This window comes from Bos mutus, chromosome 14 (genome assembly GCF_027580195.1).
Source record: "Bos mutus isolate GX-2022 chromosome 14, NWIPB_WYAK_1.1, whole genome shotgun sequence".
In the NCBI taxonomy this organism is placed as follows: domain Eukaryota; kingdom Metazoa; phylum Chordata; class Mammalia; order Artiodactyla; family Bovidae; genus Bos; species Bos mutus.
Genome location: NC_091630.1, coordinates 51,269,554 through 51,341,642, shown reverse-complemented (window position 1 = coordinate 51,341,642; position 72,089 = coordinate 51,269,554). Strand labels below are relative to the sequence as shown.

Below are 72,089 nucleotides of genomic sequence, written 5' to 3'. Positions count from 1 at the left end.
ATTGAGGTGGTATTTTCATAGAATAAAGTACACATGTAAGAGAACAGATCTGCAAAGCTCTCGTCACAGGAAAAAAAATTGTAACCAGGTGAGATGATAGAGGTTAAACTTTGATCATTTCGTAATATCTAGCAAATCACCGTGTTGTACAACTTAAATAATACAATGTTCTGTGTCCATTATATCGCAATAAAATTGAAACAATGAAATTAAAATTTCTAAGAAAAAATAATATAAAAACTTTTTTTTGGTACTCACCATCAAAAACAGAAATACTGTTGTTAAATGTTCATTGCATTGGTTGTCAAAGTCAAAAAAATATTAGTAAGATATAGGTTACTTTGGGAAAAAAATACATAAGCAACCAACTTTTAAATAATTCAGGAGGAAAAAAAAGTGTTCTTTGCACTGTGCTTTTTAAATTCTGAATTTGAGACTGCTAAAAATAAATTTTAATGAAATAGAAAACAGATACACACAAAACACGAGCCTTGACAGAACACTGGTTCTTTGGTTGGAGACCCCCATGGCACATCTTCATGAGTCTTCTGCTAATACAGGCACTAAAGAAAAATGTCTGGGGAGTCTAACCCCACCCAAAACAAACTGTCTAGAAATTCCAGGTGCTCTGAGCTGCCCCCCACCCAGGAGTGGAGGGTTCCCTCCTGGGGGATGCATGCTGCCCCGTCTGCTCATACCCTCTGGCCTCCACTTGGGAGTTCCAGCTGAGAAGATGGCATAGGAACCAAGCTGTGACCTGCGGGTTCTCCATTGCCTAGAAGATCCCTGCTTCCACCCAACCCCTGGAGCAAAAACGCCTTACAAGTTCTCCTCTTACCAATCACTCTATGGAAGAAATGGTACTTGTACTCCGGGTTCCCTCTCCACAAGGCACTGGTTAATACTGATGGAGAAACATTGTGAGAGGCAAGTGGTGTTTGAAAGTGCCCACCTGACTGATGGTGGTGTCCACAGCCTGGGGATATCCCTGCACAACCTCTGCAGCATGAAGAGCATGCCTACCTGCTCCTCTGGGCTCAGGGCAGAGGCAGTATCGTCCCCATTTTCAATGAACTAACTGTTTTGTTGGATAACCTTTCATTCTATGGCCCCAGAGAAGGATAGAAATTCCTTCAGTGGTCCTTTTGTTTTTAAATTTATTTTTATTTAGAGGATAGTGCTTCACAATAGAAAGTTAAAGGTGGTGCTAGTGGTAAAGAACCTGCCTGCCAGTGCAGGAGACTTAAGAGACTCGGGTTCAATCCCTGGAGAACCCCATGGACAGAGGAACCTGGTGGCCTACAGTCCAAGGGGTCGCAAAGAGTCAGACACGACTGAAGCAGCTTAACACATTGTGTTGGTTTCTGCCATACATCAACATGAATCAGCCATAGGTATACACATGTCCCCTCTCTCTTGAACCTCCCTACCAGCCCACCCCCATCCCTTTCCCCTAGGTTGTCACAGAGCACCAGGATGAGCTCCCTGTGTTATATAGCAACTTCCCATTAGCTATCTATGTTACACATTGTAATGTTTATATTTCAATGCTACTCTGTCAATTGCTCCCACCCTCTCCTTCCCCTGCTGAGTCCACAAGTCTGCCCGCCTCTCCTTCCCCTGCTGAGTCCACAAGTCTGCCCGCTCTGTTCCTTTGGTGATCCTGACCAGCACCACAGCTGACTCGCAGAGGGAGGAAATGCTGCCTGGGGCTCTCAGAACAAGGAGGAGCAAGTCAGGCCCTCAGCCAGTCCATTGCTCAGCAGGTGAGTTGGTTGTGAAAGAAGTGGTTGTCTCCCAGTGTCCAGGGCAACAGCACAAACAGTGTGGGTGCGTGCAGGTCAGGGTGCCGAGCTCCTGCGCGTAAAACCCCTACACCATACGTGCTGGGAGGGGGCGGGGCACAAAACAGAAAATAAACAACCGGATTAGCTTCTTGATGTGAGAATATTTCTCCAGCCTCAGGACATTTCTAAGGTCCTTGCATGCGTGCCTGCTTAGTCACTACAGTCGTGTCTGACTCTTTGAGACCCTATGGACTCCTCTGTTGAGACACCAGGCTCTGTTCATGGGATTCTCCAGGCAAGAATATTGGAGTGGATTGCCATTTCCTTCCTGACCCAGGGATCGAACCTGCATCTCTTATATCTCCTGCATTGGCAAAGGGGTTCTTTACCACTGAGCTACCTGGGAAGCCCAAAAACAATGGGCCTAACTCCCAAGTAATTGATGCAGTGCTAGGGGAATGGAAGTGCTCCAGAATGGAAGTCCCTCCCCTCTGCACGAAACCTGGATTTGTGGCAGAGACTTCAGAAGCACACCATCTTCCACAAAAATGAATACTGCGTCTTGAAATGTAACTCCTGCCTTCCCTGTAAAACAACAGAAAGCAAAAATTAGCCTCAGGAAACATCTAATTTAACAGTGCCAAAGTTGGGATTATGGGGCAAGCAAGAGGGAAAGGGGGCTTCCTAGGTGGCTCAGTGATAAAGAATTTGCCTGCCAATTCAGGAGCCAACCACAGGAGATGTGGGTTCAGTCCCTGGGTCAGGAAGATCCCCTGGAGAAGGAAATGGCACCCACTCCAGTATTCTTGCCTGGAGAATCCTATGGACACAGGAGCCTAGTGGGCTACAGCCCATAGGGTCGCAGAAGAGTCACACACAACTTAGTGACTAAACACCACCACCAACAGGAAAAAGAGGTTAGGATAAGAAATACAAGCCAGCAAAAATAAGCTAAGAATTAGATGTGAGAGTGCAGCGGGAGTCAGAGAGAAAAGAGAAAAGAGAAGGAGCCTAAAGAAGCTTAGCATCAGAAAGCAGGATGATTTAAGACAGGATAAACGAATCATTCAGCAAACTGTGCCAGACACTGAGAATGAGTAGTATTAGCTGGTTGGAGGAAGTTAAACCCCAAGTGCAATCATGAAGCCGGCAGGTCATCAATGATTCTCAAATAAATCAACAGAGATAAAAATCCATGTGACTAACAAAGAGGTCAACAGGCAGCCAATGCCCCAGGACTTATATAGAAAATTAGAAACACTGTAACTAAACTAACCATTTATCTCCCAAATCTACACACTTTTGAAAGTGAAAACAGACACAAAAGTAAATATAAATTATATAAACTTTCCAATATGTATTTTTAGTGGACAAATTGAATTTATTGTACTGGTAAACTTATAAAATAGTTCTATTCCAAAGATACCTTCAAAAGTAAAATTTTTAAAAAGTAGCCAGTATGTATGTATATGAAAGAAAAAGAGAGATAAAAAATGCATTCACATGGGTTATCCAAAGAGTAAAAATAAAAACATTCTTGGTACATGTTTGTGTACATTAACTGGTTACTTGGTCATATTTTTCTTACTGAAATATGTTGAAGAATATATTTTTATTATACTCTTAAAGGTTTTAATTATCTCATGAAGTTGCCTGCAATTTTCTGCAAAGTTGTATATATGATTAATAAATTTTAAAGTGTTTACATCTTAAAATGATTTCTGTATAGACCACATTATTTTTAGTTGGGAAAATACTCTTTCTACAGATGTTAAAATAGTTGGTAAACTGAGAACAAACTCTGCTAAATAGAAGGCATTCACAATTCTAATTTTTCTTCTACATTGAAATGTGTCAGTAACTCAGATCAGGTATATTTATAGGTACTATCTCCTTTCTTAGGTCAAAGTACATTTCTTTTTTTCTTTTTTTAAATTGAGATAAAATTGACATATAACATTATGTTAGTTTCAAGTGTACAACATAATGATTCAACATTTGTATATATTGTGGAAAGATCATGATAAATCTAAACAGTCATCAACACAGTTACACATTTTTCGTGTGATGATCTACGCTCAGCAACTTTTCAATATACAATTCATCATTACTAACTGAAGTCACCATACCATACCATACATATCGCCATGACTTATTTTATAATCAGAAATTTGGAACTTTTAACCCATTTTGCCCACCTCTGACCCCAAAGTACATTTCTTTAACAAAGGTTGGTATAAAATAAATCTGATCAAATTAAGTTGTATCTATTTATGATTCTTTTTAATATTTTGCCAAATCTAGATGCTGTAGATTGTAAGCCTTCTAGATACCATTCCACTCCACTTCAGAATCTAAATTTATTCAATTAAAAGTTGGAGTTTTGTCAACAGAGCCCCACAAATCAAGATTCTGCAAAGCACAAACACGAGTATAGGTTTTTTTAATTAAATCTTGTACAACATTGGAGCCCTTGATTTTTAACTGTTCGATTTTTCCTTTCCCTTTTTAGGGATAAATTTCTCTGTCTTCCTATTTGTAATTTGGATTTGAAGGCTACAGTTTGTTAAAAGCTTCCGAACACTAAAGTTTTTGGCCCTTCCTTCATTGACTACATCAATTAAACATTTAAAATTGATTTTAATCTTAAAGCAACCAGAGAACTTATTTACCAACAAAAAACAAAAAACAAAAACAGTTTGTTCTGCTACCAGTGAAGCCAGCACATTAATATCAATTGCTTCTCTTGTTGTATATATATAAGAAAAGTTGGGATTGAAAATAAGTGAAATTAATCTAGAAGAAAAGGTATTTGACCTAAACGAAAAGTCACGCTTCACTGAGTAATATGTAGATATATCTTCTGCAGCTGAGTAAAACTTTTAAGTAGCTGCTGATATGTCCTCAGCAGATGTGTGTCTTCTGCTTTTTCTGTGGTCAGTGATATCACCATGGTTCCCCCCACTGTGGACAATAAATGTTGACATATGCTTTGTTAATGTTGCTGTTCAGTTGTTAAGTCATGTCCAACTCTCTGCCACCCCATGGACTGCAGGCTTCCCTGTCCTTCACTATTTCCCAGAGTTTGCTCACACTCATGTCCATCCAGTTGGTGATGCCATCCAACCATCTCATCCTCTGTCTCCCCGTTTTCCTCCTTCCCTCAGTCTTTCCCAGCGTCAGGGTCATGTTACGGGTTCATTATTGACTACTACTGTGAGACACAGAAACCTGAGTATCTAATTTTTCATTAAATATGAACTTTTCACTTTTTTAGCTGAAAAACTTTTTTGTTTTCATTATATATTAACTTTTCTTTCTTTCTTTTTTTTTTAAAACTGTTGGCAGAAAGATTTATTGCAAAATAAAAAGGAATTCTACATGGGCTAGTTGCCCATTGCTGCTATAAACAAATTACCACAAACTCAGAGACTATAAACAATATGAATGTGCTGTCTGTCTTACAGTTCTGGAGGGCAGAAGTCCAAAATCAGTCTCACCCACTTAAAGTCAATATGTTGGTTAAGCTGGTTTCTGCCTGAGGCTCAGAGGGAAGAACCCATTTCCTTGCCTTTTTCAATTTCTTTCATTCTCTTCTGTTCTTTTGCTCATGACCCCTTCCTCATCACTCCAAATTCTTGATGAGGAAGAATCTACTACTGACTCAGCACTTGTATCCCCATATAAGGACCCCTGAGTATATCAGGCTCATTTCAAGATCCATATGGACTCACATCTGCAAAATACCTTTTTACATATGAGATGTGATATATTCACAGGCTCCAGGGTTGGGACATGAACATCTACAAGAGGAGAGGGGAATTATTCAGCTTACCACACTAAGCAATTTATACACTAGATGAGGACTTCCCTGGTGGTCCAATGGTTAAGAGTTTGCATGCCAATGCAGGGGACACAGGTTGGATCCCTGGTCTGGGAGGATACCACAAGTGTGGGGCAACTAAGCCCATGTGCCACAACAACTGAGTCCAAGCTCTAGAAACCACGAGTCACAATTATTGAAGCCCGCACACCTAGAGCCTGTGCTCTGCTACAAGAGAAGCCGCAGCAATGAAAAGCCCATGCACTGCAACTGGAAAGTAGCCCCTGCTCACTGCAACTAGAGAAAAACCTGTGCAGTGACCAAGACCCAGAACAGCTTAAATAAATAAACAAATATATAATTTTTAAAAAGCTAGATGAGATTTACACAATACAATAAATGACACAACCAATGTAGCAGCAACTTTGAGATACTCCTTATAAGCCCAGGGGCATAACTGCTTAGCCCCTATTTCCTGAATACATCTCAAGTATGCCTATATTGGGCTCCCCAGGTGGCTCAGTGGGTAAAGAACCCACCTGCCAATGCAGGAGACCTAAGAGATGCAGGTTTGATCCCTGGGTCAGAAAGATCCCTTGGAGAAGGGCAACCCACTCCAGTATTCTTGCCTGGGGAATCCCATGGACAGAGGAGCCTGGCAGGCTACAGTCCATGGGGTCGAAAAGACTGAAGTGACTTAGGTCATACACACACACATGACCATATTATCCTGTAATTTCTCATATTTCACATTGGCCTCATTGACTGCAGACTGGCACCTTGGGGACACAGCATCACACAGACCAAAGCGTGGGTCACAGCACAACTGGCTGGTACACCAAGTCGGCAACAGCGACCAGCACCAGGTCCAGCAGCGTCAACCCCCAGCACCCGGGATGAGAGGATGTGCGTTAACCCTGGCTGTCCCTGTCCAGAGCACTTCATTTCATCTGCAAACACTCTGCATGCTGTCTTTGAAAAGGAGTGTTGCTGCATCTAGAAAGCTACAAGAAAAGAGACAGGATGCTTAGCTGTGTTTCAGACTTAACCGCATGTTGAAGGGAGAACTCTGGCTGCTCTCCTGCATCTCACATACTACTTGCCAAGAAGTAAAACCTACCAAACCCACCCCTGCTTATCTCTGTACTAGTAGAAACAATGTGCTGTATGCTAAGTTGCTTCAGCTGTGTCTGCCTCTTTGCAGCACTGTGGACTGTAGCCCGCCAGGCTCCTCTGTCCATGGGATTCTCCAGGCAAGAATACTGGCCTGGGTTGCCATTTCCTCCTCCAAGGGATCTTCCCGACCCAGGGATCGAACCCGAGTCTTTTGCATCTCCTGCACTGGCAGGTGGGTTCTTTACCACTAGCGCCACCTGGGAACTCCAGTGGAAACAATCCCTCTTTTAGAAAGGAACATTTAGGACAAATGCTAAGCTGGACAGGATGCCAGAATGAGAGGCATAATCAGGAACTGTCTCAAGCAAGTCTAAGCCTGTGGTTTGATTCTACTAAGTGTGATTTCATTAAATTAGAAAAATCCCTTTAAATTGGGGGTTGGGGGGAGTCAAGATTTAGCTAAGGAAAGATTAATCAAAATAATTAAGCTTCATGTCAATGGAATTTAACCTATATTGAGTTACTCTAAATTATGTAGCACATTCTTTATAAGCAGAAATTGATGATAGCTTATTTTACAAAGGAGATATCTGTTTTAGAGGAGACTTCTATTGTAGAGGAAAATGTTGAGACTGATCTCTCAGTTAGTTTAACCAATCAAATGCCTGCCAGTGCAGGAGATGCAATCATGGGTTCAATCCCTGAGTTAGTAAGATCCCCTGGAGGAGGGCATGGCAACCCACTCCAGTATCCTTCCCTGGAAAATCCCATAGACAGAGGAGCTTGGCAGGCTACAGTCCATGGGGTTGCAGAGTTGGACACAACGGAAGCAATTTAGCACATACATACAATCAAATATAAGCAGGGCAGCTTATACTGGCAATTGTGTAAACTGCAATACTTACACCTGTCAATTCAGAATCTAGCAAGTGATGACAAATAGTAACTCTCCTCGGGTCAAAACTGACCCTCACTCTTTATATTCCACACTGGCTTCTGCACGGAACCCTCAGGATCACATTTCCTTTTCTTCAAATTCTGCTTCCTAGGCTTCTGACCATAGAGTGCTCCAGGGTTCCCTTATCTCCTTGACTTTCTCTCTCCTCGCACCTTGGCTGGTTTCTCTTCCTGCTCCCACACCCCAGCTGTAGATGTCCCCCCTAAACAGGTCTCAGTCCTTTGCTCCCCCTGCTTCACAAGCATCATCTTGAAACACTAGCTTCCATCCATCTCATGAGTAACATCTTTCTTGATTCTCACCAGATGCCAGGATCAGTGCTTATGCTTAAAGTTTCAGCTGAAGTCTGTCTCACTAATTCCTATCTGTGAATAGCAAATGCTATTTTTGATACACAAGTGGATAAATCAAATATTCTTGACTTCATGGAGCTTATATTTTAGTTGAGTGAGGTGGGGTGATGGGGTGGGGGGAACCAAGGAGAGACAGTGAACAATAAACTAATAAAGTAAATTGTATATAGTACATTGCTGCTGCTGCTAAGTCGCTTCAGTTGTGTCCGACTCTGTGCGACCCCATGGACTGCAGCCTACCAGGCTTCTCCGTCCATGGGATTCTCCAGGCAAGAACACTGGAGTGGGTTGCCATTTCCTTCTCCAATGCATGAAAGCGGAAAGTGAAAGTGAAGTCACTCAGTCGTGTCCAACTCTTAGCGACCCCATGGACTGCAGCCTACCAGGCTCCTCCATCCATGGGATTTTCCAGGCAAGAGTACTGGAGTAGGGTGCCATTGCCTTCTCCTGATATAGTACATTAGTGAGTTGTAAGTACTCAACTCACAAGACTTGTAGCTATCATATTGGACAGCATAGCTCTAATGTCTTCATTCCCTGGGTTTCATTTCATTTAATCTGGAAAAATGTCAGAAACAAATCAAGCTGCCATATTGGCATTCATTTTCTCAGATGGGAAGCAGCCCCCTGCATCCAGGTTTTCCCCACCACAATGCAGGTAGGGTCAAGTTAGGGGGAGGGATGTTGACGTGTTTGCTTTTCTGTTACACAAAAAGCAAACAAAAACACAAGTACACTGGCAAATTCAGGTGCATAGGCAGCTCCGCTATTTGCCCAAGGCTTACACCCTCCAGGGCTCAGGGTCACTCAGATGATTCCCTTTCTTGATATAAAAAATGCAGCAAAACAAACTGTCCCGCAGACTCTGAAGGGCAATTACAAAGGAGAGGTTCCAAAAACATTCAGAGATGATGTCACTGGAATGAACGGACGCTTGCCAAGGTCTTGAAGAGAACAAGCCTTATTAGATTATACAGCCTTCACATTACTGTCTAATCAGAGACAGAACAGACTGTTTTGATACAGTTTTAGCAGGGGCAGCTATTTTGGCAGAGCTGTCCCAGGACCACCTCATCAAACATCCCCTCCACTCTGGTATCCTCAAACCCACTGTGCACCCCTGACCTTGCGCCAACCCCACCACAACCATTTATGGGTTTTTTTTTTTTTTTTTTTGCCAATTCCATTGTTTTCTGTTCTTTATTAGTCTTATGTTTTATTTCTTTTAAATGAAAATTATATATAATATGCAATATTTGTATTAAAAAGATGGGAGATCATAAATACATGTGCTTATACTTGGAAAGAATAGACTCCCTTGGTGATTTGGATGGTAAAGAATCTGCTTGCAATGCAGGAGATCTGGGTTCAATCCCTGGGTCAGGAAGATCCCCTAGAGAAGGAAATGGCAATCCACTCCAGTATTCTTGCCTGGAGAAACCAATGGACAGAGGAGCCTGGCAGGCTATAGTCCACGGGGTTGCAAAGAGTCAGACATGACTGAGTGAATAACACTTGGAGAGAATATATCTGGAAGGTTTTTTATTTTTATTTATTTTTAAAAATACATTTATTTATTTGGCTGTGCCAGGTCTTAGTCGTGGCATGCAGGATCTTTTACTGTGGCATGTGTGATCTAGTTCCCTGACCAGGGATCACATCCAGGCCTCTTGCATTGAGAGTGCGGAGTCTTAGCCACTGGACCACCCCGAAAGTCCCCAGAAGGATATTTTTTAAACTGGCAAACATCACTGTCTCCAGGGTGAAGAGTAGAGGACTAAGGATCAGGAATGGGGAGACCTCCCTCCCCATAAGATACATTTTCAACACTGTATATATATGTTTTTATCATATGCATCTTTTATTTTCTAAAACATTTTTTAAATTTAATTTTACGTATTTATTTGGCTGGGCCAGGTCTTTGTTGTAGCATGCATGACCTTTCGTTGGGACATGATGGATATTTTTTTAATTATTAATAGTTGCAGCATATGGGATCTAGTTCTCCTATAGTGAGTGAAAGTTGCTTAGTCGTGTCCAGCTCTTTTCGACCCCATAGACCGTAGCCCACCAGGCTCCAGATCAAACCCAGGCGCCCTGTATTGGTAGCATGGAGTCTTAGCCACTGGACCACCAGGGAAGTCCATCTAGAACATTTTTTTTTACTTTAGCTTTGAACAGTTTCCGGTTTACAGAAAAAAAAAAAAAGGGCAGAAAGTACAGAATTCCCATAAATTCCCTCAGCTCCCACACCCCATCACTGATGTCACACACTTGTGTGGTGCACCCTTCTTACAATTGATGAGCCAACATTGATAAGTGGTGATGAAAGTTCACAGTTCACATTAGAGTTCACTTGATGTTGACTGTTCTGTGGATTTTGACAAGTATAATAATGTGTATTTGCCCTTATATCACACAGAACAATCTCACTGCCTTTTACATCCCCTCTCCCCTATCCATTGATCCTTTCTTCCCTCTAGGCTGGAGCAACCACTGATCATTCTACCATTTTCATAGTTTTGCCTTTTTTGTGTGTGTATCTTTTTTTTGGCGGGCGGGGGGAGGGGGCACCTGTCACGCAGCATAAGAGATCTTTGTTCCCTAGTTCAGTTCAGTCCCTCAGTCACGTCTGTCTCTTTGTGACCCCATGGACTGCAGCACGCCAGGCTTCCCTGTCCATCACCAACTCCCGGAGCCTACTCAAACTCATGTCCATTGAGTCAGTGATGCCATCCAACCATCTCATCCTCTGTCACCCTCTTCTTCTCCTGCCTTCAATTTTTCCCAGCATCAGAGTCTTTTCCAGAGTCAGTTCTTTGCATCAAGTGGCCAAAGTATTGGAGTTTCAGCTTCAACATCAGTCTTTCCAATGAATATTCAGGGTTGATTTCCTTTAGGATGGACTGGTTGGATCTCCTTGCAGTCCAAGGGACTCTCAAGAGTCTTCTCCAACACCACAGTTCAAAAGCATCAATTCTTCAGTGTTCAGCTTTCCTTATGGTCCAACTCTCACATCCATACATGACCACTGGAAAAACCATAGCTTTGACCAGTGGACCTTTGTTGGTAAAGTAATGTCTTTGCTTTTTAATATGCTGTCTAGGTTGGTCATAGCTTTTCTTCCAAGGAGCAACCATCTTTTAATTTTATGGCTGCAGTCACCATCTGCAGTGATTTTGGAGCCCAAGAAAATAAAATCTGTCACTGTTTCTATTGTTTCCCCATCTATTTGCCATGAAGTGATGGGACCAGATATCATGATCTTAGTTTTTTGAATGCTGAGTTTTAAGCCAGCTTCTTCACTCTCCTCTTTCACTTTCATAAAGAGGCTCTTTAGTTCTCCTTCGCTTTCTGCCATAAGGGCGGGGTCATCTGCATATCTGAGGTTATTGATATTTCCCCCCAAAATCTTGATTCCAGCTTGTGCTTCATCCAGCCCGGCATTTCTCATGATGTACTCTACATATAAGTTAAATAAGCAAGGTGACAATATACAGCCTTGACATACTCCTTTCCTGATTTGGAACCAGTCCATTGTTCTATGTCTGGTTCTAATTGTTGCGTCTTGATCTGCATACAGATTTCTCAGGAGGCAGGTCAAGTGGTCTGGTATTCCCATCTCTTGAAGAATTTTCCACAGTTTGTTGTGATCCACACAGTCAAATGTCTGTGTTCCCTAAACAGGGATCAAACCCATGCCCCCTGCACTGGAAGCTCACAGTCTTAACAACTCGACTACCAGGTAAGTCCCACCGTGTGTATCTTTAATAATTTTTCAAAAACCACTTTTAAGACACTGAAAATATTTTTTTAAAGTCTATTCAAACTGAGTCTCATAGGAGGGCCCACTCCAAACTGTCATCATAAGGAAAGTTAACAATATTGAACAAACCTATACAAACGTGTGTTGAGAAAGTTATTAAAAATATAAAAGAACATTTTCTGGAGAGCCTGTTCCTAAGGGAAAAGGGCTATATTGTGTCCCAAAAAACTTCCTTTCCCTCTGCCCCCTCTAATGTTTAAAGAATAATTAAGTTGACATAATCAAGACAGTTCACAAAGCAGAGGTATTTGCCAGTATATTATCAATTAAAAGTCATAAATATGGGTGTCGTACCTCAAAGAGCCAGTTAGAGGCCTGGAGACAAAGAACTCCCAGATTCTCAGAATAGAGACAACACTCCAGATGACAATGCTTTTCCTGAGGGCACATAGCCACTATGTCATCACTATTGACTTTCTGTTAGCTACCGCCTGCCCTGATGACCTGACACACCCCTGGTCCCCAGCTTAGCCCCAATCCCTATGTCAGAGAAATTCTGGAGATTAGCATGGAGGTGAGGTTCTGGGACTGAATAGACTGGCAAGGATGAAGCTCTTGGTCTTTGTTTATTCCTTATTATTGTTTTAAAAATTTATTTATTTGGCTGCGCTGAGTCTCAGCTACGGCATGCTGGATCTTTTGTTGCTGCATGTGGGAATCTAGTTCCCCGACTAGGAATCGAACCCAGGGTCTCTGCATTGGGAGGAAGGAGATCCACTGGACCACCAAGGAAGTCCCTCTTTCTCTTGGTTTATTTGGTAATAAAACAACTAAAAAATAAGAGATTTTTAAGGCTTTTTCTAGGCTTCATTTTAAAGCCTGTATCAAATATACTTCAAAATGCCAAGTGCCCTCCCCCACTTAATGGGATCCCGGTACACCTGTGGCTCCAAGGCGAGGAAATGGAAGTAGGCACAGGTGGAAGGGCCACTCAGTGCCACCTGTCTGGTGCGGCTCCCACAGTGCATGTCCTATCCTACACAAACCGGTTTCCTTGGATTAAATACATTCCACGCAAACACAGCCAATTCATTCATTTTGTATTCCCTGTAGAGACTATCAGAATATCTGGATTTTCTAAATCAATGCCAGATAGCAATATCAGAATTATCAGAATGAATCTTCTTGCTTGCTTCTAGTCACAGCCTGTGATTTAAAATGGTGGTGCTGTAATTCTACCATCTCCATGGTCATGGCAGTTCACCACCTCTAGGCTTAAAAGGTTTGTGTGTAGGGACTTCCCTGGTGGTCCAGTGGTTAAGACTCTGGACTTCCAATTCAGGGGGCATGGGATCAAAGCAGGGAGACTGGTTCTCCATAGCACCTTTCGTTAGTAAATTTTCTGAATTAAGAAAAGCAGCTGAGTCACCCTGAAGTCAATGCTTATAAAAATCACCTGATGAGTTTGTCTCTCTCAAAAGTTACATCTCCTTTCTTGATACTCACCCAAAATGTAATGCCCCTCAGCCAGAGATTATCCTAGGTTAGGAAGGGGCATTAAAACAAAAACAAACGGGGTTCTGATGTGAATCGTCTAAAAGCCTCACTGAGTGAGTTTCAGTCATTTTTATTTTTACTTTTATTTCTCTGTGGTCCACATTTTTTTGGAGAAGAAACAGAATTCCAAAGGGCAATCTTATTTAAATACTCAGATACATCACTGACTGCTTGTAATGGATACATAACCTGTTTCTAGAATTTCTGAAGCACTTCAGTACCTGAGCAGATTTCAATGATAAAGAAGTGTTGGGGAAAACTAAGTGACCTGAGACCCGAGGTCCCAGCAAACATTTGTGAGTGGCTACTAAAGCAACTAAACACGCCCTATAGGCTCCGGGCTTCCCAGGTGGCTCAGTGGTAAAGAGTCCGCCTGCCAAACCAGGAATCTCAAGTTCAAGGAGGGCATGGTAACCCATTCCAGTTTTCTTGCCTGGAGAATCCCAAAGACAGAGGAGCCTGGCCAGCTACAGTCCACGGGGTTGCAAAGAGTCAGACATGACTAAACAACAACTTTAGGCTCAGCACCTGTTTTCACAAATGCATGCGCTCAGCTATTCCCCCAGGAACCTCATTTTCTAAATGAGGAAGTGGCGGCTCAGAGAGCTTGTCCAAGTTCACATAAATACTAAGTATGTGTTGCATCAGTCATAGATTGATCAATTACTATGTTTAATTACTAGGTTTACAGAGTGAAATAAGCAAGCATGAAATCACCTGTCTTTACATTCAATGGCAAAAAAAAAACCTCTCGAAAATGTTTTGAAATGGTGGCTCTGTGATCATGACCCACAATAACCTCTCCTGAAAGGGGGAAATAACTTGGCTACTTGTGGTTAGAAAATGCTGCCCCACCCTCAAATTCATACCTACCAAGTCAGTGAGCTCCCTGCTTACCGTGCCCACCTCCTGAGTCATATTAATGTACCAGGGGCAGGAAGGAAGGGGAATTCTTTTCCACACTTAAGTCTTATTTCAGGAATGAGTGACTCAGATGCCATTGACAGACTTCCTACCTAACAAACAGCCTTATTAAGGAGTCAGTCTTTCAGCACATATTTATGGGACTTGGGCTTCCAGAACCCCAATTTTTAGCACATGGCTAAATTCTGGGTCCCAAGTCTGCAAACAAAATCACCAGAAAGCTCTAGGGACAGAGATTTGGCTTCTCTGATCCTAGGCATTTCTGTGAATAAAATAAGGATTTTAACACCTACCATGTAGAGAAGTTGTGAAGAAATCAGACAGGAGGTCATGAAGTTGACACCAGCAGTTCCGGGATTGATGGGAATTCCTGCTGGACGGCCAGGAGAAAGGAAAGGGGATTGTCATGAACTGTTGTTGTCTGGTCATGTTTGGCTCTTTTGCGACCCCATGGACTGTAACCTGCCAGGCTCCTCTGTCCTTGAGATTTTTCAGGTAAGAGTACTGGAGTACATAGCCATTTCCTCCTCCAGGGGATCTTTCTGACCCAAGGATCAAACCCGAGTCTTCTGCATTGGTAGGCAGATTGTGTACTGCTGAGCCACTTTGGAAGTACTTTATCATCAACAGCAACAGTTAAAGTGCTGTCCCGGTGACTGCATTTCTTCAAGGAGCTTGAACTGGGTGCCCACAAGGGGCTGGAGATGCCAAGAAGAAGGCAGGTGGCCAGAGTAGGGCTCCAAGGACAATGCAATGGGATAAATGAAGGAACCGAGGAGCAGCAAAGAGTCTGGGCCCCCGGAAGACTGACTTGTTCTTTCTGGAGTTTGAGGAGGACCCCAGGGGAAGGTGGGATTGGGTGATTGGATAGGAGCGAAGAGAAGGAGAGGTTGCCAGGTGGAGAGATGACATTTTAGGCAAAATGAACAGCATAAGCAAACACACGGAGCCTAAGAATGTGCTTGGGGATTGGTAAATTGTCCAGCTTGAGGGAGTGGAGAGTATGGTGGGAAAGGAGGAAAGATAAAGCTGGAGAAAGGGCACAGGGTGGGCAGCTAAGGGCTCAGCAGGTATCTTGATTCTGGTTGGCAGTGGGGAAGCAACAGACGAGGAAGGTGAGGGCTCTGGAGAGATCTCTGTTACAGAAAGCTCTCCCTAACAGCTCTGCATATGACATGATGAATAGCGCCAAGATGTTGAAAAGGGACTGAAAAGAAACAAGAAGGGAGGACTTCGCTGGCAGCTCAGTGGTAAAGAATCTGCCTGTCAATGCAGGAGACATGAGTTTGATCCCTGAGCCAGGAAGCCCCACATGCCAAGGAGCAACTAAACCCCTGCCCCATGACTACTGAAGCCCCCATTCCCCAGAGCCTATGCTCTGCAACAAGAGAAGCCACCACAGTGAGAAGCCCATGCATCACTAGAGAAAACGCCCATGCAGCAATAAAGACCACACACAGCCAAAAATATTTTTTTAAAAAAGGAGGAAAAAATAAGCAAAAAAGGCCATGAGCCTGGATACTATAATCAGCATTTGAATAATGACACAGATAGATTACAGTGAGAAGTTCCTAGAGGTTCCTAATACTAAAACCCAGTGTATGGTGACTGCCATGTGCTAGATGGTGTCTCCTTCCTAGCAGCACATTCCAAAGTGTGACTGGGATCCTATGGCTTCCAAAAGTGCATATAGTTCAGTCAGTTCACAAAGGTCCCTCTCCCTAAGCAATGACGTCAGCTCCTGAGAGACATCAGTTCCCATAGAATACCTTGATTTCTTTTCTTGGACTCAGCTTTCTCTGAAGGGCACAACTGTGCACTTGAAAATAGTTTTATAGTTTTGCTTTGCCCATTCATTCACCTACAAAACATTTGTGAAGACTTCCTCTGTGCTGCTGGTAGCAGCAGCAGTAGTTTAGTCGCTAAGTTGTGTCCGATTCTTGTGCCCTCACAGACTGAAGCCCGCTAGACTCCTCTGTTGATGGGATTCGACAGGCAAGAATACTGGAGTGTGTTGCCATCTCCTTTAGGAAGGTTATAAAATATGGAGATAACAGGAAGAGACGGCTTCTACCTCCATGGTGATGGCTCCTAACATATACATAGCTATAACAAAATGAAATCTGCTAAATGGGCCTTAAGAATAGCAACAAAAAATTTACAATAGCCAACACATGGAAGCAACTTAGATGTCCATCATGAGATGAATGGATGTCCAACTTAGATGTCCATTGACAGATGAATGGATGAAGATACACACATACATATATATATATATATTCCACTATATATCTATATAATGGAGTGTTACTTAGCCATGAAAAAGAATGAGGACTTCCCTGGTGGCCCAGTGGTTAAGACTCCACACTTCCAACACACAGAGTGTGGGTTTGATCCCTGGTCGAGGAGCCAAGATCCCACATGCCACGTGGCACGGCCAAAAAGTAAAAATAAATAAAATAACAATAATAAAATCATTTTAAAAAAGAAATCATTTAAAAAAGAATGAAATAATGCCATTTGCAGCAACATGGATGGAGCTAGAGATTATCATACTAAGTGAAGAAAGTCAGATACAGAAAGACAAATATATGATATCATTTATATGTGGAATCTTTAAAAAATGATACAAATGAACTTATTTACAAAACAGAAACAGACTCACAGACTTCAAAAACAAACTTGTGGTTACCAAAGGGGAAATGTGGGTGGGGAAGGATAAATTAGGAGTTTGGGATTAACAAATATATATTACTATATATAAAATAGATAATCAGCAAGTACCTACTGTATAGCATAGGGAACTCTACTCAATATTCTGTAATAACCTATCTGGGAAAAGAATCTGAAAAAGAATGGATATATATATATATATACACACACATATATATATATATAAATCACTTTGCTGTAAACCTGAAAGTAACAACTATACTGTAATACAAAATATAATTTTTTTTAAGAACAGCATCAAGAAGATATTATAAGGGCTCAAGGTGGGAAAAGTGATTTGAAAAACTTAGTTACTGCACATAATTTGAAAATCATGTATAAATCCTTGCTTCTCAAGGTGTAGTCCACAGAACCAGAATACAGGCGTCACCCGGGAGCTTGTTAGAATTGTAAGGATGATAAACTCTGCCCAGACCTTCTGCAATTTTCTTTTTTGACCCCGCCGCATGATTGCAGGATCTAATTCCCTGACCAGGGTTAGAACCCATGCCCGGTGAAATGGCAACATGAAGCTCTAACCACTGGAGCAGGCAATTTCAGGTTTTGCGTTTTAGTGAATCCTCTGAAGGGGTGTTTGCTCATCCAAGCGTGGAAGACACTGGCTTAGTGCCCACAAGGTCCTATAGCTTGTTTTAAATATGATGGTTGTCTTTTTTTTTTTTAAGCAAATGATAAGCAGAAAGTGATCAAAACTAAACTCCTGGGATTGTAAGATTAACCTAACCACAGCATAATCTTTCAAAATTAGTACTTCTTTTCTTTAAGCGTGTCTTTTATTTCCAGTTCTTCCTTTATTCTATATGAGAGGGATGCAGGTGCCTGGGTCTCAAAAAAGAAAGGAAAAGGTTTGGGGGGGAGCAGAAATCTGTCCCCTCTAGGAGGCAGACAGGGCTGGCAAGCTGCCAGCAGATTCTGTTCTGGAAAATAGAGCGTGTGTGCTTTGAGGTGGTCTGAGGCCATTTGCTCTTAGATCTTTGCCTCACCTGGCCTGGCAGCTGTCCTGCTGCACTGCTACATCAGCGCCAATACATGCACTTTCTTTTGCCTGTTTCATTTTATATGTGGTCCAAGAAACATCTGTTCAGCACCTAGTAAGGGCATGCTGCTGCTAAGCCACTTCAGTCATGTCCAACTCTGTGCGACCCCATAGACGGCAGCCCACCAGGCTCCCCCGTCCCTGGGATTCTCCAGGCAAGAACGCTGGAGTGGTTTGCCATTTCCTTCTCCAATGCATAAAGTGAAAAGTGAAAGTGAAGTCGCTCAGTCGTGTCTGACTCTTAGCGACCCCATGGACTGCAGCCCACCAGGCTCCTCCATCCATGGGATTTTCCAGGCAAGAGTACTGGAGTGGGGTGCCATTGCCTTCTCCAAGTAAGGGCATAGCATGAGCTAAATAGCAAGAGCTAAGGTCTACCCCGGTGTGGTCAAAGATGTAGAAATAATTGGAAGAATAGATAGAAAACAAGTTGTACCAAAAGACAGATACAAACTGAAGACTATGACTGCTCAGATAAGTGGGAGTGGTGGCGGGGTGAAGAATTTTCAGCTTAGGAAATCCAGGAAGGCTTCAAGGAGGAGGAAGTCAAACCAGTTGGGCCTTGAATGATGATAATTTCAAGAGGCAGATCTGGGGTTAGAGCTTTTTTTTTTTTTTTAAGATTCTGATGAATTTTTTTATGTGGACAAATTCATTTTTTAATGAATTCATTTTTAATTAATTTGTTACAATATTGCTTTTGCTTTTATGTTTTGGAGTGAGGCATGTGGGGTCCTAGCTCCCTGACCAGGAATCTAATCTGCACCCCCTGCATTGGAAGGTGAAGTCTTCACCACTGGACCACCAGGGAAACCCCTGGGACTGGAGCTTTTGAGAAAGAGTATCTAGTCCAGAAAAAGTAAGCCAGTGGGAAGATGAAGAGTTTCTCTGAGGATGAGTGTCAGAGAGAAAGCTGGAAAGAAGGCTTGGGGTTAGTCGTGCTGCTTGCTAAGCAGTGCTCAGTCACTCAGTTTTGTCTGACTCTGCAACCCCATGGCCCGCACCCTGCCAGGCTCCTCTGTCCATGGAATTTTCCAGGCAAGAATACTGGAGTGGGTTGCCATTTCCTGCTCCAGGGCATCTTCTGGACCCAGGATTGAACACATGTCTCCTACATCTCCTGCATTGGCGGGTGGATTCTTTACCACTGAGCCACCTGGGAAGCCCCTGGAGTTAGTCATAAATGGCCCCAAATGCCCAAATGTGGGCAGTAGGGAGTCAAACAAGAATTTTTGAGAAGAGCAATGACATGACCCTATTTGTGCTTTGGACATTTTATATACTAGGCATTCTTTTCTGGGGAGGGAGGAAGAATTTATGAGACACTCCTATTGCTTCCCAAATTCCCAGCTGAAGACAGTTATCATCCTCTTCTTTTCTGTCTTTCCATCTCCCCAGAGCAGCACTACCCTCACCTTCCTGCCAACCACACAGTTAACAGAAGCTCAGCATCTCAAAGTTACCTGGGGCTGGATGAGACTCCAGCCCCCTGGAGGCCTGACCTGTGGCTTGGGAAGCGGCACCAGTCCCAGTGCCCAGGAAGACTGGCATGGAGCATGGGTGTGCTCTGATGACAAGTTTTAAAACCACCTATTTATCAAAGTCTGAGGTTAGAATTATTATCATTGGACATGTTTACCATCAGAAAGGAGAGGCTGATCAGATAAGAAGCCCCACTTGACAGCAATCTGCTTTCACCGGTACTTGTTTCTGAGTACTTGTTGTTCTAAGAAGAAATGCTCAGGTTTGGGTTGTTTTTTTTTTTTTTGAACCTAGTTCCTCTAAGCCAGCTGTTTCTTCTTTCTCCTAACAGCATCACAAAACTTGGGGACTGGATAGAACTGAAGACTCCATCTTGCCAATCCCCTTACTTAGTGGGAAGGCTGAATGACTTGTCCAGCTGCTCTCGGCCAAGCCAGAGGAGAGAATTTTTAAATATACATCAAATGTAAGAGCTAAAGTGCTTAGTCGCTCATTCATGTCAGACTCTTTGCGACTCCATGGACTGCAGCATGCCAGGCTCCTATGTCCATGGGATTTTCCAGGCAAGAATACTGCAGTGGGTTGTCACTGCCTACTCCAGGGATCCCTCACATCCTCCCACCCTTGTTGGAAGCAAGGGCTTGTCTGTGAACCTTGTCCACAAGGCTGTTTTGTGTGCAGGAAGAGCCAGCTCCAGCCTCATTCTGGACCATAGGAGGGGCCTCCCAGGAGGCGCAGGGGTGGCAGCACCTCTGACAGCAGAGGCAGGCAGCCCACCCACGGGACCCAGCTTGGACATCTCCACCCATGAACCGAACCCCCAGTCCAGTGAGTGTTCTGAGAGCCTGTTTTCACTCAGAAAAACAGAAATGTAATGGAATTTTTAAACTGTCTAGAAGACAATTTTAAACTAAGAAAACGGAACTGACTCTGCTTGGCCGAGGCCAAAGTACACAGAAGTTGGTGTGAAGTCACTTCTGCGGTGGGAACTCAGTGAGACACCCTCGGTGGCTTCCCAGAGGAGGTGAGAAGGAGGGATTCTCCGTCCTCTGCGTCCTTGTAGAGAATCACTGTATGCGGGGGCTACAGTCCCTCCCCATGAAGTGCTCACAGTGGATAAGGATTATTTCTGAGAAATGCAGGGTTAGGTGGGAAGGTGGGCTCGCCCTGGGCAAAGTGTGGGAAGGGGCTTTGGGAGCCCCCATGCGCGTCCTCTCTTGGCCCCCTCCGCCCCGCCTCCCCTCCCCAGTAGGGTCCTGTCCGGCCCTCACCTGGTCTGCTTGTCCTCTCATCCTCCCCCCAGGCCTTTGCCAGCACATCTGGGCTGCAGACACAGCTCTCTGCTTAAGTGATAGGTGTGCGGGCGTGCTGGACACCACTGTGGTCTAGACACCGTGTCTAGAGGCACAACAGGGGCCTCTGCAGGGACGCTTAGACCTGGAGAGGGCAAGGCCAGGGAGCAGATGTTCAGAAGACAGAGAGAAGTCTTCACGCAGTGTCCCTCCCCACTTGTCTACTGACTCAAGACAGCAGCGTGCTAGATCTCAGCTTTCCTTTCAGACACAAACAACGCGGCCTTTGCCACTGGCCTGAGTAAGTCACATTTATTCTAGTTAGAAAGGGACACCCAGGTGGTGGAGGCCCCGGGGCCTGTGGCTACAGATAGAGGAAGAAGGCTCCGTTCCATCTTCCTCTACCCGCCCCTCATCTCATATACACACATAGCCCCCCTGCCCCATCTTCTCATGAACACTGGGCTAAGATGTAAATCGGGGGATCCGCCTTGGGGGTCCCGTGTCCCTCCCTCCTCACCACCATCTTTTTTCTCTGCCAGTGCACACCCCCTGGATCCCGCACAAACCCGCCCCTTGTTTGACATCCTGTGCATTGAGTCCTTCTAACAACGGCCAGCCCTGCTCACCGGAGCGCAGATATCGCTCCGTTCCCTGAAAGGCCAGATGGAACCGCCCCCCCCCCCGCCCCCACCCCATTTGTGGGTCCACATCTGACAGCGCACAAGGCTTTTATCTCAGAAGGAAAGAGCCGGGTTCTGAGCGGCAGTCCCGCCCCCAAGCACACACGGAGTCAAAAAGACATTTGTCCACAGGGCCCATCACAGGGAAAACTTCTGTTCTTTTTTTTTTTTTTTTTAAGAATTTTCTCTTCCCGCCAAAATGCTTGTTCCCGATGCAGCAGCAGCAGCAGCAGCAGGTCTGTGGAAAGCCTGCCATCTGACCTGCTCACAGGTCCCTCCCCATCTCGAGTCCCATCTGGTGTCTGGTGCGCACAAAGGCCCCCGGCCCCCCCGCCCAGGCCTTTCTGCAGCCGCCACCGGCCGTCAGGTCCCTGGGGCCCGCTCCGCGCGAGGGTCTGGTCCCCGGGCGCCCCTCGGCCTGAAGACCAACAGGTGATGTCAGCGGGTGTCCGAACTCTGGGACTCACCAGGCGCCGGCACTCATGATTCACACGTGCACGCGCCTCTGACTCAGCAGTTTCCAGCGGCCTGGACTGCAATTCACAAGGAAGGACCCGGGCCCAGACTGCTAAGGAGCCGCAGCACCACCTTTCTGCACAACAGCAGAGAACTGGAAACAACTCCAGATTACCTCGATCATGGAAATAGCCATACTATTAAAAAAAAAAAAAGAAAAAAACACACAACCGCGTAGCGACTGAAGACAATGCTGGAGACCTGTGTCTTTTGGCATCAAAGGCTATCCACAAAAACATTCTTAAATAGCAAGTTTCCAAGTAATATATATAATGTGATTCTACTTTGCTATATAAAATATATACATTTATACATACATTTATATACATGTACATAGAAAAAGTATGTATACCAAGATGTTAACTCATTATTTCTGGATATTGAGTTTATGGCTGATTTTATCTTCCTATTTTTGATCATATTTTCTGATTTTCACACATTTTTCTATAACTGTATAGCAAAAAAATTTTGTTTTTAATGAATGCTGGAGACAACTTTCTCATTTACTTATAGACACTATTTAAAGCCATGAACTAGAGGAGGAGAAAGTACAGAAGAGAAGGGAGTCCCGGGCTGAGGCCTGGGAACTCCAGTATTTAGAAATTGGATAAAGGAGGAGACAGGAAAGCAATCCGAGGAGAAGCCAGTAAGAAGGGAGAAAAACCAGAAGGATCCCAGAGGCCGAGAGAAAGAACTGGCTCAGGCTCTGTCACGTGTCCTTAAGAGGTCAGGAGAATAAGACTAGGACAGCAAATGGGGCGAGGTGAAGATTTGTCGGATAAGAGGGAGAGCGTGGAACTGGAGTTCTGCAAAGAAATGGGAGATATGGAGGGCCGTGTTTTCTCAGACATGGAAATATTTCAACATTGTTGTAGGATGATGATAATGATCAGGTTAACCAGGAAGTCAGTGATCCAGCAGCCAGAGATGATGGGCAGAGAAGGATCTGCAAGCGCAGCCAGCTAGGGTGGCTATTCAGCTCCTAGGACAGCCCGCCCCCCACATGGAGAAAGAAAGCAGAGCTTAGGTGAGCACCAATGCAGGCAGCATGGTAGGTGTGGCAAGGGGAGATGAGTTACTTCTAGGATGTATAGCAGCTGCTTGAGGTGGGTGACATCGATGGACACTTTACAGATCAGTTGGCACGGTTATGTGTTTGCCTGTACGTCCCCATCTCCTTCATTTGTATCATGGCCTAGGGAAATACTTCCCTTTGCCACTCTTTCTCCATCAGCAAGCCTTTATCACTACATCGTGAAGAGTAACAGCAAAAGAGACTGATTAAAAGACTCAAAATCACAAATAAGTTCCCACAAGATCTACAGGAAGTATAGATGTCATCATTTATTTATGTGTGTCTCCCTGGTGACATCATGCACTTTCTCCTTTAGAAAGTGAACAGTAAACCAATATGAAAGTATAAATTACATTTACTACTTTATACGAGCTAACTGATGTTTATCAACCACGCTGGTGTGTTGCCCTTCCTGGGTCCTGGGAGGGAGCAGACATGAATGTGATGTGGAGGAAGATGAGCTGTGGACCCAGAGCACAGGACTTCCAAGCCCAAAGATGGGGGCTTGGATAAGAGCAAAAGCTTTACATTATTACAATTACAATTCTCATATCCAGCTTTTTTTTTTTTTAACTTGATGTTCTGTTTATACTTCTCTGTTTCTACATGGTCTGAAAATAGAACAGGCTTTGGAATCAGAAGTTCAAAACATAGTTCTACCTCTCATCGCCTATCTTCAAAGGCAGATGTAGGTCTTAAGGGGCCCAAAGCTTAGGGGCTTCTCTTCAAGAACACAAACTTGAGAGCAGAATTGAATATTTCTTTGAAATGAAGAAGGAAATCACAACACATTTCCAGAGATTTCAATCTTGCCTTCTGAGATCTCTTTAGACAATTTATCAGAAACATTTATGCAGAGATGCTCACTGATTACAATCTGTTTCCACCCCACCCCACTGGGGTCCTGACCCCCTAACAATGTGACTACCACCCTCTTGGGGCCCTTGCAAGTGGGGGCCCTGATGTTCATTTACTTTATAGTAAGTCTGCCTTTGTCTGTGTGATCTGGGGCAGGTCAGACTTCTCTGATCCTCAGTTTGCTCATCTACAAAATGGAATCGTAATAGCTACCCATGAAGGTTGCTGTGAGGACCAAGTGAAATAGTTCAGAAATCAGGGCTGGAACCTATGGGGATTGCACACCCTGATTCTTATTCCTCTAATGCCAGTGACTGGGAGATGGAGGCGAGGTACGCGACACTGTATACTGTGCCGGCTCCTCAGAGAGACCAGTTTCCTTCCAGTTTACAGTCATTTTTTAACAATTGCTGCCTGCCTTTCTTATGCCACTCGTAATGGATTTTTAGACTAATAGATTTTGTGAGCTTTTATTAATTCCTCCAGCAATTTAGAGTTAAAGGAGGAACTAGGTAAAGCCATCATTTATGTGGCTCATCCCGCTTAATTATTTCTTCTAAAATCAACGGCCAAAAAAAAAAAAAAAATTTTGTTTTTGGACGCATTGATGCAATTAGAAAAATGTTAAAGGACTCAAGAGATTCAACGGCTCTGGCCTGTGAGCAGACGGACCATTCATAAGTTTGTAGTTTCTAATTCAGAGCAGTCTCAGATGAATTTCCTGCCCAAGCTGGTCTGCTTAGGGAACAAAAGCCTGGAGATGTGTCTGCTTCACGCCCCATTGGCAGTGCACACTGCCAGGGCTGGCCTCTCTGGTGGCCCATACTCATCAGAGGGACCCGCCGCCCTTAGCGATTTGGCTTTTACAAATCACTGCAGGGAAATCCAGTTTGGACAACACAGAAGCGCGTCCCTTCATACCACTGGGACTTCGCCACAGTCCTTTATATCTTTAACCCACAAAGGTTTCAGTGAACTATTTCCAATTCCTGTAGCTTCATCAAGAAAAGTACCCCCTTCTGGGGCCAACTTTTCCAAGATGCTAAAGTCTTAAGGTGACCACAAAAGTAGTCCATCAGCGACTGATTTCACACTTTACAACATAGATCCCTCCAAGGATCGGTTTCATGCGGCTGCATTTTACCTGATATCCTCTGGCTTTGATAAACAGGGGTTAATTAGGCATCTGTGAAATAAAACACAACCTGGGCACCCCACCAGGCAAGAGATGCTAAGTGTCTCATTTTAAACGACTCACCTCGGTTTTAGTTCTGCCTTTAATGAAAAGAAAGAAAGAAAGAAAAAAAAAAAGCTGCAGTTACAGCTTCTCCAGCCTGAAGAACTTCTCCAGTAACCTTGCCTTATATAACAAAGAAAGAAGGAATGGAGCCAGAGGACGACACGCTGGGCGGGAACGACAAACAGATGATCTTAACTACGAGGCTTAGCCCCATCTTCCAAGCAGATCAGACTAATGAGAGAGAGGATGGGAGAGATACCACCTCAGTGCTGGAGAGAGGAGGCAATAAACCAGTTCACTGATTTTAAAGAGTGGGTGGTGAGGCATAACTATCACTTCCCAGGATTTTTCTAAGACTACAGTTTTCTCTTTCATAATGAAAAAAAAAGAAGAGTATATTTTTAAAATATTTGGAGATAATTGAATACTTATAAGCAAATGTCCTTAAATACGGAAAGAAAACGTCTGGTAACGGCGCCTTCTGTTAGAGAGAAAATTGACCTCAAATTTTAAATTAAATTTTCCAAAAGCTTCAACCCAGGTTTCTCCCCCACATCTTGAATTTTGGCTTTCATATTCTTCAAACGTTAGGCTGACCTGATTTTTCTTTCCGGTTACATCAGTGTAACTTGATGAATAGTGATTCCTAATAAGGAGAGTGTGCCCAACCTTGTTAAAAAAAAAAAAAAAAAAAAGTTAAGAAAGAAACTAAAATACCATAACAGAAAAAAAGAGCATTTAAGATAAAGTCCAAACAAAATTTTTAAATATAAAATTCATCTTATAAGGGGCTATCTGGATAGCTTCTTTTCATTGACTACAATTTCTGAGCATTGTGTGATTTATATATTATATTCACTCCATTATTAAAAATTTGTCCATGGCTACATATTTGCTACAAATGCAACAGTTCACACTGTTATAGCACCCTAATGACCCCACCCCCAATACATCAATGTGCAAATTCCCAGAACCTGCAAACATGTTACCTTACATGGTGAAGCAGACTTGGCAGATGTCATCAAATTAAGGGTCTTGACTTGGGGACCTTAATCAGCCTGGATTATCCAGATGGACCCAATGTAATCACAAAGGTGACAGAGGGAGATTTTGTCCAGATAGAGGAATGTCTGAGGGATGTAGCAAGATGACAATTCCACCAATCACTCCTGGTTTTGAAGATCGAAGAAGGGGCTGTGCACCAAGAAATGCAGGCAGCCTCTTGGAGCTAGAAAATGCAAGGGAATAGATTTCCTCCTAGAGCCTCCAGATGCAATGTAGGCTTTCTGACACCTTGACTTTAGTCCATTGACACTGACTTCAAATTTCTGACTTCAAGACTGTAAGATAATAAATCTGCATTGTTTTAAGCGACTAAATGTGTGGTATTTGTTACAGCAGCAATAAGAAATTAATACTCAGAGTAAGTGTATTAATTCCCATTTTACAGAAAGAGATCTAAGATCTTTCAAACTTCTATGATCCAAAATAGTTAGCAGTGACTTGAATGAGCTGATATTGTTACCAAAGTAGGTCTGTTGGCCAATGCACAGCAAACCAAAGACTGAGATGCCAAGTTTCCCAGCCAAGAAAGAATTTATTACAAGGCAGCCAAATGAAGAGCTGGGAGAACAAGTCTCAGCTTCACCTCTCTGAAGTCGAGGGAGCTGGGATACTTATGAGATAAGCAGGGAGGTCTCAGGTGTGTGGAGAAGTGATTGGAGGCAGGGGAGAAGGCACGGGTATATTTGGGTTACATACTTCTGCACATCCAAAAATGAAGGCACTTAGCAGGATCTTAGGATGGAGTTTCCCAATCCTCTGATGTCATTCATCAGGCACCTACACAGGCCCAGTTTTAGGGTCAGTGGTCCCATCCAGCCTTAGCCAGTTGGCACTGGACAAGAGCTAACTCCATATTCCTGTAAAACAACTAGGCTGTGTGAACCTAGGAAGGCATAAAATTAAAGAGAGGAAAAAAATAAAGAAAATAGAATGAAAATGAGCTTAAGCAGGGAAGGCAGTTTACAAGCAGAGGAGTTTTAATAAGCCATTTTCCTAACTGTAGCTTTGCAGGACAAACTCAAATCCTGGTAGCCACCAGCTTCCATTCACTGTCTGGGGTGAGAGAGTGAATATTTCAATATTTCAATATTCCTTGAGCAGGAATGACCAGATTATGGGCAAGAGCCAGGTGGGTCATAAAAACCAACCAAGCTAGAAGTTAAAATTGTCTAAAAAAAATCCGTAATCTAATGAGACCCTTCACTTATTATTACATTGGGTATTTGTGGGGGGTTTTTTACATTATTTTTAACAAAAGAATTTACCTAATAACTTTTTTTGTCTTTCAAGTCATTTGGAAAAAAAAAACAACACTATTTCAATAAACTCTAGAGTTCTATGGGACTTAATGATAATAGTAAACACAGTATGTTGACAATTAAAATAACTGATAAGGCCCTAATAGTATATGTTGGGCTTGATTTTTCTAGATTCAATATATAGTGACCAACTGTACTTGTTGGAAAGGAAAGTTCTGCCAGAAGCAGCTAGAGTTGGTAACTGAGAACCAGGAAAGTCAAAGAGCTTTCCTGGGAGGTGGCATTCCTTCTTCCAACACTCCCCAACCAGGTGACCTCCTGAAACTTTGAAAGATGCTGAGGTCACGTTCAGGCATGCACCCTACACACCCTATAGTTGTGGCCTCTGAGCTTAGAATGCAGTGTCTCAGTGGATGCAACAGAAGCCTCTGAAGCCTGCCTGATGAGGGGGAGTGCAGACTGGAGGTGTGTTCAACATGGAGCCTGGATAGCAAATGCCAGCCAATAATTTTAGCCTCATTCTGTTCATATTCTTATATTTTATCTCCCTATTTCTCTCTGGAGAGATTCTGCTCAAACCTCATTTCCCTGGGGAAATCTTCTCTGCCTGACCACCCATCTAGTCAGATCCCTTCGTTAGAGACATTCATAAAACACGGCATTCTTTTCCCTCAGAATGTTCCTCATAGTTTGTGGTCATATACTCTTTAGGTGGTTACTTGCTTAGTGTGTCTCTCTCCCCACTAAACACTAAATCCCGAAAGACTGGAACCAGGTCCAATCTGTCTCTACTAGTTCATGGTTATGGTTTAACATCTGTTGAGTGAATGAATGAATGAGGAACCTACAGTGTGGATCCAGGCTCCCCTCCTCACCCACTAACAAACACTTGGCTAACCTATAATGAAGTCAGTGTAGGTGAGGCAAAATAAAACCAGAAGACAACACTAGAACAGGGTGTCCCCAGCCTCGGGGATCCAATGCCTGATGATCAGAGGTGGAGCTGATGCAACAATAATAAAGTGCACAAGAAATGTAATGCACTTGAATCATCCAAAAACCATCCTCCCCTCCCCAGTCTGTGGAAAAATTGTCTTCCACGAAACCGGTCCCAAAAAGGTTGGGGACTGCTGCTCTAGAACATTTAGAAAATATTTGTTGAGGGCTTGGTGGGAGCTGGAACTCTTCAGAGAGCTGCAAATACAGGAGAGGAATTAAAGCATACATAAAAAGATACGACAAAAAACAGAAATAATGACAACCACCAGGGAGGGGCAGTGAGGACTCAGAAGAGGCAAAGTGACTTCCAGCGGGTATCATCCTGCCTAGTTCACGAACCACCTTTCTTGATAGTGTTCCATACTCCCTTGCCCCTCGGTCCTTCAGCCGCACCCATTTGGCAGATGGACATGCTGTGGTCTTCCTCTGCTGCTGCGCCTGATCACCCTGCCTGGATGCCAGGCAGGGCAGACCCACATGGCTATGTCTTGGTGCAGAGCCCTGCCTATGGCCACGCACTCAGCCCAGGTGATGGGCAGGGCTGGGTGAACACAAAAGATCACGACCTTGACCCATCTAGCCGAAGGGCCTGAACTCACACCTGCCAACCTAAAACAAGTCCTTGAAGCTGCCTGGCAGTTCCCCTGGGTGCCCCTGATCAAATCCCTTCCCCAGTCTTCTCAAGGATTGTTTCAGAAATCCTTTATTCTCCTAAGATCTCTGATGGTGCTTCCCACTGCAACCATTCCTCCTTTTCTCTCTCAGAAGACCTCGACTCTTGTTCTGCAAAGAAACTGAAGTCAAAGAATGTTCTCTGCTGAGGTGAATGCTGGCCCAAGGCAGGCCCCCTTCCTGGGGAGCCCATTTCTGGTGACAGGCCCAAGAAGACCTGGGTTCCTCTCCGGAGGAGCCTCATAGGTCCCCATGGAGATGGCAAGGCCTGCATCTCCCTCTGCCCAACCCTGCCTTCTCCCCCGCCTCCTTCAGGCGTTGGGGACAAGAGCACCCCCTGATTCATGGCCTGCCTGCCAACCTCCACCGTGGTCCGCTTCCCAGGGAACTCGGGTTCTCCCCACTCTTCCCTCAGGAGCCTTCTCTGCACAGTCCTCTTCCTCCCCCATCTCACCTTCAGCCCCTCTGGCCTTGCAGTCTGCATGTGGACACTAGCTCCCTTGGTGGCGCTTTAACCCACAGGTCCTTGCTCTTTTCTACCTGATTGCCTCTTGCCTATCCGTCTGCCAAGCTTCCCAGGTGGCGCTAGTGGTAAAGAACCCACCTGCCAATGCAGGAGACATAAAAGACGCGGGTTCAATCCCTGGGTCCGGAAGAGTCCCTGGAGGCGGGCCTGGCAGCTCACTCCAGCTGAGTCGGACACGACTGAAGTGACTTAAGCAGTCACGCACACACTTTCCATCTGCCAGGTCTCACTTCAAACATAATTTTCTCCTGAGGAAAAAGATCAGTTTCCTTTGTCACAGCCTCCCATGAAAGGTGTTTCTCTCCTGAAGTTGTTCTGCTGTGGCCTAAAATAGGTAGTGTTTCTTCTGAATTACAAAACATTTTTTTCTGTAAATTCCTAGTGATTGAAAACTGCACTGCTCAGTGTGGTAGCCACTGACCACATGACTACTGAGCCCTTGAAACGTGGCTGGCTGGGGCTTAGTTGTGTGTAAAATGCACACTGGATTTCAAAGACTCAGAATGGAAAAAAAATGCAAAATACCTCACGAATAATGTATATTAATCATATGTTAAAATGATAATATTTTGGACATATTGGGTTCGATAAAATATCTTATTGAACTTTTCAACATGTAGTAGAAGCCCTCTTAGCTGACATCATTTGCACGCATTGTTAATTGAGTAAAAGTGTTAAATAACCTGGAGAAGGCCTGTGTGGGGAATTTGGAAGGAAGGATGTGGGTCAATTAGATGGGTGAATTATGTGAATGCTTGCTTATAGAACATCAATGCTAAATAAACAAGGTAACAACACATTGTGCTACCAAGGGATGCAACTGGCAGAGTTAACTAACTAGGGGACTACATTAGACAGAGCTGTAATTCGTTGAATGTGGAAATTTCAGTGGGATGGGAGTAAAAGCTTGAACTTTAAGGTGGAGGCTAGGTTCAACTGTGGACTTTTATGAGGGATTATAACAAGAGTATTCATTCAGTGCTCACTTTGGCAGCACATATACTAAAATTGGAACGATACAGAGAAGATTAGCATGGCCCCTGCACAAGGATGACATGCAAATTCGTGAAGTGTTCCATATTTTTTTTTTAAAAGAGTATTCATTCAGTGGAGTAGAGAAAGCTCTTACATGTAAACTTTTGGTATATTTGGTATATACAGACCAAAGAAGTAGTCCATACAGTTCACTTATTCCATGCAGAAATTTAACAAATATTTACCAGAAGAAATGGGCCCAACATATGCTAGAGAATAACAGTGAAACACCCATAACAGGGCTAGCGTTGTAGATGCTTACAAGTACAGTAATCACAGGAACAGGCAAGGAATAACTCATTACATTTGTATTTTCCTCTATTATCCAAACTAGATTTTTTTTAAACGTGTTATTGAAGTACAATGTATATAAACACAGAAAAGTGCTCATATAATAGTAGAGCTTGAATCCATCCATCAAATCAGCACCCAGAGAATTCCCTGGCAGTCCAGTGGTTAGGACTCCACATTTTCAGTGCCAAGACCTAGGTTCAATCCCTGGTTGGGGAACTAAGAGTCTACAAGCCATGAGGTGTGGTCCTTCCTCTTCCTCCGCCACACACAAAAAGACCCCAGCACCCAGAGCAAGAAATGGAGCATTGCAGCACTCCAGGGGCCCCCCTCCCAGGCTCCCTTCAACAACCCCCCAAGCCTACTATACACTAGTTTTGTTTTTATACTTTTATAGAAATAGAAAAGTATTTTGTGCCTGTGCTTAAAGAATCAACTCAAATCTCAGATGTCTGAATGAATCTCAGCTTAGCATTGTACTGAGTTTGGACAAGCCTCTTAATCCAAGCCTGCTTCCAAATTCACAGAAGTGGGTTATAAAATGTTTACCTAATAGTTGTTGGTAGGATTAAATGAGGTCATGTATGTTACTGGCATATGGTGGCAACTGTTACTTGTACACAAACTTTTAGCCTGTGAACTTCCTGGGGTGGAAGGCACCTGGGCACAATTCTCCAGTTTAAAGGGAAAACCCACACTATCTGGGCAATGACCCACCATTCCCTTATTCTCAAATGAAACTTGGCTACTTGATCTATCTCACTTTTGGCCAAACGGAGTAGAGATGCTATTTCTGTTACATACTATTCATCTGCCCTTCTCAAACATCAGCTTCCTCAAGGGAAGGGTCATGCCCTATTTACCATAGTTCCCTAGTGCCAGGTCCTGTAAGCATGCAGCTAAGTACTGGTTGCTAGTTGAACAAATAAGTGCTAACTGTATTGAGTCTCAGGAAATTATGTCAGAATGTTATCCAAACTTTGGCAAAAGTACAGTAGTAAAACCAGAGTAGTCAATCTCCCTCCTTCTTTCCCTGTGCTGGCCAGAAAAATCTACTCAAAGTTAGCACATTCTGTACTTGGAACTTGAATAAGCACACCAGATCTGAGGTCTTCAAAACTAAGGGCAGGAAAGTACACTGCTTTTAACATGGAGTTTGCTCAAACTCAATGTACTGATGCCAAGATATTAAAGTTTTCAAAAACACTCTCTTCCCAACGTGTCAGCCATGAATAATTTTTTTCCTGCTATACTTTATCTTGGTTTTCTACCAATATTTTTAACATCTTGACCTTGTTTAAAATAAAAAACAGCCAGGGAAGGGGAAGTAATGCTCCCCTTCCCTGCTCTTATGGAACTGCATTTGGTTGTTTTATCCTCCACTACCTAATTAAAAATAACTTTTCACTTCTCACAGAGTGGGAAGTACCTCTTCAAAACCTTCCATCTGTTTTATATTACAATTAAAAGTCTGATTGGCTGGCAAGCCTACTGCTCTATAACTAGATAAATCAGGCAGGAAATCACATGGTTATCAAAGGAGCTCAAAAGATTTTTAACAAAATAATAGCTGACTATAAAGCAAAACTAAAAAACCCAAGCTATTCACAACCCATTGTGTAAAACAAATATGGTTAATATTTCCTAAGAGTCAAGACTATTTTTTAACACTCTTTCAATTTAACACTTCCTGAGACTCCCTAAGCACCACAGTAGATGCAGGAGTTATAAAGAGCAATTCCTACTCTTGAAAACATAAAGTCTAATGGGAAAGTTTTACGGAGGCACCAGGATAATCAGGAAATGACACATACCTGTGCCCTGAAGGCTGCGTAGGATTCTAACAGGCAGGGAGACAAAGAGAAGCAGCAATGAGGGGAGGCACGAAGGCAGAAGCATGCATACATTGTTCCTGAAAGATCCAGGTCGCCAGATCCAGATTAGGAAGTAAAGGAGAATTCTTGTTATTTAGGCAACAAACAACTGTGGAAGGTCTGTGAACAGGAGAGGTGATCCAATCTCTGTGTGTTTTCATATGTTTCTTTACCCTCACGGGAGAAGGAAATGGCAACCCACTCCAGTATTCTTGCCTGGAGAATCGCAGGGACAGAGGAGCCTGGTGGGCTGCTATCTATGGGATCAGAGTCTGACACGACTGAAGTGACTTAGCAGCAGCAGCAGCAGCAGCAGCTTGTAAGCAGTTGTCTTTCCTCTCAGGACTTACATTTCACACTGTAAATTAAGTGTTTTGAGTTAATGTGTCAGTCTCACTCACTTGATACAGACATTCCAGTGAGGGGTAAACTCATTTTAGTCTCTTAATCTGATGGGTTAATCCATCAGATTTCTAAACCTAGAAGGCTAACGGTAAAATCTGGATGGTGACATTGCCTAAGGTGATATAATACTGCACAAACCTGTCTGGGTGACCGGTCGGCCATGCCTAGGTGACACCCTGATGTCACAGAACAATTTCTTGATACTTCTGGAGAATGGAGAGCAGAGTGGTAAGTGCAATAATCTAAGTCAGAGATGAAGTAATGGAATTAGAGCTGAGCCTTTCAGTGGGCTAAGATTTTAAAACAGATTTCAACGTGGAAGGTTAGAGAGAGGCACAAGGTTTCTCAGTGAGTGATCGAAGGGAAAGTAACACCACTAAGAGAACAAAGGAGGCGCAGGTTCAAGCTGGAGAAAAAGAGAACATCCTACATTTAAGGTGTTGACAGAAGAGTCACATGGAAATCTCTAAAGGCAGTTGAAAATATGGCTCTAAATGAGGCTCAAGAATTGGAAATGTATTTTCATTTCTTGAGTAAAGAGGTCAAGTTGTGTTAACAGATGAAATCACCTGAAAGGAGAAAAATGGTTTAAGCACAGAATATTGGGTTAAGTCCTTCAAGGGTCAGTCAATACAAAATCTGAGTGGAATAAGCAATGCCATGACAGCTTGTACACAGATGCTTTATTTTGGATGTTAACAGTCAACATTGTATGCAAGATTCTCTTACAATGGAAAGTTTTTTCCCATACATCAAAAAACTCAATTTAGTCAGGGTAATGGCTGTATTAATGCGAAAACCTTACAACAAAATGCAGTATTATATGTGTAGTCAGTTTCCATGCAAGTATGGCTGCTACATGTTATGTCTGGCATTTTTAACATACTGAAAGAAATTCAAATTGAACACAACAGTATAAAAGGTGATTTAAGATGCCTGACATGTTTAAGATTAAAAAATCTTCTTGCAAAAAGCAACAAAGCAGTTAACTGGAGGATTCAACCAATACCAACCGAAATACGTACTATGTCCAAAAATCCCAAGCTTATCTGCAATATATTACATGTGGGATAATTTAATGCTCAAAAAAAACTATGCTTTAAAAAAATATAGCTCTTCCAAGATATTATACTTTGGTAATTGGAGACTATGTACATCCAAACCAGCCAAGGGCTACATTAAAAAAAAAGAAAAGATAAAAGGGAACCATTATGTGCTATTAGTTCAAGGTAACTGAAATTGAAATGATCCAGTATGATTTTGCTACAATCATTGGTTTTACAAAGTGAAATTTCTGTGAGAAGTTCATTAATTAGGAAGCAATCAACATACTTAACAAACATGCTAGGAAGATTCAAATTGGTTCATCTATTTGTTATCAACAAGGCATAATCTTAGTACCACACATTTTCTTCACTTCTCACTACATATAATATGCAAAAATGAGCAAGTAGATTTAAATAGCTTAAAATCCTTTTAGGTCTACTGTTCAAAAGCTAGGCATTAAAATACTTCATATTTCCATTTCCATCAACAGAGAATCTTAAGCTGTTTTTGTTTTAAGGCAGAGCATTTTGGTATTTGCAAGAATTTGCCTGGTAATGGTTGATTCCATTAAGTTAACTTGAGAACTTGCCATCATCATACTTTTTATGTTTTCACACAGTGCAAGTGGTGGTCGCTCTTTCCTTCTCTCATAGCAGCAAGCCGACTCTGCTATTTTCTATAGCAGCATACTTCAGGAGTGGAGAGGGAGAGAGTGTGTCAATTACAAATAATTACAACTACAGTGTACAATTCTATTTACCTGTCAGTGTTTAAGTTGACAGCATACCATTATATGTTTCAAAAAATTACATAAAATCTCTACACAAAAGCAAATAAAGACATTCTTTCAAGAAGAAATAAAGTAAGTGCAAACACCTAAAACAGGCAACTGAAGCAACTGTTGTAACCTGTAGAGAAACACAAAACATTTATAAAAGGACAAATATTTTTATAAATAAAAGATAATGTTCTCTACTTCTTAAACATTGAGTAAATATAATAAACTTCTAAGTGCAGACTGTTTTTAGGGACCAAAGTACCATATTATTTTTTTAAACAAAATGCAAAAATTTCAAACAAATATACAAATCACCAGATTAATTTATATGACCCCCCATATAATTTAAAAAGAAAATATTAAATTATTATTTAGTACATTTTTAGAACTACTTTATAACCAACATGATTTAAAGGACATAGTGCAATATTTAGGTAGATGTGACATACAGTATAGATACTGAATTCTTTGCAGCTATAACTTACTACTGTTTCATATTAAAAGTCAAAATTGTTCTTTACTATGTTATCTGTAATAACAGGAAACAACATTGGCTTCTAGACACCCTGTATAGGTTTAAATATCTACATTTAAGCTTTAAAAATGAAAATAAATTATAAAAACAGATTTCTTTCCAATTTACAAAGTTTTCCTGCTCCTACATACTGTACAATACATTCAACAAAACTCTCAGCTCTTCTGAGATTTATGGAGAAAATACTGACTCTTTACCAATAAGGAAAAAACATTTTTGCAATGCCTTTTGTTTTGAGGACTACGCTCAAATAAATACATTTAACACTGTAGTTAATTTTACTATTTTTTTAAAAATACCAAAAATTAGTAGTGCAACTTTTATTCTTTTAAATGCCTTCCCACTGTGTTTCTCTGTAAATGGTAGCCTAAGTAAATCAGCAGATAGGCAAAAGTACTTCATAAGGCCATGTGTGCTTTCTGTATAGAGACTAATTTCAGAAATCACACATACTCATAAGACCTATCTATAACAAAACTGCAGCATCAGGAGAGTAGCAACATATATCTTCTGAAGAAAAGATGTGAGAATTTACTTTCAGAATATCCTTGAACATTCTAATATGATTTCCCCATCTTGTTCTTTAAAAACAATTTTTAAAAATCTCATGTCTTAAAAAAATAAATTATGAAATTGCCTACTCCTTACTTAAGTGCCTAGCTTTCTGGTTGCCCAATATGACAAAGGATACAAACCGTTTTAGGGCTGTTTTAAAACTTTAAAAACAATCAACAAAAAAATTTCATTGCAGCTTAACTTAGTATAGAATCTAGTAAGGGAGTGGGGGCATTTCATCAATCTTAGTAACAATCACAGTATGAGAGCTCTTGAAGTGCTGCCTGTAGCTGTATAAGTACTCAAATATCTTCTTGCTTGTTCAGTCATGATAAGTTGGTCTTCTGTTTTCCCGTAAACCACTGTTTCCCATTCACAAGTTGACTAGGAAGGAAATATTAATAGTGATGTGAAAACCGCTAAGAAAACTATCCATTCTACTTCACAATTAAGACTTTAAAAAAATCAATTAATTGATTGGATATTTGATAAGTAATTACTATAAAATGTTTTTGACAATGGCATTGTGATTCTTTTTAAATAACAATGTTTCAAAATCATATACTGTTTATGATCAATTGTTAGTCAATGTTTTCGCCATATACAGGCCTGTGAAGGAAGTTTAAAGTTCTATTTCCACAACTGCCCCTCAAATCAACTCTGGTTTATTTTTAAATTGGAGTATATAGTTGCTTTACAAAATCAGTCTGAGCACAGAAATGTCAATCTTTACTGCTTCAAAGTTTTGCAAAAGATATAAAGAGGATATAATGTCAAAAAATGAACCGAGAATGCTTTATGTCTTGCAAATTAGGAAAAATAACACAAAGTCAAGTTTACATTTGTTTTCCTCTATTATCAAGGTTACTACTGTATAGGTATGACCTCCTATGTAATAAATTTTCCTGATAAGTTCTGTGTTAAACACTGGTAAATCAGATCACTTAAATGAATTCAGAGATTGTGCTGCACGGCTCTGTGAAGAGCAGCGGCTCAATAAGGAGAGGAGGCGCCACACGTCTGACTGCCAGAGATGTTTTCAAGGAATGCTTGAATGTCAGGAACGCTAGTCCTGCGGTCATTGTAGCGTAAAGAAGATAACTTTTTCCTCAGTGACCTCTCAAATTCTCTAGGTTAAATTCTTAAGTACAGTAAAAAAATTTCCAGCTTTCATTTGCAGCGACATAATGGCTGCACAGTATCTGAAAAAAACCATTTTATTTTACACTATGAGCCAGAAAGTTCACTGGAAACCATTATATCAACAAAATCAAGTTGAAACTGCTTCCAACCACTTACCCTTTAAAAGTTGTAATTCAGGCTACAATTATTTATTACAGAAGAAGAGGTGCCAGAAATAGATTTAGGAATTTTTAGTTTAAGAATGAAATGGTGCTTAAGAAATCACCAGGAGAGTCCCCAGTTATAATTCCAGGTGTTTACTTTATATGTGCCCTGATGAGTGAGTCTCTCAGAAACCCAAATCTAGTTTGAGTGACAAAACAATGGTGAATGTCTAGTTACTGGTATAGTCAATTTTGAATTTAAAAGAAAAAGTATGATTTGTGATCAGTAGGTCCAACGTGATAACTGAATACACAACAACAAAAGTCACTGAAAGAAATTTATAAATTCATACCTGAAGATTCTTTTCCAATGTGACAACTTTGGAAGTGTTAGGGTTTGGTTTCTTTTTATTAAGTGTATATGTTTTGTTGGTTGAATTTATATCTTGTTTTTCAGGAGTCAAGTTGCACCTATTGTCATGTATTTCCAATAATGGTATCATTAATAAAGATGTTGTAAATATATTTTCTGACTAAGAGAAAAAAGAAAGAGGAAAATAAAATAACTAATTCAAAAATGGAGACAAACAGAAGGACTATGGAGTAAGTGGTAGTGGAAATCCTGTGCATGTCCCTCCAAGAAAGCTTTCGCTCCGATGAAATTTCTAGCAATGTAGCAAAAATAAATATTTAAGAGGTGAACCAAAGATAAATACTGAAATTTCAAGCTTTGAGGACTACCACTCTTTGACATCATATGTAAGAGAGCTAACTTCTCTCAAAACAAAACAAATATAAAAAGCAAGGATGTGAATGAAATATTCTCTACAGTTAACTGTTTCTCTCTGAATTAGGCTGAACACCACCAATGGAAACCCTCTATGATCTCTAATGAATTAACCACACAATGAGTAAAGCACAAGAACCACTAGAGCTTAAAGCAACCATCTTAATATAAGGAAAATCCTTTACAAACCTGCAAGTCTGAAAGGTCTTCATTTAACAGTTGAGTACCTGGTTCTTCTTTTTCCCAATTATCTAAGATTAGTGATTTTCTGACCTTCTTGACAGAAGCAGTACGCTAGAATGAATAATTTACAATAGGGACATTATGGCCAAGTCACTGGAACATGATAAAGACTTTTATCAACAACAATACTAAAAGATCACCTCTTGCTTGCAGCTTTTGTAAGCAGGTTCATCTTCCTCTTTGAGGAATATGTCTGTTCCAGTTTCTTCTTTTAAAACTTCTCGAATATCTTCTTCCAAGAAGGCAAGTGGCTGTGACTAAATTATTTTTAAAAGGAGTTTTAAAAAGCCTTTTATAGCACTTCCTTTTTTCTCCCCATATATAAAAACCCAACTTTTATACTTTTTCATTATTGGCATAATTTTCTCCTAGCCCCTAAAGATATAAGTTGAATAAATTAACTAATCCATTGAATGGCAAAAATAATATTGCACATTGCAAGCACTGAATGAAGTGTGCCACTTCCTTCATGGCAAAGCACTAAATCAAAGTCTTCCTTTGGGGGAACCCATATTACTTCCTATTTTCATATTCCCTATTTTTCACCTATAAGAATGCAATATAGGCATATAAAAATGCAATAATATTTTGAGACTATTTCATCATTCAGCCCACATTCAAGTTAGTTTTTTTTTTTTTTGTATTCTCCCTTCCCACACTCCAGTACACACATAGACAGCCACAGACACACATGCACACACATGCTTCCTGAACACTGTGACTCAGCTCTAAGCTTAAGTCTAGGTGTGGAGAGATGTTTGTCTTACCACTACATGAATTATGTAGGAATTATGTGAGTATTTGAGTATGTGAGTAAAAGCAGGAATTATGTGAGTATTTCTGTGTGTTGCTCTAAGAGCTCTTGTTTCAAGGATTATGTTTCACAGAGAACCCAGGTTATGTGTTCTTAAAAAGGAATCTGGAATCTGTTCTTTCGCCTATAAGAATGCAATATAGGCGATATTACTTTCCTATTTTTACATAAAAATAGGAAACAGAATAAATTTGGACGACAGTAGCTCTCCTTATCCTATTTTTATTGTAGTTATTATACAGTGTGTAATTACTAGTTTGCATGTTTGTCTTACCACTACATGTGTAAGCTGTTTAAGAGCTTTTTCTTCTGTATATATCTCTCCACACCTAGCCTTAAGCTCAGAGCTGAGTCACAGTGTTCAGGAAGCACGTGTGTGTGCATGTGTGTCTGTGGCTGTCTATGTGTGTACTGGAGTGTGGGAAGGGAGAATACAAAAAAACAAACAAACAAACTTGAATGTGGGCTGAATGATGAAATAGTCTCAAAATATTATTCATTTATCTTTCTATCAAGTAACTACAGAAAGTCACTCAGTCATGTCTAACTCTCTGAGACCCCATGGACTATACAGTCCATAGAATTCTCCAGGCAAGAATACTAGAGTGGGTAGCTGTTCCCTTCTCCAGGGGATGTTCCCAACCCAGGGATCAAACCCAAGTCTCCAGCATTGCAGGCAGATTCTTTACCATCTGAGCCACCAGGGAAGCCCTCAAATAACTAAGCACACTATATAACTCAGAAAAAAATGTAAATTATATTAAGACCTACCATAGGTCTTAAGATCTACCATAACCAAGACCTGTTTAAAAAAAAAAGTAATCAAAGCTCCACTAAACCAAAGAACAAACTGGCAGCATGTAATGACCAGCAGCTTACGTTCCCAGTCAACAAAGTTAGAGAGAATAGCATCCATACATAAACGAGATTTCACAGTACTTACAAAAACTTTAAAATGGAAACAGAATGTTTCAAGTGTTCTCATGTATAGCCTGAGACATGCAGGAATTATGTGAGTATTTCTGTGTGTTTCTCTAAGAGCTCTTGTTTTAAGGATTATGCTTCACAAAGAACACAGGTTATGTGTTCTTAAAAAGGAATCTGGAATCTGTTCTTTCGCCTATAAGAATGCAAGTGCCCTAAGATGTGGTGCATATATAATGGAATACTACTCAGCCATTAAAAAAGAAAGGAAGAAAACATCGTATACAGAACACTGATGGACTTAAGAGATTATCATACTAAATCAAGTCAGACAGAGAAAGGCAAATACCGTCTGATATCACTTCCATATGGAATCTAAAATATGACACAAGTGAACTTATGTATGAATCAGAAACAGACTCACAGACAAAGATAACAGACCTGTGGTTGCCATGGAGGAAGAGGGGTTGGAGATGCAAAGACTGGGAATCTGAGGTTGGCAGATGCAAACTATTATATATAGAACGGATAAAAAACACGGTATAGCACATGGAACTATAATATTATTCAATATCCTGTAATAAACCATAATGGAAAAGAATGTGTATATATATGTAACTAAATCACTTTGCTGTACATCAGAAACTAACTTGACATTGTAAATCGACTATACTTCAGTTAAAAAAAGAATACAAGTGTCCTAGAAAGCCAAAGTCTAAGAAGTACATCTGATTCAAGTAAGATACATAAGAAAGCTGAATGGTTAGCACACAGCAGGTGTTCAGTAAACAACTGGAGGAATGAAAAGTCAGCTTGCTGCAAATGAGCCTGCAGATATTTTAGAAATTTTACTTACAAAATCTATACTTTCCTTTTATCTTAAATTTTTTATGAAAATGACCTATTTTGGCAATAGATAAATTCTTCCCAAACATGAACAAACTGATAGGGATTTTAGATACCTGAAACCTAATTTCTTGTGCATTATTATTAAAATAACACTTTTTATTCAAAGTATCTGTTGGCGAAATGACTCTGAGGAACTGTTAGAATTTTTCAAATGTTTTCAAATTATTGCTTATTTTTAGAATTCTCAATTAGGCCACACACCCTTATAAAGGCAGGAACCACACCTGACATGTTTAACATTACATCCCCAAAAGACTAGCCCAGCAGCTGGCACCCATGAGGCACTCAGTCAGTATTTGTCAAATTCATGATTTTTTTTTAAAATGAGTAACAAAATGCTGAAACAAACTAGTTAAATCAACTAGGTAAGTCCATACAATGGAACAGTACAAAAACATTAAAAGTTATGAGATAAATGCAAGGTAATTTATTTACATGAATGCAATTTATAAATTTTAAAAGGTTACCAAAAAGTACATAATGTGATCCCACTATTATTATGTATATGCATAAAAACTAAGAAGTTTAGAGAATGCTAATTTTTTTTTTCTTATGGCAGTATATGGAGCTAAGTGGCAGAAGACTTGATCAATCCTACTACGTACCCTCTAAAAGAGTATTTCAAAATAAGGAAAAGACTAGAACATTTGAGTGCGATACATGCTTTTTCTTTTTTTTCTTTTTTCTTTTTTGATACATGCTTTTTCATAGAAAACTGATTAGATCAAGTAAACCAGAATTTATTAACTGATTTACATAACTAAAGTACCCTAGAAATGACCGTTTTAAAAATCATATTTTATTTCTAATGTACCTAATTTGTCAGAAATCTGCCTAGAATCAGAATGCTCATGGCTCACCTAAGGTACTTCAACATTGACAATATATATATGAAAGTACAGATAACACTTGCCACCTCTATTCACATACTACTACTGTTACCCATCATTATTAAAGTAATAATAGCAGCAACTAAGCACATACTACTTGAATCTTAATACCAGCCCCTTTATTTCTATTACCTACCTTCATAAATAACCTGCTGGGGTGTTTTGTAATATCCACTGAATAGAAGAGGAAACTGAGCCTTAAAGAGGTATCGTGATCAGTTTCATAAATATTACTAGGAATGTGCTTATGTAATTTTGTTGTTGTTTAAATCCTTGTGTCTGACTCCTTGTGACCCCATGGACTATGTAGCCCACCAGGCTCCTCTGTCCATGGGATTTCCCAAGCAAGAATACTGGTGTAGGTTGCCATTTCCTTCTCCGGTGCTTATGTATATCAAAATATTAAAATTATTTTATTATACTGTAGGTAACTGCTACTGAAACTACTAAAGGTAGGTTTTAGTATTAAGAAATGAGTTCTACTGACACTTGATTTGCTTTCTCTGGATGACATAAAGAAAGTGTGAATTCAAAACAAGCCAAGCAAGGGTTTATTTACAAGGAAAAAGATTAACACAAATTCAAACTTATAGGAGGTAAGTCGTTTTAATCCAGTTCATTGAACATCTTTTTTAAATGTTAAAAATCAAGGATAAAAATATCAAAATTTTTGTCTTATTAAAATTAGGAACATTTTTAAAAATAAAAGGAGTATACACACCACAATTTTAAGAGGTCCATATTTTTTCTCCTGAGCAGCAAGCGCATTCTTAAAAGGAGTAGGAGTCCTTGGTGTGGTACCCAATATAGATCTTCTAATAGTAGGTGTTCTAAACCTGTCCAATCATTCAGATATTTGTATTATAGTCAAAATTTGATTTCATGTAAGTTAAGGAAGACAAAGCCATCATAAAAGCACACACTGAATTTTTCTTGTATATATACATGCTTTAAATATTCCAAGACTTTTAAAATTTGCCTGCTTAAACTATTCTTATTCCAATCATCTTAAAACAGAAAAAAGATTGATGTAGAAATAAGTACTAAAAATGTTATTTGCTTAAGATCAAACTTCTATACTACCTTTAGCTGATTTCTAGTCTCCTAGGGATAAAATTCAAGGTTATGATTTTTTTAAATTCTAAATCTCATATGAAAAGGATTATGATAATATATATAAATGGACAAAAAGTTAATCTACTTTTGAAACTGCTTCCAATTTTCTTCAACACAATTATTTAGTATCTACTTACCCTACATTTTCCTTTTGATCTTTGGGGGTTGTTTCCTTATGAAGAGGAGTTGTAATGAGAACCTTCTGCCCACAAATAGGGGTTGATGTGAATGAAGGATTTTCTATATTAATTTGTTCATTTCCAGGACATGTGTTGAAAAACTAAAAAAGAGAGTGTAGAGACAATTTCTAAAATGTCAAAATCCTACACAAATATGAAACTGATTAAATTTTCAAGTTATTTCTCCACTCCTTTCAGGAAAAGATACCAATAATAATATATTTACATTCCACTCAATAAAAATAAAGTTCCAAGAGGGCAGGAAATTTTATTTTGTTCATTGCTGCCTCCCCAGCTCTTAGAACAGTTGTTTAACACCTAACAGGTATTCCAAAAATAGCCATTTAACAAAAATCCAAAAGTAACAAAACACAGTAAAAAATTTCCAAACAGTGTATCTTATCAAATGAGAATCTATAGAAGCCATAACTAGCTGCTTTGCTAAAGGTAAGTTTTGTACAATGGTATAACTGAAAAAAAGTTTTATGATTTTATTAATAAATGATCTTAAATGCTCCTTTCTATAAGAACATATAGAATTCAGAGTAAGTTTGTGCTGTGCTGTGCTTAGTCGCTCAGTTGTGTTCGACTCTTTGCGACCCCATGGACTATAGCCTGCCAGGCTCCTCTGTCCATGGGGATTCTCCAGGTAAGAATACTAGAGTGGGTTGCCATGCCCTCCTCCAGGGGATCTTCCCAACTCAGGGATCAAAACCAGGTGTCCCCAGGCAGATGAGCAGGCAGATGCTTTACTGTCTGAGCCACCAGGAAAGCCCAAGAATACTGGAGTGGGTAGCTTATCCCTTCTCCAGAGGATCTTCCCGACCCAGGAATTGGACTGGGATCTCCTGCATTGCAGGCAGACTCTTTACTAGCTGAGCTACCAGGGAAGCCCCAGAATAAGTTTAACTAATAAGAAATACAGCTGTGTGGCAAATGTGCCTATTTAGAACACAGTTCAGAAGCTTTGAGCAGCCAAAACTGGTATCATAGAGTCCATTTTCCAAATGACACAATTTACACATTGGATTTTAACTTACATACAATTGTGAAATACTAATTTTTTTTGGAACCAACAGATTAGAAGCAATCATAAGAAAAAGTAGAAACTGCTTTAAGGCTACTTATAACTGAAATGAGTTCTAGCTCTATCACTTCTGATGCCTGCAAGTCACAGTATAAAATCCAAGCTCTTTGCTATGGAATATACATTCTTTATGGGCTTCCCAGGTGGCTCCAGTCGTAAAGAACCCACCTGCCAATGCAGGGGATGCAGAAGACTTGGGTTCAATCCTTGGGTTGGGAAGATCCCCTGGGGGAGGAAATGGCAACCCACTTCAGTATTCTTGCCTGGAGAATCCCATCGACAGAGCAGCCTGGTATACTACAGTCCACGGGGCACAGAGTCAGACACAACTGAAGTGACTTAGCACACCTCAGCACATCACATGGTCTTTATAATCATGCCTCAGCTTCTCAGCCACTTTTCATCTTAGAATTTACTCAACAAAAATTGCAGGTATGCAAAACTCCAAAAACAAAACTGCTAGTATGCTCAACCCAGGTTCACTTTCCTCAGGACACTTTGTAACTTCTGAGGGTGCACTGGGGGTGGGTGGTAAATTTTCAGAGAAAACAGTGGCTGTGTAGTTACTGCCAGATATTCATCTTCCCAGCATCAAAATATACCTCCAATAATATCCCAACAGCCTCCAAGTTTACTTGGCCATTAAACTTCCTTCTTCTTCCATAAAACTTTTTCACCTCTGTCAATATACTTTAAGCAAATACCAGCTTCATCTCTTTCTTACTGATCTTGGACAAATTGCTTAACTTCTGAATTTCATTCTAACTACCTCCAGAGGTTTTTTTGAAAGAGCATTAACTAAGATACTATAAGAAAAGCATTTAGCATACAGCCTGGAATATGGTGTTCATTAAGACAGACAGTATTATAAAATCAAAGAAACAGTTTGCCCCCATATAAGTATCTGCTGCTTAAAGATATAACTACAGGAGAAAGCAGGTTAATTCCTGACATCCCTAGATGACCTTCTGACACATGAAATTCTTCTAAGAAGCAGTTGTCTAGGAATATATACCTGGTACTTCTTGAATAGTCAGTCAGGAAACTGGCTCTCTGTCTCAGTTCTGCCATTAGATAACTGTGGGCAAGGCATTTTTCCTTTCTGGGCCTACTTCCTGATGAGTTCTACAAACACGTGGAACTACGTATCTAAGACATCCCTTTCAGCTCTAAACACTGTAAGATAAAATGCAACTACTTCACTTCCCGGGATGCTTTTCTGATTTATCCCAGCTCAGCACTCTCCTATATACATCTGATTACAGTATACATTTTTATGTGTTACTAAAGCAATGAACTAAATGCTAGTATGGATATCCAAGATCTAATTCAATCGAGCTCATCAACAGTTGAAAACATGAACAAAAATGACACGACTACCTGTGAAGGAGAAAATGGTAGTGTTTTCACCGGTGTGTGCTTTAGTGCTGTGTGACCACCGTCGTTGAATGAGCTGTCGCCAAGCTCGCTGCCCGGGGACTGGCCCACTCGCATTCTTCTCTTCTTTCTGAGGATGGTTGGTGGAGTGCTAAACTTAGCCACACTTGGGGAGGTCAAAGGAACAGCCTCGCCGTCTGCCCCATTACAACCGTTTCTTTTCCCTTCGAGTACAAGACTGACGTTAAACTGACATTCCATGGCACCTTCGTTGTGCTGAATTCGCATTAGTTTAACTGGGGTGGACTTGACAGGCGAAGCAGCAGCATCAGAAAGATCGAAGCTAGTAACATCACTCCATGCTACAGGATCCTGCAACAGATTAAATTCTTAACTAAAATTATTAATATTATAACCTGGTTACGTCTAGTCTTGAACATAGGATGATGATTTCCAGAGTTAATTAACTACCCATTTTTATCCATAGAAATAGGCTTTCCTTGGTTCCTCTTTTTTTTTAAGCAAGACCATCTGAGAGGAACAGATTATGGTTTTACTACAACTCCAATTTGGAACATTTCAAAATAACACTTCATCTAATTCAGTAGCTGAAGCTTATTACCAAACTACTTCAAATGAAAGGAACAAATTACATTATTTTCATAAAACAGTATAGTTTGTCATAAAATTCCACATTCTATTCTATCAGAAAACTTTACTCTCTATTCTACATCTACATAATCATTTGGTAATATGTATGGCTTCCCTGGTGGCTCAGATGGTAAAGAATTTGTCTGAAATGCAGGAGACCTGGGTCAGATCCCCGGGTCAGAAAGATACCCTGGAGAACGAAACGGCAACCCACTCCAGTATTCTTGCATGGAGAATCCCATGGACAGAGGAGCCTAGAGGGTTACAGGCCATGGGGTCGCAAAGAGTCAGAGACGACTAAGTGACTGACACACACACACACACACAAACACATATGGAGTATCTTCAAAGTGGTCACACACTGTGATTCAAAAATTCAATTTAACCTAAGGACATAATCATGGTTTTGCACAAAGCTTTTTACACATATTCTTTAATTTGTAATACTGAAAGAACAACACCAGATAAATATCCAATAATAACAGTACGTTTGGTAAATAAAATTTGCTACATTTATATGATAGAATACCATCAAACCATTTATATTCAAGTTTAAAAACAAGTTAAGAGAACAGGGACATGATCACGGTATAATGTGGGAAAAAAATTCACAAGCATTAGTGCACATCTGAGTTTAAAAATACATGCATGCGTATGTTTTATATGTATAGAACAGAGCCTGAAAGGAAATACATCAAATTAACTCTAGATTTATGGAGGGTTTTCATTTTCTTCTTTAATTTTCTCTACTTTCCAACTATCTCAACTTGTATAATAAATACATACATATATTTTTTTGCCAAAAACCACTGCAAAATATCAGAACAGAATTAACCATTAACAAGGTAATGTGCAACATAAAATTGGTGAGTATCCATTAAACTGTTTCTGAATATGAAACCACATATCTAAAATTGAGCTTTTTGATAATTTCACAATTTCAAACTTACAGATTCAATAAGTTCCAGAGTTTCTGCAAATTCTGGGATGGTCTGTAGAGAGGACAGCACAGCGTTTGCCTCCACGGCCAGGAACTTTGTAGGTGAGTTCTGCTGAGCAGACACAGTCTGATTTTCATCCATACTATAAAACTCACTAGCGTGCTCCTCGAGGCTATTTAGAGTATTAGACATGCTGTCATCCATGAGGAAACTACCAGGCCAGCTAGAAAAGCTTCCAGGTTGCTGAAAATACAGAAGAAATCTGAACATTACTTTTCATTCCCAACCTAAGCAAAAATGTGGATTTTTAAGTATGAATTTTTCTAGGACAATATACTTTGCAACATTTCAGCTAAAAATATAGTAGCAAATATACCATCTTTCCTTAAAATTGACCCCAAATTTTTTAAAATTAAACCTCATGTTGACTATATTTCTTTTGTCTAACTCACATTTTTTTTTTAAACCTATAAAGTCATGGTGAGATAAAACTAGTATATATATACTACAAAATGAGGTCCAAACTCCTAGAATCTGACTTTTCTCTACCTTTCAAACTTCATCTCCCAACACAAGCCCTCTTCCCAGGGAATACGGAATACCCAACTGTAGCACCTGCAGTTTCTGCTGAGTTTCGGTCTTTTACGCTAGAAAAAGGGAGCATTCTCTTTATCTAGAAGGCTCAACCTACTGACCAGGAAAAATTCCTATTCCTCATTGAAGATACAGTTCAAATACTGGAAGTACTCCATCCTATTATACACTATTAACTGTTTATAATAATGTCCAAGTTCATCTCTTTTGCTAATATATATTCACCGCCTGTCTTTCAAGACTAAGCTCAAATAGGAATTCTTCCAGGGAACCCTTCTGACTACCTAAATCTCAATCTTCTATGAACTCCCATAAAACTGTGTGACTTATTTTATCACACTGTTTCCCCACTGCAAAGTAAATCCTTTGAATTCAGGGACTGTGCCATTTTTCTTGATCTCGCTAGAGATGTACACTGGCCAATTTACTTATCTTTTTAGCCTAGTTTTCTAGTGTCTCATAACGAAAAACAAGAAGTGAGATCTTGAAGACCCATGATTAAGAAACAAAACATAATCTGAGAACTGTTAAGAATGGCAGATTCTAAGAGCTTCCATCATTAGGAAAAAAAGGTTTTTTTCCTTTGTCTTTTTCTTTTCTTTTGGTTTCTATATTAGACAATGGATGTTCACTAAACTTAACAATATGTAAGTAAAATCAAGATGCTGTACACGTTAAGCTTATACAGAGCTATACTTAAAAAAAATAGGAAAAAACCAAGAAGCAACAGGATGTAAAGTGTACAGCATGGTCCAAAGAACCCTCTGAGGTGATGAAAATGTTCTGCATTGGAGGCTGCTCAACATGGGCGCCACCAGCCATAAGAGCAGCAACAATGTGGCTACTGCAACTGAGGAGCTGAATTTTTAAATTTTGAATTAAATGTGGCTAATAGCTACCATATCTTAGAGAACATATTGCTCAGTCCATTGGAAGCACTCCAATAAACAGTACCTATGACTATTAAAATTAAAAATCACTAGAATGTAGTAGATATTTACAATAGCAAAATGTTAAGTCTCGAGTTAAGGTGAAAAAATAACTTTCCAGCATTGTTTCAAAACAAGTTCCATCTATTTTAAAGAGTCCTATAAATAAAAGAAATTAAAGCAATCTTATTTCACTAGCATAGCCACCTTCTGAGTTTACAATCACTTTTTGGAGATAACTTCCACACCATATGCATTTCAACTTAGTTTTCAGGCAGGAAAAAGATTCAAAGAGGGAGCTTACTAGGCCCACTGGCAAAACGATAGATTTTTTGTAATCGCATACATCTGATTCTGAATACCTAGCAATTAATTTCCAGAGTTAATACAAGGATTACCAGGAATACATCTAGCACATCTACAACAGTGGAATATAATGAATACTCAGAAAAATGGCAATCATTATACCACATAATTGTCTAGAATAAATACTTTATATGAGTATAGAATCTGTTATACTGGGTGCAGTAATGTCCCTCTAAAATCACCAATCTCCTTATTCAACCAGATCTTTATGACAGTGGATTTTAGATAGCAAGTCTAAAAAAAATAATTAGTAACTTTCTCCCTTTTTAATGCAAAATAGCAATTCTTTTAGTTAATTATATTTTCCTATTAAATTACAAAATTACACTATTATCAAAAATTTTAAATATGCTTAAACCTGAATATATTATCTATAAATGTGGACCCTCTAATCATGGTTATTTATTTGCAGTTTCTTAATAAATCTGAAATTAACTTTAAGTATACTTCAGGTATCCCTATTTGCCCATGGTATTTGTAGTTTCAAAATAAAAATTACTTTTCCCATGGTATTTATCTCATCTACTACAATTAACAAATGTCATTTTTATTAATACCATCTGAAATAATTTAAAGACATCACCAGTTGCCTCATAATACTATTTCAAGCCCTGAGGTTATTCTATTTAGTAATTTTGTATTAGTTCCCAGTCACTCTAAATATAGTGTCCCCTGACTTGGCCTCAGATCAAGAAAAACACTTTCCTAAATGTAAAAAATACCAGGATATTAAACTTTCAAAATTGTCATTTAAATACAAACTTTTTTTCTTCCTAGCACAGCCTGTTTAACTTAGCTAGAATCATTATCATTTATCCTGATTTAATATTCATAGTTGTTCTCATCAACCAAATCTCAGACAATACTTTTCATACCTGATAACCAAAACCCACTTCCACTGAAAGATTTCTTTAGACAGCATAAAACCTAAATGTTCCCTTTTCCTATATTTAAAATATTATTACTTTTTCCAATTTACTGAATTTGTGTTCTAATACAGTAGACAAGAAAACATTTTCAAAGGGAGAATAAAAATAATTTTGAAGCACAGAAATCTCTCTACATATCTAATTAAATTCCTTAAGTTTCTTTTTTTTTTCTATTAAGGCCATTATCACATGGAATGTCTAATAGAAAACAAAGCCTAATTAATCCACACATTTTCACAAATACACATATTGAAGATTATATCTTGTTTGTTTGATATTATCAAGAAGCATCTTAATACAAAACACTGTAAAGTATGTTCCAAGAGATGCACGTCAAAAACAGGCAACTTCAAAGTTGCAAATTAGAAAAACTATTTTCAGTCCGTACTAAAATCTGGAATCACAATGAATATGCTTTCTACTTGCTGGCATATAAAAGTCAGTGCTGATTAAAACTATAAAAGCATATAAAGCACATAAAAGATTCTAACAATAAAATCTAAACACTTTAGATTATTTCTTACTGATGGAACTCGTTTTCTTCTAACTTCATTCTCAGCCGACATAAGAAGCAACTCAAGTTCCTTTATTTTTTTTTCCTTATCAGGATCTTCATCTACAAAGGGTTGCTAAAATGAGTTAAACAAAAGAGAAAAAACAGATTATTTACAAAATTGCTTTTTTATTATTATTAATGTTCTCAGTTTTATTTTCTTTTATGCAACATAAAGTCTATTCTAATAAAGCTTAATACTACAAAATCCCAAATACTCAGTATCACACTTCTTCTGGGACCTAAAGAGGTGCTGGTAAATATTTTCAATTTAACAGAAAGGACTTGGGAAATTTAAATGCATGAAAAAACTTACACTATATCATCTAATCAATTTAAAAACTTATGTGTGGAATTTGTTTTAATTTATTGAATCTGAACACATACATTCTATCCAGTTTAGTAAAAATATGTTCATTCATAACTTGAATGTTCTAAGTTAGAAGAATGAAAGAACCACCTCACTGGTGTTGTGAACTACTTTACATTGGTACAGTTTATATTTCTCAAATACACTTAAAGACTTTCTCCTTTAATGTTATAATACTCAAAATAAGTAGATCAGATAGTATTGCTTTTGCCGCAATTTTATAGATGAGCAACAGGCGCTATTAGAATTTGAAACTGTTTGAGTGTTTCCTTTGGGGTTTGTTTTTGTTTTTTAATAAATAAAAAGTTACCTGAATAAAGGCAGAAGAAGCCTGAACATGTTCTACACAATTGCCTTCAGGTGATACATACTGATAGCCTGGGATCTAAAAAAAAGTAATTTAAAATTAATATTATTTATATCATATAAACATATGATATTATATGTTTTAATATATAACATGATATACATTGATATATATAACATATGATATAACATATAACACTATAAATTTTTAAAAATCTGAGGCAAAGACAAAAGCTGAATAAAATATCAACATGGAACAGTAGCTCTGTTAACTTTGAGTATTTACACATATAGTAATTTCTTAAGAGCTCCATCTTATTCTTAAAATCTATTGACTAAAAGGCATAACTCTTAGCAAAGACCTATTTTCCCCTAAATGAAATATGAGAATTACTTGGACTAGATTTATCACCCAATCAGTCTACTTATTATCTACAATATCTACCTAGTGTTTTTTAAAATCTGCTATTAAAGGATTGCTCTATCTCCTGGAGAAGACAAAGTATTTGTGTTTTATCATTCAGGGCAAAGGACTGATTGGTCCATATGAAGCACTTATGCAGCTGGAGACTAAAGCAAGTCTTCAATATTCACATCTCCTACTCCTACCACCTCCCCCCCCATGCCAATCTCAGTATAGGAAGATATGAAAACAGAGGCTGCTTCTATTATTTGTCTCAGAAAAACAATCAGAATCACTCATGTATTTTTAATACTTTGACAATAGACAATGAATTATTCTGTCTCTTTTCTAAAGAATCTGTAATAAAGTTTTTGAAGTTGCATGCAAATTTAGTGTGCAGTGGTAGGGAGAAATTTGAGAAGAACCTCATAAGATTTTTTAAAACCTTAAAATCTAATAAATATAAATAGGAAATTGTCTATCTTCCATAATGGCCTATGTAAATCACTAATGCAGAAGCATTATGTATAACTTCTAACACAGAACTTAATTTTTACATTTGATTAATATCAGTTATTGCTCAACTTCCAATGAATTAGAAACATCTTTCTCAAACTTTTCATTTTAACCTGTGACAGTACTTCATACCAATCCATTTTTTTCTTTCAAGTCAAAATTAGAATTAGCTTTTCAGCAGTTTAAATAACTTGAACTATGAATACACAAATCTTTCAAGAATCATTCAAAGGTAAATAATTCTTAAAGTACAAGAAATACTCTCACATTCTAATATATTCTGATTGAGCGTATTAAACACTCAATTGGCCCCAAATAATTTAAAAAATTATCCTGTGAGTTAAAAAAAATAAATTTAAAGATAATCTTTAAGGCAGAAGCAGAATGTTCCAGTTTATGCTGCTGAAATTTAGGACTCTAAAGAAAAATGTAAAGAGACAACAGAAATCTTAAGGTACTAAGTATCAGCAGATAACTGTACTGTCTTTGCAAGTTTTCCTATTTGTAAATTAAGATGTCACTACCTTTTTAAAGAGGTTCTTTGAAAATTATGTCTAAAAAAAATAATGTCCATTTAGTGGAATAAAGTTAAATCTGGAATAAAATTAATAAAATTAAATACTAACCACAGATTGTTAACCACAAGCCAAAATTTATCTTGCAGTAGATACTTTTAAGCCCTGACTTAATCTTTACATTCTATGTGACAAAAATTAAGAACTGCTCAACATGAAAAATGGGACGACAGACAAGTAAACAGGGAAAAGGTAAAACAAAGCTCATGAAAACTCCTCATTTCTTGCAGGTAGGAAAATGCTTTGAAAGGAAAACAGAGCCTGCCCTATGATGAATGTGGGTAATCTGCAATGAACCGGTCTAAACAAAGGCTGAATTCACTCTATCAGCTAAGGGATGAGGGAACAGCAAAGCTGAATGCCCAAGAACCAATTATTTACCACACACTCGTAAATGATGGCTTGAAATATTTTTGACTGTTCTCTCCTTTAAACCATTATTCATATACACTCACCTTTTACAGGCAAGCTATACTACAATCACGCTAAAAATTTTTTAAAAGAAAACTATAATCAATATTAAAGCACAAATGATCATTAGCTTTGAATCATGAAGATTCAGCGAATGACAGGAAATGTACATACTAAGTTTCATAATTAGATACTGTAAAAATGATATATAAAAGGAAATATTTTAATGAATTTGTTCCCAAAATATTTACCAATCAAAACAAGCAGAGATAAACTTCCACTAATGGAGAAAGAAATGGCAACCCACTCCAGTATTCTTGCCTGCAGAATCCCATGGACAGAGGAGCCTGGCAGGCTACAGTCCATGGGGTTTCAGAGAGTCGGACATGACTTAGCGACTAAACAACAACAATGGTTTAACAGCTAGTAATGGTATATTTTTTCATTTTGGAAATTTAAATGTCTGTTTCTCTTAATACATTTTGTTTTTATCCTACTAAGAAACTAAACACCTTCCCAAAGAGCAACTAAAAAAGATATTTAAACAAAAAAGTATTAAAAATATGTGCCTGAACAGGTATGTAAAATTGATTCTGGGTTTGCAAATGGTCCATAGTTGCACAAGGTTTGTGTTGAAGTTTAGATGAAGATCGTTCTGATTTTATTCCATCTTGTAAGTAGCCTTCCTGCTCCACTTTTCTCCGCATAGTAGAATTCCAATGATTTTTGATAGAATTATCAGTCCTAAGAAATTAAAGTGTATATTTTAAAAAGAAAAAGAGGACTCCATAGATTTTTAACACCATATAAAGTATACAAAGTACTTAAATTTTTACAACTGGTAAAATTAGATACTTTTTTAAATTAAAAAAATATACTGTATGTCTGTATGTCAAATACATTTCTAAACACTGGAGATAAGGCAATAAGATAAAGTCCCAGCTCTCTTGGGGCTTACATCTTCACAGGAAGCATGGTAGCAGGGAAGGAGGGAAGAAAAGAAAAACAAAAAAAATAAATAAGAAGAAAATCATAGAACAGTCTTTTGGACTCTGTGGGAGAGGGAGAGGGTGGGATGATTTGGGAGAATGGCATTGAAACATGTATAATATCATATATGAAACGAGTCGCCAGTCCAGGTTTGATGCACGATACTGGATGCTTGGGGCTGGTGCACTGGGATGACCCAGAGGGATGGTACGGGGAGGGAGGAGGGTTCAGGATGGGGAACACGTGTATACCTGTGGCGGATTCATATTGATATATGGCAAAACCAATACAATATTGTAAAATTAAAAAATACAATAAAAAAAAGAAAAAAAAAGAAAAACAGTGCAATGCAGATCATTTAAAGTAATAAGAGAAAGTGAGTAACTACAGTAATTTTGATTTTGAGCAATTTTGAGGGGACAGTGAAGCTAAAATCTGAAGGACAAGAATGAACTAGTCATACAAGAACAGAAAAAAAAATTAAAAAGAGCATTCCAGATAAAGAGCATAACAAGGGCAAAAGCCTTGAAGCCAAGATCAAATACGGTCATAAAAAGACAGAATTCCAGTATTCATCTTCATTTCTTATCAACAAAACTCCTATGGAAGAAAAAGTTCATTGGCTCCCCTTTTACCTAAGTCCCCCTTGTAAAAATGGAAGCCTTCAACCTACAGCTACTTATAGTATACATTTTAAAAAATACACAAACATTTACTGAGAACCTACTTTATGCTAAGCATTAAGCTACCGTTCTATGGATAGTAAATATGTATCAAAGACTGAAAACATGAGAAGTTCCTCAACCAGCTTCAGTAACTTAGATAAAAAAACTTAACACTAATTTCTCTAAGACAAATATTGCTCTGCAATATATTGCTCTACATTATTTCACAAGTATATGAAGATTAATTAAGAATATATAGAATATAGTGCTCTATCTCCAAGTTCCATCAGGAAAGGAGCTCAACTTTAGCTGACCTGATTCCAAGTTGTAAAACTACCTTCTAACAAAAAGATACGAGAAGTCTGTTTTTCCTTTACATAAAGCCAATAATTGACAACAGATGGGCACTCCAATTGCTAGGTAAATATAGGATGAACTACATGAAATAAAATGGTGCTATCAAGTCTTCTGACTTAGGACTAAATATTATCTTGAGAACCTACATGAAATGGATCATATCTGCTTGGTTATGTGGGTGAAGGTGAGATTTATCTTTTTTTTTTCAGTCTTTTATCAGATTGCCTATGATGGGCATCACATTCTGAGTTAATGTTTATTCAACAATAAAAGTATTTTATTTCTGTAAAAAAAAGGATACATGTAAATGCATTTAATTAACTACTATGTACTACACAGAGACTACAACAATAAAAAACAAGTGCACACCTTCTGAGTAATGGATTTTCCCAAAATTGCTGGTCTACTGTACTACAAATGGCTAGGAAGCATCTGAACCAATGCAATGTATAGTGTATATGTAGCCCATCACTGCTCCTGATGGAAACTCCATATTTTAGCCACATGGATATATATATACTACTCAGGATCTAAAGCACTGTTTAAGAACTGAATTTTCTCTAATGCACTTTCAGAGCAATTTATTTCAGCCAGTGTATTTGTTATTCTCTGGTCTTATGCAAAGAATCCAATATGAAAGAAATCTCTTCAACTTAGATTCCATTACAGCTTAGTTTGTAAAAAGACTGCTTGATTGGCACTGATATGTAACCATAATTTGGGGGAGTGCATTAAATGTTTACATAATCTAAAGGTCTATCATTTTGTTGCACAAATTACTCCTATAAAATATTTTGTTAAAAAAGTAATTATATTCCTTCCCACAAAATACACTACAAATATCACAAAGGTTTGCTTGTATTCTGCAGTCTAAATTTTAATTATAAATAAAAGTCATGGGGTACCTATAAATATATTTAATAGTAACCATAATAAAGATCAAGTTTAAAGTACAGGAAAATATATATTCATTTGTATAAGTACCTTCCAGGAAGTAGTTTGGCAATTTCTGCCCAACGATTTCCCAACCGCTTATGTGCTTCATAGATAATCCTGTCCTCCTCTTCTGTCCAGGATGACTTCTTTACCTCAGGATTCAGATGATTATGCCATCTTTCTCTACACTGCTTGCCTATTCTTCCTTTTAAATGTTTTGCAATTAAAGACCATCTTTTTGGCCCATATTTCTGAACTAATTCAATAACCTAAGAAAAAGAAAAAGAAAGTTTAAAAAGTATGATTTTTTAAAAAATAAATAAGTCATGCGGATATACTGTACTATACAGTACAGTAGCTATAGTTAGTAATACTGTATTGCATATTGAAAGCTGCTAAGAGAGTAGATCTGAAAAGTTCTTACCACAAGAAAAAATATGAATAACTATGTACAGGGATAGATATTAATGAGATTTGCAGTGGTCTAGAAAACTCAGCAGTGGCCATAGGACAGGAAAAGGTCAGTTATCATTCCAATCCCAAAGAAAGACAATACCAAAGAATGTTCAAACTACTGCACAATTGCACTCATCTCACAACAAAGTAATGTTCAAAATTCTCCAAGCCAGGCTTTAATAGTACATGAACTGTGAACTTTCAGATGTTCAAGCTGGATTTAGAAAAGGCAGAGGAACCAGAGATCAAACTGCCAACATCCACTGGATCATCGAAAAAGCAAGCGAATTCCAGAAAAACATCTACTTTTGCTTTATTGACTACGCCAAAGCCTTTGACTGTGTGGATCACAACGAACTGTGGGAAATTCTTAAAGAGATGGGAATATCAGACCACCTGACCTGCCTCCTGAGAAATCTGTATGCAGGTCAAGAAACAACAGTTAGAACTGGAGATGGAACAACAGACTGGTTCCAAATGGGGAAAGGAGTAGGTCAAGGCTGTATACTGTCACCCTGCTTATTTAACTTATATTCAGAGTACATCATATGAAATGCTGGGCTGGTTGAAGCACAAGATGGAATCAAGATTGCTGGGAGAAATATCAGTAACCTCAGACAAGCAGATGATACCACCCTTATGGCAGAAAGTGAAGAGGAACTAAAGAGCCTCTTGATGAAAGTGAAAGAGGAGAGTGAAGAAACTGGCTTAAAACTCAACTTTCAGAAAACTAAGATCATAGTATCTAGACCCATCACTTCATGGCAAACAGATGGGGAAACAATGGAAACAGTGACAGACTTTATCTTTGGGGTCTCCAAAATCACTGCAGATTGTGACTGCAGTGATGAAATTAAAAGACGCTTGCTCCTTGGAAGAAAAGCTATAACCAACCTAGACAGCATATTAAAAATCAAAGACATTACTTTAGCAATAAAGGTCTGTCTAGTCAAAGCTATGGTTTTTCCAGTAGTCATGCACGGATGTGAGAGTTGGGCTATAAAGCTGAGCACCAAAGAATTGATGCTTTGAACTGTGTGGTGTTGGAGAAGACTCTTGAGAGTCCCTTGGACTGTAAGGAGATCCAACCAGTCCATCCTAAAGGAAATCAACCCTGAATATTCATTGGAAGGACTGAAGCTGAAACTCCAATACTTTGGCCACCTGATGCAAAGAACCAACTCACTGAAAAAGACCCTGATGCTGGGAAAGACTGAAGGCGGGAAGAGAAAGGAACAAAAGAGGATGAGATGGTTGGATGGCATCACTGCCACGATGGACATGAGTTTGAGTAGGCTCCGGAGTTGGTGATGGACAGGGAAGCCTGGTGTGCTGCAGTCCAAGGGGTCTCAAAGAGTTGGACACAACTGAGTGACTGAACTGACTGTCATGTCATATATATTATGTTGTACATCTGAAACTAATATATAAGTGAAAGTGAAGTCACTGAGTCATGTCCCACTCTTTGCGACCACATGGACTGTAGCCTGCTAGGCTCCTCCAACTGTGGGATTTTCCAGGCAAGAATACTGGAATGGGTTGCCATTTCCTTCTCCAGGAACTAATATATAATTATATCCCAATTTTTATTTTATCTATTGTTTTAGGCCACCCCCTATAGCATGTAGGATCTTAGCTACCCAACCAGGGATCAAATCAGTGTCCCATGCATTGGGAGTGTGGAGTCTCAACCACTGGATCGCCAGGGAAGTCCCACATACCTCAATTTTTAAAAAGCACTACCTTGATAGAATCTTAAAACATAACTCAAGAATGCTATTTTAAATGCATTAAATCCAAACCACAAGTATAATTAAAAAAAAAAATTTTGCTAAAAATATTCCTTCAGCATTTGCCAAGTTCAAAAATTGATCCCAAACTTATCTAAATACAAGGTATTAAAGAGACCTGTAAATTAAATTGTTTCATACAAAATTAATATGAAATAACAGTAAAATGTTGAGACTTAAAGATTTTCTACTCTTACATTTTTTTTAATGCTTAGCTGAAAGCCAAATAAATCATTTTGGAAGCAGGAAGGATTTATAGTTACTGTCTATTCATTACTTTCTTTCTCAAACTGAAAGGATATAAATCACACATTTTAAAACCTACCATTGGCTACCAAGTAAATCAGATCAGTTCTGAGCCTAGTGAATTTTTTTTTTTTGAGTGGCAGTAAAAATGCTCTAATTTTCCAACTACATTAATAACATGATGCCATAAAGAGCATGAACTAAAGGGTAATTCTCAGAAGAGGACAGTAACTCTCCCATTCTTCTCATACTTTCATAACACAAAGAATTACCTTGGTTTTGAATCCTCTAGCTCTCTGGGAACACGATGATAAGATATCTGTCTTATATGGGAGCCCATTTTAGGTTAAGAGGGAAAGTTAAAGAATAACTTCCTTATACCTCAAGTTTTCAGATAAAATAAGAATAAAATTAAATTGTTTTTAAAATGCTAACTGAATTTTCAGTAAGAAACTATGCCCTAAATGTCGCTAACCTAAGCTCTAAAAAGGTGACTAAGCTGACAGTATTTTTTATTCTACAAACCAAACTTGCAGACAGCAAAAGCTATATTATATTACAGTTGGTTCGACTCAATTCTGAAAAAACTACATCTCAAAATACTCAATTTTCAATGTTAGTGCAAGCAGTCCCCAGAGAACAAATCCAGGTGATTAAAACATGTATTTATGTGACCCAAAACCAATGTATTAGTAAGGAAAAAAAGCAAGTCCACCTACACAGTGAAAATAAAGAATATGAACGTTACCCTCTGATCTTCTTCTTTAGTCCAGGGACCCTTTATCAATTCTGGATTTAAAACTTTCTGCCACCGATGTTGGCATTGAAAATCAGAACGATTCTGAAAGAATTTAGATGATTTTGTTAATGAACAACTGTCTTCCAAACTTTCACAACCTTAAGAAGAAAGTTTCCAGGAATAATATATTCAATAGCATTCTCTAAAACTGCAGTATTTATTTTATATGCCTATTATCCCAATTCATTTTTAATTAAAGTTGTCAGCATTGCTTAGAGTATAAATAAAAATTATATATTTGAAATTAAAATTATTTATCTCTATACCCTGCCTGATAACACAGCAAAAAAGCAAAACAACACAGATATTAACATAAAGAAATGTGCTGATGAATAAAAGGGAGTAAACAGACAACTAAACAATGTAGACGTACAAACTCAAACAGCATAGCAGCCTGGATTCATAGAGTATAGCAGTACCTAACTCTACACAATTAAAAAAAAAAACCCAAAAGGCACTACTAGACTACTGCATGGCATTTAAAGGATGTTTATAAATGATAACTCCAAGTTATCAAGAAAAAACTAAATATATCCAGATTGATATACATTATATATCAGTTAAATATTTAAGCACTGAAGTTCAAAAGGAAAATGAAATTTACCACGGTAAAGCCTTATGTAGAAACATGTCAAACTTTAAAAATTATTAATAAGTGTAGCCTTATTTTTAGTCAATTCATGACCTAGTAAGTCCGGTGTATTACAAGGATAATACTAATAACACAACTTTTCTTTTAGTGATTTAGTTTCTAAAGATATTAGTTCATATACAGGATTACAGATAATTTTGAAGGACATAAATACAAATACTGTATTTAACCACAGGTCTCTCCTGATGCCTAGTGGACTTGTTTTTATTCATACTGAGCGTCTTCATGTATAGCTTCGGTACATCAATGCTGATTCACTTTAAGGTTATCATTTTCTCAAAATAATCAGGTTGTTCTTGTACGTCCTTGTAGCATTTCTCTGTTGACTCTATTTGCTGTTATACCACTGAAGTTAAACTGATAAAGCTAATGTACGCAGCTTTTCTAATTTAGATTCTATTTATTGAACATGTGCTAAATGTAAGGCACTGTGCCAAACATCCTATACGTTACTTCTAATTCTCACAGCAACATAGCTTCTTCTGGTTTTATTAGTTACCAAAAGTATTTCAATAGATTTAACTTCTCTCAAAATGTTTTAACATTGATTAGCAAATATTTATAAAGCCCTATCCAAAGTTGGTATCATTTTTGCTTTAGGTCAGCCATCTTTTTAGGTCCCCAGATAAACTAATTACTAAAAAAAAAAAAAACAACAGACTTTCTAAGTTTCCAACTGTAGGAAGAGCAGAACAAAACAGTTGTTTTTAGGACAGGAACCTAAATCTAAAATAACATAGACACATTTCTGAAAAACAGCAAATGTAACCCCTTGGCCTAAATCATTAGTGTTAGCAGTATGAGAGAGTGTTTCACTTACTTGAAGATGACTAGCAATTAGAGTCCAATCATCAGTTCCATGTTGTTCAACCAACTTCTTTAACTTGTCATCCTATTAAGACAGGTTTATGAAAATGAAAAAGCTTTCCCTCACCCTATTCCCCTATTCCTAAATACACTGTCCAATTCTTTCACGTTATATCTGGTGGCCATTTTTAGAAACACTGAAGCCATTATCACACATGTTCTCCCGTTTACTAAACTAATTCTGTCAGTCTCAACATCAACCCACTCTTTATGTATGGTTGAAGAAGAAAAATGTGCAAGTTAGCTGAGGGATAACTATTCTCATGTTGTGTTTTTAAGTATCTTTAATACATATCTTATTAATCAAGAAATACAAGTATGGAATTAGTAAACCATATTACACATAATCACCTCGTCTCTTGTCCATTTTACTCTGTTCCAGAGTTTCTTCAACCCTTTTTGTTGTGGTACTTCATAATCATGATCAGCATACTGAAGGTCATCATCCTCATCCTCACTGAAAACAACACAATTTGAAATCAAGATTTTTATTTAAATATGTGAATTCAATCACTAAATCTGAACACATAGATACAACTAAATAAGCCACTCAGACTAGCAGACATATGTCCAATGAGATTATTCAAGTATAAAAATATTAACAGTCACAAAATGGACAGGAGCTATAGTGCTTACTGATACCAGAGGAATGAAGCTAGATATGTCAGCAAGGGCCAAGTGATAACCTTTACGTCATGCTAAGGAGTTTGGCCTTTATTCTTAATCTGATCTTTAACCTACAGAGTTAAAGGAATTTAAGTAAAGGAGCAAAAGACAAATATCTTGTGTTTCAGAAAAAAATCACTGGCAGGAATGTGGAGAGATGGAGGAAGATCAATTAGTGATCTTTCACAAGAATCCAAATAAGAAATTATTAGGGCCTGGCAATGATAATGGTAAAATACAAAACACAGTCAGTTAAAAGACATAATGTAAGATATGAGCCATTTACAACACCAACAGCAAAAAAGTTAAAATATGTAGAAATAATTTGAATATACAAGATCAAGATATAGTAAACTACAAAACACTATCAGGAGACACAGAACAAATGAAAAAACAATCAGACCACATTCTTGGGCATGAAAACAATATTACAGAAGTCCATTCTCCGTAAATTAATTCATAAACTTAAATTAAATGAATAAAAATACCAATAGATTTTCAGAGGAACACAGACAAGCTGATTCTATAGTTCATATAGAAAAACAAACAAGCAGTAATACCCAGAAAAGCTCTAAAAAGAGAGAGAGAAAGAGAATTAGCACTACCAAATACCAGAAAATACTGCAGAGAAACAATAAATACTCCTCAGATCAATGGAACAGAATATTCAGAAAAAAACCTCACATGGGAATTTCATCAATTATAATATCAACCAGTGTGATAAAGATGGACTTTTCAACAAAGGTAAGACAGTGGGTAGTTATTTTAAAAACAAACCTAAAGTCCTACTTTAAAATAAAAGAATTCAGATGAAGCAAATATTCTACACTTTTAAAAATGAAAACATAACAGTACCTATTACGGTGAAAGTGAAAGTGTTAACTGCTCAGTCCTGTCCAACTCTTTGCAACCCAATGGATTGTAGCCTGGTAGGCCCCTTTGTCCATGAATTCTCCAGGCAAGAATATTGGAGTGGGTTGCCATTTCCTTTTCCAGGGGATCTTCCAGATCCAGGGATTGAACCCGGGTCTCCTGCATTGCAGGCAGAATCTTTACTGTTGGAGCTACCAGGGAAGCCCTATTAGCCCTATTAGTTCTACCTTTTAGGGTAGAATTATTTTTTATATCCTTGAGTAGAAGAGATCTAAATGGACAAAAACCGAGAAACCATAAAAGAATAAACCAACTAAGGTCATGATAGTAGCAACAGAAAGACACATAAAACTGAGAAAAAAGTATAAACAAAAGGATTTTGTTCAACTGATCAATATGAGACATGGGAAGAAGATTCAAGGACAACTCCAAATTTCTGGCTTTGGAAACACAGAACTATCTGCTGAGATAAGGAGTAGAAGGAGAAAAAGAACTTTGGGAAGGAAAAGGGAATGAGGAGAGTAAGTAGTTTGAACTGATTTCAAGGTACTTGAGAAATACACAGGTGGATACTACATGTATCTACAAAGCATTGTCCAGTAGAAACATAATGCAAGCCACCTAAGTAATTTATTAGCAACCACAGTTTAAAAAAACAGGTGAAATTAATTTTAATAAGAAATAATACTTAACCCAATCTATTTTTAAGTGATCAATTCAACATGTAATCAACATAATCACAAAATGTTTTACATTCTTTTCTTCTTAAGTCTTTGAAATCTGGCATGCATTGTCCAGGAGAAAAGAGAGCCAGAGGCAAAAGAGAAAAATAACAAGAAGATGAAGCTGATAGAAACAGCCCGGGAGCAACAAAGTGAATTCCTAGCTTCAGACACAGGTAACCAGAAAAACAAAAATAAAATTTTTTAGATGTAATAAAATAAAAAGTACACAGCAATTCAGACTAGTAGTACATCAAGAGCTCAACAGCCACATGTGACCAGTGGCTCTCCTATTGGGCAGAGCAGATCTTGAAGATAACTGGGCATGTGGATCTTCTGCTCATCTCTAGGTCTAGGGGATACTTAGTTTTGGCAATCACTAGCACACAGACAAAAGTTAAAGCCACGAGAGCACAAAACTCTAGAAAAGAGAGCAGGTCTTAATGATAAACTGAATTAGAGAATTCTGAGTAGTCAGTGGACTGAACCAAGATATGAACATCTGAAAATAACATGAGCTAATATTTATTTAACCTTTCTGAGTAACAGACATTGTGGAAAATGAAGGCCTAGATTTAATATATACTGTTTACAGAGCCTTTGCAGGAACTTCTAATTTCCTTGATTTGTCAATTACATCTGACCAAAAATTATCTGACCAAACAAGATACCAAAATCCCCCAACTAGCTATGACACCTAACTGCTTCTCTAGTTCAATGCACGTCAGTATTTCAATCCTTTCTCCCCTAAAGCCAATGCCTATTTAATAATCTGCCAGTCCTACATTTCCATATATGATTATTTTGATAAACTATGCTAAAAATAAAAGCACAGGCTTAATTAAAGAAATACCTGTTATTTGCAGCCATCTTCAGCTATCGGAAATATCACCTGATTAATGATGATTAAATTGTTAAGTTGGAGATGGTTCAGGATGCAATGACTTCATAAATTTCTAAGGCGGCTATTAAACCTGATAAAACACCATACCGAAGCTTACTGTCCACTATATGCACTCATGGCATCTATGCTTCCCATCCAAACAACTCAGGAGTGCAAAGACCACGTCTAATACGTTCACCTCTCTGTACCAAGTCCGAGACTTGACCATTCAAATAATTGTAAAATTACTGAATGATTGCTTACGCTTTCACCTCCTCCAACTATTCTGTATTCCAAAATTACCTCACTCTTTCCCAACCCAATCAAAACTTCCACCTCCCTCAATACAGGTGATCTCAAATTGATATGAGAGAAAAAAAAAAAACAACCTTTTTTGTTAAACAAAATACCTCTAGGAGGAGGTGAAAAATACTCCCATAAAAAGAACTTTCAAAATCCAAATGCACCGCCAAGTGGTAGAATTTTAAGAAGCATAAACCTGCTGAAACAAATGTAAAGAAAATATTCAGTACAGAAAGTGTTCTTTGAGGTATCTACCAATACAGCCTAACCTTTCCTACAACTGTCCCCCGCAACATTAACACTTCCAGCCTTCCCAAACAGCCCTCAGTTATGGTTTTTACAGGTTCCCTCTTTTATTCCCTTTTCTCAGACCCCAACAGCTTCCCCAACAGCATATTTTAAAATTATGGTTTAAAAATTAGGTTATTTGAAAATAACTTTAAATTTGGGGACTCATTCATATAAACTTTGATTATTCACAAAAATACCTACATTAATCTGTACAAAATTCACTGTAAGGTTCTTAACAAAACATTTTAAAGATATGCGTCCAAAAATGTTGTTTTGGTCAAAAGACTAGTTTCCAAGGAATGATCTTCCTGAAAACGTGTTCATTTTAACTTTAAAAATCTGCCTTATTTTTTAACCACATACTTGATTTGTGAGAAATTTCTATTTCTACAAGAGGTTTCATTATCTGTTTTGCAAAAGCATGGCCATCATGTTCAGGAAGCTGGGTTTTTTGAGTGGTTGAGTGTGAGAGAGGATTAAAGCAGAATTCTTAGAATCCATCTCTCTACCACTGGGGCTTTCCTAGAATCTATCTACCTAACTACTTCTTGGTGCAAGCATTAAGTTATTTCTGTATTATTTATATAATTGTTAAAAGGATGATAAAACTTTCAAGTAAGCGTGACAGAAAAGATCCTAGGAAATTATCACTAGTTACTCCTTGGAAGGAAAGTTATGGCCAACCTAGACAGCATATTAAAAAGCAGAGACATTACTTTGTCAACAAAGGTCTGTCTAGTCAAGGCTATGGTTTTTCCAGTGGTCATGTATGGATGTGAGAGTTGGACTATAAAGAAAGCTGAGCGCTGAAGAATTGATGCTTTTGAACTGTGGTGTTGGAGAAGACTCTCAAGAGTCCCTTGGAGTGCAAGGAGATCCTACCAGTCCCATCTTAAAGGAGATCAGTCCTGGGTGTTCATTGGAAGGACTGATGTTGAAGCTGAAACTCCAATACTTTGGCCACCGCATGCGAAGAGTTGACTCATTGGAAAAGACCCTGATGTTGGGAAAGATTGACGGCAGGAGAAGGGGACGACAGAGGATGAGATGGTTGGATGGCATCACCAACTCGATGGACATGGGTTTGGGTGGACTCTGGGAGTTGGTGATGGATAGGGAGGTCTGGCGTGCTACGGTTCATGGGATCGCAAAGAGTCAGACATGACTGAGTGAACTGAACTGAACTGAACAACATAAAGATGCCTAAGGATGTCTACGCTTTGCAAAGAAAACTGGGAAGGGATAAAACCCCACAAATAACATCACCAATGTTCTACTTTTACCACTTAACAGTGAAAAAGTTTCACTGCTTAATAATGGTTGAAGTGAACTGAAGTGAAAGTTGCTCAGTCGTGTCTGACTCTGAGACCCCGTGGACTATACAGTTCCTGGAATTCTCCAGGCCAGAATACTGGAGTGGGTGGTAGCCTTTCCCTTCTCCAGGGTATCTCCCCAACCCAGGGATCGAACCCGGGTTCATTGCAGGCAGATTCTTTACCAACTGAGCTATCAGGGAACCCTTAATAATGGTTAGACACCTTCAAAACATTAGACACCACCAAAACAAATCATATTTCATTTGCTTTATTTCTCTGATTTTTATTTCATTTTTTAGTATTTCTGTATTGTAGCAATCAATGTTAGCAATATCTAATAGCTAAATAAAGTCAACTTTCTACTATCTATCTATAAATAGATAAACCATTTCTAAGCCTAGAGTGACTAATCTAGAAGACAGTAAAAATAGGTGAAATTATTTCTCCAGTCACAAGGCATAAATAGAAGAGGAATTTGGTCTCTGAATCTCTCTCCAGGAATTGGTTTCCAGAATCATTCTGCCAGTTTTATTTTTTAAGTCAAAGAAAATATTTATTCTGTAACTGTCTAATATGTAACCTAAGTACTATGTTCAAAAACTTTTGTAGATTATGAACAAAGCGATTAGGGTAGTTATGAAACAGCAAAAGGAAGCACACACGCACACACACAAAAATATTATGACTCATTAGACCAGGAAAATTGTTTAAAAGTAATTCTACACTGGGGTTAAGCTAATAGGATGTGATACTCATAACTTTCCCTGTGAAATAATACACAAACTATTCACACTTGGCAACATCAAGATAAAACATTCAAGAGAAGTTCAATTTTAAAGGACATCAATAAAAAATAAAAATAAAAAATAAAAAAAGGACATCAATTATTCTACCTGAAAAGATTAAAATGAGGTGTGCCAAAGGAAGAATTTGAAATTGTTCAAAATTTATTTTATTTGAATAGAAACTACAGATTTGAAATTAAGAGAATTATCAGTAGTTCTATAAAATTTTTTCTAGCAAAACCACTTCAACTTGACAGTTTAATTTTAAATTAAACTGCATCAAGCCTAAGTATTTTTATCATAATCAAAAAATACATCTTTATTATACTGTCTTGACAGGATAACTGTGTATTTGCATTTTTTTAAGTTCAATCAAATTCAAGGCCTGAAAATTTACCAGCTTGATTTAGTAAAGTGAAATCAGGCCACCCAGTGGTTAACATGATGTACTGCATACATGAATATCTTAATTTCAAATCTAGACTGCAACCTAGCATTATTATAGTAAGACAAATTGGACTTCATCTGACCATGAATAGCAATAATGAAATATATACTGAAGGGAGTTCTACCTAGCGATCCATAAACAAAAACAATGCGAGAACATTTCTATTTTATTCCACTAGCATGTGTATATTTTTAAATGAAGAAAGATGATTACAAAGAGTTCAAAATAGGAAATATATTAAAAGACTTATAGACCACAAAATCCAAACCTCTTATATTGAGACAAAAAACTGGGATATAGAGTTTACTTGCTTTCTCCAAATATTATCGCTAATTACAAAGTTGATTAAACATATCAGTTCTCATATTCCAGTATTCTTTCACCCATGACACCCATCTCACTAGAAGCAACACAGTAAAATTGCTTCCTACGCACACGCATACCCCATGGAAAAATATCTTCTAATTCAAGAGAGTTGGCTTTTGTCTTTCCAGTTTACTGTAGTTGCCAGTCATCTCAAGGGTAAAAACCTGAATCTGTTACTACTTAAATACATCTTCTAGCTTCTAAATGACATTTCTTTAAGCTAATTTTTAAGAGTGGAACTGGCTTTTAAAATCTAAAATTACTTACTTAATACATAAGTATGGTTAAAAATCACGTACACATTAATAACATATATACCAATTTTAGTACTGCCTGTAAATTATGTCATTATAACCCCCAAAGGGACCTAAAACTATTTAAAGTCACAACACTAAATAAACTTTTTCCTCTATGTCAATCCAGACCAGAGATACTACAGCTATCTTAAACAATGATTAAAAGAGCTAATATCCTTCAGCTGTTTCTCCGGGAGGTAACAGTTTTTTACTTTTTTTTTTCAGATCATACAGGAAAGGTTATTACAGGATTTATGCCTGTAGTCTTATGCAAAACTTTTATACAGCAAAGTATAGTTTTCAATCAAACAGTTCAATGGTTGTATAGTGGAGACTTCAAAGTGACTGACTCATGTCCTTTCTCATTCAACTATAAATTAGATTCATAGGTAAAGGCATGAGACTATGCTGAATAAAGATTATTTATCCTTCAAAACATTTCACATTTTATTTTTTCTAGGGCAAATAAGTCATATTTACATATACAAGAAATAGAATTCATAGAACAAAACACATTCAAGGATAAAGGCCCTAAGAAATACACCATTCAGAAATGATAGTTTCTCACATCTACCCGTATATTCACATAGGGAGTGTAGCTTCACTACATTTAATTACTCCAGACTTATGACTCTTTCAATCATTCTGTAATACATTTCAATTAATTTATACAGCTGACAGGAATAAAAGTCAGTAGTACAATTAATATTTAGATCTCAAAGCTCACAATATTGTCAATAAAACAAAATAACGTACACCAGCAAATTAATCATGAAATCGCTTGCTTCTTAGCCTATTATTATGAAGCATACACAAATTATGGACAAAAAACTAACTGAAGAAGGCAGGGTTCTGACATTCAAGCATCCATGTCTAACCATAACTAACTGCTGATGATAGCATTAGCCAAGAAACTGTTTCAAATAAGATTAACATCAATACAGACAAGCAGATAATGCCGCACACTGTATACAAACTCCTGTTACTGAGTTGACAATATTCGTTTGTCACCTTGCTTAAAGAAGGTATGTTTAAAAATACAAAAGAAAAGGCCTAAATCAATACTTCAGTAATTATAGTTACAGGAGCTTTTAATATCTATCTTTTCTGAAGACTGAGAAGTCAGTCAGGTCCTTAATGTTCTAGAGCAGTAATTCTCACCTGGGTGATTTTGCCCTTCAACAGACATTCGGTGGTAATGTCTGAAGACATTTTTTGATTGTCACACCTGGGGAAATGAGGTGTTACTGACATCCATGGGACAGAGGCCAGGGATGCTGCTAGACATTCTACAAAGCACAGGACAGCACTCCCCACTGCCCCCACCACTGCCTTCCCAATACAAAGAATTATCTGATCCCAAGTATCAACAGTGTCTAAGTTGAAAATCCTCTACAAGAGAAGTGTGTGTGTTTGTTCCACTTCAAAAGTTTGATCTCTTCTGTAGTTGGTACAAAATAATAATCTAATAGGGACTTAATTACATTCTATGCTGATTTCTGCAAAAATACCTTACAGACAGCAGATCCTTAATAAATGAATAGAGCAACAAATACTATGGTGTGACTGTTGACAATTTTTAACAGACATCTGCAATGAATGAAGTTACTACTAAATTTCAACTTGGGAAAAACACTTCTAGTTGAGACTTTGAAGTTGTGGATCCAGATAAAACTGTTTGGAAACGCTGTCAAACAACTTTTCATATTTACTGAATAATACTGACAACTAAAAGACACCCTAGTGTTTTTTGTCATATGAGTGATTCCTACACACTAAGTCTACGAGTAGCTACTACAGTGACCTTTAAATAAAACCGAAATGCATAAATTCATCCTAGCAAGTTTTCCAAAACCACCACCACCAAAGAAATGCCCTACCTCTATGCAACCCTCAAGTACAGTCAGAGTCCAACGGACACACAAAATATTAAGTGAATCAAACACATTGTTTTATTTTAAGATCAAGTTACTGGTGTTAACAGTGTGACATCTTCCCAGTAGAAGGAAACTGCGACCATGGGTATGGTAATCACAGTAGACATCAAAAAAGTACTCTCTCCTCAGCTATATCTCAGAGGACTTCCACACCTTTCAAGGTAGCAGAGGGGTCCCCAACCCAGGTATATCACAGAGCCCGTTTGTAACTGGCTCAGGAATCCAGAGAGTAAGAGGCCCTAGAACAGCATTTTCAGGCCGTCCGGGTAGGACACCACCACCTTCCGGTGCGGAGCGTATTCCCTGAAAGCGCACCGACTTACCTGCCAACAAATCCCAAGAAGTGGCTGTGGGACAGTGGGGAGCTGGACATATGCTGGGGGAGAATCGACTCCAAGGAGCCGCCTGGGCATCTGTAACTCACTTTCTGAGTCCGAAATGCCCTGGTCCCCAACTCTCCACACGTCACGGCTGTGCTCTGGCCAGCGGGCCGAGGCGGCTGTAGCGCAGCGGGAAGGAAAACTTCTGCCCCGGCCTCGGAGGGCCCAGGTAGGCGCAGGGGGGTGGGGTGGGGGGGTGGGGGGGGGGACTCAGAGGGAAAGGAAAGGGAATCTGAGCCGAGGCTGTGCCCACAGGCCTGGGCGAAAGGGATGTCACCCACCTGCGCGACCTCTTCGCCATCCTTCAAGTACCGCATAGGCGCGGGCTGGGCGGGGACGCGGGTCAGCCTCCTCCAGCCTCGGGCGAATGCTCCTTCTCCCCGACCCTCCCCCGCCGCTTCCCTCGCTCCCGCTCCGAGGCCGACCGAGTGCGGAACGCAGGTCCCCGGCAGGGCAGGACGGAGGGACGGAGGGGCGGACCGCGACCCGCCCCCGGCCCGCAGCTCTGCTTCTTAGCCCCGGCCCTGCCCGGTCAGAGATGCCCCCAACATGTCAGCAGGCGCGCTCCTGCCCTCCCCTGGCCCCTCCCGCCGCCTCTTAGCCTCCTCGCCTCGGTCCCAGCGCGGCTCTGCCGCGGGCGCCGACCCCCGCCCTGTCCCCGCAGCGGGCAGCTCTGCAGGACTCGTAGTCTCCCTGCAGGGTTTTGTCCGCACCGCCGAATCTCGCGCCCAGCCTCCCTCAAGAGCCGCCGTTTGAATCTGCGCACGCGGCCCCGAACCTCATTGGCTGTGGTGGCCGCACGCGGGGGGACAAGGGCGGGGCGGGGAGAGCGCGCGCGACTGAGGGCGGGGCTGGGGAGCTGGAAGCCGGGACTGGAACTCGCGGGAGTCCGGGAAGGAGCTGGGAGCCAGGGGGTGTGGCCGTGGGCAAGGCTCAAAGGTCTTGCTGTGACAGGACCCGGACCGCGCCGAGCGCCGCACCCGAAGGGGCGGGGCGCCAAGGGCCGCGCTGGGGCCCGCTGGGAAAGTGAGTTCCAGGCTCTCCGAGAGGCGTGTCCGGAAGCGGCAGCCAGAATCCAAGCTTCTCCGGGATCGCGGACGGTGTCTCTGGATGTTGAGCAGTACCGTTCACCGCAACCTTCTCTCGGCCAAAGCTCCTCAGTTCTCGGGGGCATCCCTCATCACTAGTTAGGAAGCTCAGTCTTTGGATTTGAGATAAACCTAACCATAAAATTTGCGCGGCCGTGACTGTTTAAGCAAAAATGCGAGCTTTTTTTTTTTTTTTTGCCAGACGTTGTAACTACTGATCTAGTGAAGACTCTGTAGCGGGAAGGAGCAGGAGTGTGACAGGTGAAAAAGTTCTTAGTTGGACACATGGAACGGGAAAGGGAAATAATCCGGGTCTGCGGCTGGCCTTCAAAGTACTTTAATCTCCTCTCCGACTCTTCGGGAAATAACTGCTGCGCTCGGTGAAGGAGCCCTGGTCCAGAAGGAGAATGCAGGAAGACAGGAGCGGACTGGGAATTTCGCCCAGATAAATGAGTAGTCAACGGTAGAAGGTGACCTTCTCTCGCAAGAGAGCCGGGAGGAAGTGGGGAACCGCACTGCAGGACCTTCTAGCAGTTACAACTACTCTAGAGGTTTCAAGTCTAATACCCACGAAATGCTCA

The 72,089-nt window shown here is 39.3% G+C and overlaps 1 protein-coding gene and 1 non-coding gene across 4 annotated transcripts; one reads left to right on the top strand and one right to left on the bottom strand.

The window, feature by feature from the left end:
* Positions 1 to 30,698: 30,698 nt before the first annotated feature.
* On the top strand, positions 30,699 to 30,805 carry LOC138990817 (U6 spliceosomal RNA). Its single transcript, XR_011466930.1, has one exon. It is a non-coding gene; the product is annotated as a U6 spliceosomal RNA (small nuclear RNA).
* A 3,192-nt stretch (positions 30,806 to 33,997) lies between these two features.
* Positions 33,998 to 71,162, bottom strand: MYBL1 (MYB proto-oncogene like 1). 3 transcript variants are annotated; one of them, XM_005892938.3, is made up of 16 exons: positions 70,702 to 71,162; positions 61,506 to 61,611; positions 61,108 to 61,179; positions 59,585 to 59,677; positions 56,393 to 56,613; positions 53,966 to 54,140; positions 51,496 to 51,570; positions 50,787 to 50,891; positions 47,454 to 47,687; positions 45,856 to 46,224; positions 43,347 to 43,489; positions 42,815 to 42,929; positions 38,697 to 38,813; positions 38,503 to 38,607; positions 37,880 to 38,059; positions 33,998 to 36,624 (listed from the first exon to the last, which is right to left on the bottom strand). In XM_005892938.3, exons 1-16 carry the CDS (start codon positions 70,719 to 70,721, stop codon positions 36,496 to 36,498), a joined length of 2,259 nt encoding a protein of 752 aa, XP_005893000.1. In that variant the 5' UTR covers positions 70,722 to 71,162; the 3' UTR covers positions 33,998 to 36,495. The 3 variants fall into 3 exon arrangements, 2 of the variants coding, with proteins under 2 accessions (XP_005893000.1, XP_005893001.1); XR_011466776.1 differs by having other exon boundaries at positions 36,488 to 36,624; positions 37,880 to 37,997; XM_005892939.3 differs by lacking the exon at positions 37,880 to 38,059.
* Positions 71,163 to 72,089: the final 927 nt, after the last annotated feature.

Excerpts from the sequence above, each read along its gene's own strand:
- MYBL1 (XM_005892938.3), bottom strand. The coding sequence starts at position 70,721 with ATGGCGAAGAGGTCGCGCAG. Across the intron at positions 61,612-70,701 it reads ATGGCGAAGAGGTCGCGCAG|TGAGGATGAGGATGATGACC; the intron begins GTGGGTGACATC and ends TGTTGTTTTCAG. Across the intron at positions 43,490-45,855 it reads TACCATTTTCTCCTTCACAG|TTTTTCAACACATGTCCTGG; the intron begins GTAGTCGTGTCA and ends TCTCTTTTTTAG.